Source organism: Colossoma macropomum, unplaced genomic scaffold, assembly GCF_904425465.1.
Source record: "Colossoma macropomum unplaced genomic scaffold, Colossoma_macropomum, whole genome shotgun sequence".
NCBI lineage: Eukaryota > Metazoa > Chordata > Actinopteri > Characiformes > Serrasalmidae > Colossoma > Colossoma macropomum.
In genome coordinates this window covers 13,988,406-14,049,993 of record NW_023494807.1, presented here as the reverse complement: position 1 = coordinate 14,049,993, position 61,588 = coordinate 13,988,406, and the positions used below count along the sequence as shown (strand labels likewise).

Below are 61,588 nucleotides of genomic sequence, written 5' to 3'. Positions count from 1 at the left end.
CTCTCTCTTTTAAAAGGATATTTGTTGTTGTTGTGCTGTTGACAATGTTGTTGTTTGTTAGTTTGAGATGTGTTTATGTGCTGTTTTGTGTTTTGTGTTTTGCTGTGGGCTAGTTAGTGTGGATTTAGTATTTACCATCAGGAGATGTTGTATGGCTAGAAATGACCTTCCCGGCTATTCTCAGTTATTCAGTGGCCTTTTCCTTAAGCATTTTCCTATACACTTGTCAAAAGACTATTTAACATTGGAATAAATGCAAACAAACACTGATACAGCAAAAAGTTACAAGAATATTTTGTTCTAAACAATGTAGTTGAAATGTTGTGAGGTACCTAGAAGAACAGTTGTTTTTATTTGTACATCTGCATGCGTACTAATGTGTATATGTGTGTGTGTGTGTTTGGTGCAGACTACGATGGCATGTTCCACTACTACAGATATAAAATGTTAACTTGGAAAGAAGCTCAGTTATACTGCAGAAACTATCACACCGACTTGGCCAGCATTAGTAACACAGACGAGTTGAGTCGGGTTTCCACTTTCTTGAGCTCTGCGGAATACCTGTGGCTCGGGCTGTTTGCGGATACCTGGACCTGGTCAGACCAGAGCTCTTCCTCTTTTCGCAACTGGGGAGCAGGAAAATCACTGAACCTGCTGAACTACTCAAACTGTGTTGTCATGGATATGAATGATTATGGGTCGTGGAAAAATTTGATCTGTGACACAAAGCTACCATTCTTGTGTTACAAAGGTCAGTTATTTCTGTGTGGGTGGGTATGCTTTATTTACATGTTGAATTGAGGAGTGTTTGACTACTACTACTACTACTTCTACTACAAATTATTATTATTATTATTATTATTATTATTATTATTATTATTATTTTCAGCAATGAGACAATTTGAAAAAAATATTTTTGGAGTTGTGCTTAGGCAAGCTCAGATGTAATGTGTGAGTCATTGAAGTGTGTCATTAATATGAGTAACCATAGTTTTATAGGGGAGTAAATAAAAGTGGGCACATCTGATCTACCTGATCTAGCCTGATCTCATCAACTTCTTCAAGCCAGCATAACTGATAGCCTGTACAGAGTGATTTGTGCACTCATAAAAAGTCATTGTTTTCATTACTGGTCTCTTACAGTTGCTTCACTTAAGAAGAGACAGATAGTGGAAGTTAAGGTGAGCTCAGATGGTAATAAGGATCTGAATGACCCTTTGGTGAAGGCAGACATCTTAAAGCAGGTAAGTAAGCATGAAAGTATTTGATTGCATCTAGTTTTGACTAATGTGTCTTTTTCCCCTGTGCCTCTACTTTTCCCCATTCTGCAAGTTGAAGGAACGTCATGATAATGCTGCTTTTGTTTAGTGCATTTTCAAGGAGTCGAATGAGTAATGTTTGATTGCATGTTTTAGATTGATGAGAAACTGAGAAGAATGGGCAATTATACCAACCTGAGCTGGAGAGAGAATAATGGAAAAGTCTTCAGTCCAGAAGTGAAGAAGAGGAATGTGACTGATGGGCTGTAACTTCTCTGTCAACTTTCATAATAGAAATCATTTCTTAAAGTTTCATTTTCAAAACATTCAAGGAAACCTCATAAAAGCAGCACAGTCGAATAAACGCTTTGCAATTTTACAGCTTACACATTTGTAGTGAATATAAAAATATTAAATTCAGTTCCAAAAAAGTTGGGACAGTATGTGAAATGCAAATAAATACAGAAAGCTGTGGCTTGTAAATCCACTTTGACAAAAAAAAAAAAAATTATGTTTATCTTATTAACTTCATAGTTTTTTTGTAAATATATGCGTATTCTGAAATTCATGCATGCAGCACATTTAAAAAAGGAGCAGACACATCGTTCAGACAACATTTTTGTGATGTAATTATGCTGGTATAGAAAAGGAGCATCCAGGAAAGGCCTAGTCCTTTATGGTCAAGGATGGGTCAAGCCTCTCCCACTTGCCAAAAATGCAGCACAGCGCGTAGTCCAACTATTTAAGAGCAGAACATTCCTCAACAAACGTTTGCAAGGATTTTAGATTTTTCCCCCTCTCCAGTGCATAACATTATCAAAAGATTCAGGGAATCCTGAAAAATCTTGTTAAAAGCAAGGCCATTAACTGAGCTTTGATCATGCATGTTTCTGTGATGGACATCTTCACATGGGCTCAGGAATACTTTGACAAATCATTTGTGAATAATCACTATTTGTCACTGTGTCCACAAAAAATGTAGGACTGTACTATGCACAGTGGTAGCCATATGCCAAAACTGCTGCTGAGTTCTTTGAGCATGTGCTCATCTGAAATGGACTGGTGCACAGCAGAAACATGTGGGCTGATGAGACAATCTTTCAGATTGTTTATGGAAAAAATAGATGTGTTCTGTGGGGTAAAGAAGGACTATCTGGGTTGTTATCAGTGTAAAGCTAGGGTGCGTCATAGTATGGGGTATAATAATGCCCATTGTAAGGACAACTTGCATATCTGTCAAAACACCAATAATGCTGAAAGATGTAAACACATTTTGTAGCAACATGTGCTGCCTTTTAGACGTCGTCTTTTTCAGGGACGTCCATGCTTATTTCAGGATGAGAACACCGAGTCACATCCTGCACGTGTTACAACAGAATGGCTGCATGATCAGAGAGTACAGAATGCTAGACTGGCCTTCCTGTCTTCTATTCAAAAACGTGTGGCACAGTATGAAGTGCAAAATATGATAACAAAGGCCCCAAACAGTTGCACAGCCGTTGACTTGTATAACGACAGAACATCAAAAAATCCAACTTTTAAAACTGGATCAATTGGAGTCTTCAGTCTTCAGTGATGTATCACAGCTGTAAACATGCTCCTGTCTCAACTGTTTTTGGAAGTAGTTGCAGGCATCATATTTGGAATGAACATATGTTTACAAAAAACCCAACAAAGTTAATCAGGTGAAACATCAAATATTGTGTTTTTGTACTGTTTTTAATTGAATACGGGTCAAACAAAATTTACTAATCACTGCTTTTTGCTTTTATTAGCATTTCACATACTGTCCCATTTTTTTAAGAACTAGGTTTGTATATAAAGCATGTTTTTTTACATTTTATTTAAATCAGGGATAGATAAAAAAATTGCATGCATAAAATATAGACCATGTTTGATGGTTGCAAAACATCCTTAAAATGATTCACAGCTTTGTTTGTCATAGCATTATCTGGAAATTACAGGAAGCCTTGACTTGTTCTTAGCCAACACATGATATATTGCTAATGATTTATAAAATACATTAAAGTACCTTTCTTTAAAAACACAGTTAGCCACAATGCTGCACTGGTCTGACTGCTTTTTGGGTGCAGGAGGCAAATGACTTGCTTCGCCCAATAATAAAGGGCGTTGAGTCAGTTGTTCTAAAAAAATGTGAAGTGTGTTCTGATTGTGTTTATGCTACCTCAGAAGACTGTAAGAGTTCACTGGGTAATTGTAAAGGGTACAGTGTGAGGTAACTGTAAATGATTTTACTAAATGTACACATGGGATCAATTTCCCAGACAGGGATTAAGTCTAGTCCTGGACTACTATTTTTCTTTCAATTAAGAATCTCCAATCAAAATGCTGTGTAGTCCTGGACTGGGCTTAATCCTGACCCTTGGTCTTTAGCTTCAAGAGTCTACCACTGTTACTCACAAATCATTATTTTTTAAACATAATAGACAGCAAGCATGGTTTAATCAAGCAATTTATTTAGATGTCAATAAATTCAATCATGTGATGATGATATACACCAAATGACATATTACGATGCACTAAAAGCTAGTGCTAATAGCACTTGTGGAGAATCCTCAGCCTGCTAAACATAAGTAAGTCAGTGAGTGAGAGCATGCATGACTGACACTGCATGTCAGCAGCTCATAAACACTTCAGGTTAGAATTCCATTCTAAATTCGGATTAGAATAGAAGTATACTTGTTCCATTAGACGTACGACTAAAAAATGCATCAAAAACACATCTGGTGTAAATTGGTCACGAGTGAGTGAATTACAAGTCAGATCCAGAGTTGCTTTGCATCTAAAAAGCTCTTTACCATACATTCTCTTTTTGGGACCTAATAAACATGCCTGGCTGTGTTTTCAAAATGTCCAGGATTTCGTTTTGCTTTCATATTGGCATTTGCATTCAACAAACCACCCCATGCTGCCTTTTTACAACCAGTGTTTTCTTTTTGAAAACCAAAATGTGGTCAACCAAGAAAAATACTGTATTTAACTTTTTTATAATGCGCTAAATTATTATGTTTAAAATGCACTTATTGTATTGATTTAAAACAGGGTAACCAAATTCAGCATGGGTCACTTGCCAGTGAAAATGACAAAAAAAAATCCATGGTCAGGGGTTTATATGGGTAATAGAAGTTCATTGGTTTAGGTGTCAGCTGTTTTAGCAGTTAACGTCATTATCAACTGCAGCATGAGTAAAGCTACACTAAAGAATTTTGTCAGCAAAATCTCTGTTGTACCAGAAAACATGAGTTGTTACATTGAGCTTCATCTGTAAAATCAAAGTATTCGAGACAGTGTAAATGTAACTAATAAGCAATACAGTCACAATAAAGTCAGGGGTGACTCAGTAATGGATGCTTGCTGTAGCTGCAAGGTAGGATGAAGTAAGATGAAAAAACTACACTTGATATGTTTAACAGCTTGACCTTTCACAGAAATACAAAATAAATATAACTTATTAAATATAAAACCCTCTCTAAATGTAGCTATTTTGACAAAAAAATGTGCATGTCAATTTCTTATTAGTTTAAAAGTCAGTGTTATGTGTATGTGTGAGAGTTTCGCTCTTCAAAATGATATAAAGTGTGGGTACCACTACATTAAATGCTCCAGCTTGTGCTAAGGCTTTGCCCTAGCTCCATACAGTGGCCTAATGGCTAAAGCATTAGCTTCTGGAGCTGGGGATTTGTGGGTTTAAGTCCCCTGTGGGTTGTTAACAAACATTCACTGCTTTCTTTAAAAGGCAGGTTTGGCTTTTTTGCAGCTTAGCTTGCTACATGTCAAAAGGACAAAGATGTTATAATGAAAATAATTCATACTTTTAACATCCACTTAAATGTAAATAAGACTCTAAGCTCCAGTCTGCTGAAGGTTGTCCCACCTAATTTCAGTAGGTACGAAAGAATGTTGAACATGATTAATAAGTAGGGGATCTAATATGTTGTCAGCATACCTGTCACTGCTGTTATGCACATGACAAAACTGTAAGTAGACAAATTAAGCTTTGTTCCTGAAAATAATGTATGTATAGTCCTCATTATAAAAATGCTGTAAACTTATAATTTTTGGTTAAAACCTTTGTAAGAAGGAGCTGTATGTCCTTTATGCCTTTTGTCAGCCCATACCTTGGGCTTGGTCTAATCTTGTGGTTGATAATGTTTTATTATAGTTTTGACAAAGTTTTGGCCTAAAATCTTATTTTTTTTAAATATCTATTCATGGTGAAAATACAAGCAGGGTGCTATAAGGCAAAATAGTCCCCAAATGCATTTTTTTTTTATTTACCACTGTTTGACTATGATCAACATTAGGAAATACATATATGTTCACTGGTGTTGGATTGGAAATAAAATGTCTGTATTTGCATTGTAGATATGACAACCCCTGGGGCCGGATTCACGAAAGCTTTCTTAAGGTTCTTAAAACAAAAACTAGGATGTTCATAAGAATGTTCTAAAATGCAATTCAGTAATATTATTGTTTGTTTTACTTTGCTGATAATATGGTGGGCATGTTGTTTCCTTTTGTCACAACAGCACATGTACATGTAAATTTTGTGTATGCATTCACTGGCCACTTTATTAGGTACCTTGCGTCTTGTGTGATTCAGCATAGCTGTCACTTAAGTTAGCCTTTAAACCAAAACCTTAAGACAGGGGGAATTCAAGCCCAGTGGCCTAATGGATAAGGCATCAGCCTCCAGAGCTGGGGATTGTGGGTTCAAGTCCTTCCTGGGTCATATAAAGCAATAGCTGATACTTCTCTAAAAGGGGTTGTTTGGCTTATTGGTAATCTAAGTTGCTAGTACATACCAAAAGCAATGAAAATGCTATTGTGAAAAAAAATAATAAATCTAGTGTTTTTTCCATTTCAAATTGTTCTCGAACTTGCCCTCACTCACTTGGACTCACCATTCGAATGTGCATCATACTTTGTTACATAAGTGGTCACTCGAGACAGAAAGAGAGGACAGAACAAGGAGGAGCTGATTATTCAAATGGCAAGTACCCATTCTTAGCAGGTCGGCCATTCTGAGCTAATCGGCCAGCCATGCAAACTTTGAGAAGTTTGAGTGTAGCATACATATTATATGAGTAAAGACTTTAGCATGCTAACTAGCCAGCTAGCAGAGGAAAGTGATTAAGTTGTATCAGCAGTAATGTGTAACAAAATGGAGTATTTTGCAAGCTTAAAGCCCAGCAAATTGAATGTTATAGTTTTGAATTATTAAGCATTTCAATGTAGTTTATTGCTGTGGCTTTTAAACAGCTTTGTCCGTCACACATACATGCATGTGGAATCAACAAATGATCAAGTAAAAATAATGGGTGTTATGATCATGAATCACCACCAGGGGTGGTGATACATGATTTCTCTCAGAATCTAGAGTTTTCTGCACCCACACTACTTGGAATACCATATGTTCTTGTTTGAGACTAAGTAGAATAAGCACATATCTCAAAGAAGAACCACTGATCATTCTGCATGAATGTATTCATTAGGATGTAAAAGGCTAAAGGCTAAATCTGATTAAGTTAATTCAGTGTAGACACTGTTACAATGCTGAATAAAACACAACTGAAACATAAGTAGTACTTCATTTTATTATAATCCACTTTTACTCTGTAAACTGCAATTAATGATCATATACATATCACACCTCTAGATATTGAAAACAATCTAAAACTACATTTTAAGTGTTCACATTGCAGCTGCGCTATGTATGATTTTTTTTAATTAAAATTGAAATTAGCATCATTGAGTCAGTAAAAAAAAAAGTATGATAAAATATGATGTGTGCACTGCTGTGAGTCACCCTATAAAGCCTGAAATAGTCATTTTAAAATTCAGAGGCATTGTGTTGGATTTTGCTGGAGTTTTTCAGACCATATGTCTTTATGTATTAGTGTCACATGCACAGACTCAAAAAAAAAAAGGTTTAGCTCAATGTTTAGGTCTCAAATGCAAAATCAACATTATACTCATGAAGATATGATGATAATAGTAAATAATTTAGATACATCCTCAGAAGGAATGTCCTTCACTAAACTTAGTAACTACAATCTGATGATTATGAATGTGTTAAAAAAGTAACTACTCTTTCAACTTGCTCATAACCATCAGATTTTAATATGTTCACCTTTTCCTTTAATGACAATGTGCACTCAAGCTGGCATGGACTCCTTAAGTTTCAGCAAAAGTCACTGATCAGTATATCAAATCAAATCCACCTCAGTGTTCATCTGAACACGTGGTTCGATGGAAGAGATAAGACTAAAAATGTGACCTTTTTGTACAATTTCACCAATTTGCTTCAGTTTGGATAGTGGTGCATAATTTCTTTTTTCTGTTGTTTATCTCCAGATTTAAAAGAAAAAAATAAATAAATAAATTGAGTTACTATCAAACTATCAAAATTCAGTTAGTGAAACATTCTTATTCTGTGACAACTTCTTAATATTACATCAGGTGTTTTTTTGAAGATGTTTACATTTTTGGATTCTTTGGAAAAAAAAAGTTCCAAAATCAAACTCTAACTTAGTTCCATAAGGGTCTATCTGTGAGCCAATCAGCACTTTCAACACAAAAGAGGGCTAATCAGGTTCTGCTTCTTTGTCATGTTGCTGCACTGCTCAGTGACTGTGGGAAAAGTTTATGAAACTTGAAAACATGCTGCTGAAACACTGTCTGTCTTCTTGTATTTCTTTAAAAAGTCTTATTGTCTTAAATTTTATAAATAATAAGCCCTGAAGATAATTAAATAGCGTATATTTGAATTGATGGGGTCTTAAATAAACCATAAACATTCATTTCATTTGTTTGTCCATCTTTCTTTTTTCTTCTTTCTCCCAAATAATACATTTTGGTGTATTAGAGTCAACATTTCTGATACAAAACAAAACCTCATACTGCCTTTAGACTGACTTGCTACACTTTTAGTTTATTACAGTAGCTGGTTGATGTCTAATCTAAAGGGAACTTAAACTTTGATAGGGTTTAGATATTTATTTGGAAAGCCTCATCTATAGATCATCTATAGGTGACCATCTGAATAAAGTATGTCCAATAAATTTAGGGTGTGTCATTTTCAGGTATGAAAAACACTTCATCCACTTATCAGTTTTGCTATTTGGAATGCAAAATCTTTGAATCTGAATATCTCAGAACTGCTTAGAACGCAGATAGAACCTTATATATATACTCACAATGTTATTAGATCACTGTGCCTTATTAGTAAACAATAATTGTCCTTGTTACTGTCTGTGTATTTAAACTGTTAAAAGAGTTGAGTACTTTGGGCTATGACTTTTCTCATTCACGTAATTATTGAAGTTCAGTGTGAGCTGAGCCTTCTTGCTAAGGCTACAACCTACAACTCATCACTACTTCTTCATCTTCTTCTCAGGACAAAACACTCTTCCATCCATCTCTTTCCAGCTGACTTTGATGATACCATTGATCCCCTTCTCCTTCAGCTTCTCTTCAATCTTAAAATGCAAACAAAAGTGTACTCACACCACAGCTCATACAAATATATATGACGCTTCTACATTAGAGGCTGCCTCAATACAATAGATAGCGTGTATGTACTGTTACAGTAGCTTCTTGATTTTTACACGCAAGTGATCGTCTGGATAACATGATCAATCACTAAGATTGCAGCCACTGGTAATTTTCTTTTTTTTATGTACAGTTTTGAGATCAGATACTGTTCTTGTAGGATCCGGCCATCAGAAGTCAGACTGACCTGCTTCAAAATAGCTGCATTTATTTCTGGCTCGCTGAGGTCCTTCTTTCCATTAGAGCTCACCTTCACTCTCAATATCTGTATTTTCACATCTGAAAAGAAAGAATATTTTTGATTATGTGCATACACTTTCAGTTTTAAATTGATTAAAAGAGAAAATTAAGAGAATCAGAATCAGGCTTTATTGTCTAAGCGTGTTTGTAAAAGAATGTATCTTCGCTTATACATTAACTCACAATACACAGTAGATGACAACAGAATGATTACGCACACAAGTTGTCAAATGAACAGATAATCTCAATCTAACTTTTATATCATCTCCATAGGACAACTTCAGATTTAATTATGTGAGTATTAAAAGGGTACGTCCAAGTGGATTCAATTACAACCATATTCCTTCAACTGCAGTACATTATACTGTATATACTACAATGTTAATGGTTCTAAATCCATACTGTTACAACAGTACTAGTTCACATCAACAAATGAATGTATTGGAACCCTGGGCCCTTTTCAAGAGTAGATCTGCTAAACTAAATAATGACTACAAATTTATTAGCCATGTGGTCTACTAGGTTCCAGTTCGCCAGGCTCTACAGTACAAGGATTTTCAGATAGAAGTTCAGAGAGAGTTACTTCATTACATAAAATTAGCTTACATTTTTAGTGCATGAAATCCAAACAATATTTCTACAGTACACTCTTAAAGGAACATTGTAGCCTAATATAGTATTATTCCCAGGTAAATGAACAAAAAATCAGATTTTCAATGTGGTCTCAGACTTTTGGACACACACATACACATATATATATGTGTGTGTGTGTGTGTGTGTGTGTGTGTGTGTGTGTGTGTGTGTGTATGTATATATATTCACAATGTTATAGATTCACTGTATCAGTAATAATAATAAAGACATAATAAGACATAATATTCGGCTTTCTAGCAGTAACATTAGCATTAGCTATTAATTTCTTTTGAATTCATCAGCTAACTTCCAACACTCATACAAATCCTTTACAAAAATGTAATCCACTGAAATGGTCTTCAGGTAAGCGAAAGTGGTTAATCTATGGTTTATTCTAAAGAACCCTTTTTGTTAGGAGAATATGCTGTTGTAATAACACCTAATAATCCATGTTTTCTTTCTAAGTAGGTTAGCTTTTCTTGTGCAGGCACACAATATACATACTGTGAATAACTTTCCAATGCCTACTAAATGGCAGATGTGTTTTGCCAAAATTCTCCTCTTTCAATGTAACTGGGGAAGTTTTCATCTTGGGTAGTGCATACATAAGCATTATTATTATTATTATTATAATTATTATTATCATTATTATATGTTATTATAAAGGCTTTTATTTTAAGCAGTGTTTTGTTGTATTTCTATTTAGTTTTTTTTTCATTGCTTCATGTTTAATACAATACTCAATTTTATTATATTATAATTATACAAACATTTGTAATACCAAGTTGATGTTTCACACTCAGCAGGTAAACACTCACAGTTCTGACAGACAAAATTGCGCTTCAGGCTGCAGTCTTCATCATACCATCTCGCAGAGTCATTCACAGCCACTGAGACGCACTTGTCAGTCTGGCCTGGTTCGGAATCTGCCCAGTAGCGAAATGAAGAGGTACTCTGGTCTGACCACGCCCAGGAATCACTGAACAGGCCGACCCATGTGTCATCTAATGTGTAATTCAGTTGGTTGTTTTCTTCTGCATTGCGGATACTGGACAGGTCAGTGTATATCTCTCTGCAATATCGCTGAGCTGCTCTCCAGGTCAGCTGTTTCTGTACATGAATATATCGTTGAGACGGAATGGATGATTCTGTAAAAAAACAGGGACAAGGAGTTTACATGAATAGAAACCCATTGCAAAAGTAAAATCAGATTCATTGGGATGAATGTTTGAATGCTGAAGTCATTTAAAAGAAACTTAGTCAACAATAGCCTCATAGAACAGTGCAGGCTAGATGTAATTTAAGCCTTTTTGGCTTTAATCAGAGATCACCTTTTGGTTTATTCAATTTCCAGTCACAACAACCAAAGTTAAGTACACATTATTTCTCTTTCTAGCTTCACGAGAAAAATCAGAAAACAATCAATATTTATTTATGACCACCGGAAGCTCCTTTCGTTTGGTTTGCAAATTTTCTTCTTTTTTGCTAAGTTCCTTTTCTCAGTAGCAGCTTCTTAAACAGCTACACATTCTTTTAGACCCACACTGTTGAGCTGTCTTCTCACAGAAGAAGGATAGACCAGTGGATTTTTTCAGATCTGAGACAAGAGTGGAGCTGGTGTCTATAGCTTTTAGTTACTTTTTGAACTCCAGTTTTGGAAACTCCTGTGTTTCATTTATTTTCTTTCGACTTCCCCTTTCCTTACGCAAGTTGATTATATCTATATCTCCTCATAAACATCTCCTGAAAAATTAATTACTTTTTTTAGTGGCTGTTTTGACAGGAAGTGGTGTCAAGTGCTGCATATTTAACAGAAAATAACACAAAAGCTTCCAAAATTAAATACAATATATAGTATCATTATTTCATTATTTAAGTATCAGTATTTCATTTATCCACTCTTTACTTTTACCTCTACTCTCACTCTTTTATCCTTCCAATCTTAAAACCAAAGAGCCTCCCATCAAAAGCTGTTCCTAAAGCCCTCACTGACATTACATTCCCCTTCAAAGAGACCCTAACATTCACACAAGCAACTACCCAAACCTACTTTACACATTGCTTTCTAATGTGGCTCTAAAATGGCAAAAGGAGATGTTTCTAAGAAAATCAGATATGACATAATATACTTGTGTAAGGAAGGGGAAAAGGAGTATGTGTGAAGTTCCCGAAACTGAGGTTCAAAAAATGAACACAGGTAAGAACTGAGCTGTAACAAAAGCGAAGGATGGACACACTAACCATTGAAAGATGTGACATTATATTTAGTTGTTGAGGCTTCTGTGTACTTTTAGACTGCTTTTAGACTTGTTGCCGAAAAATGAATATGTTGTTTTTAATGGCTGTTTTGACCGGTGGTCTCTGCCTTTTGGGCAGTACTGTACGTGTCACAACCTTTTTTATACCCCCTCTTCAAATTTCAATTTGAAAAATTAACACATCTCAAAAATGTACTTTGATTAATTCTATGACCAGCTGTAATTACTCTGGGTTCAGATTGTATTGGGCACATTTGAGGAAGCAGTGGTGCTAGGATATGCTGCAGTAAGCTACACAACATATGCAAATCCTTGTCTATCATCTTGCCATGTTTCATGCAAACTGAGCAAACATTCAGCTAACTTTAGTTTTTACAGTTACCAACATTAACATGAACCACAAATGACAGTCAGTGCTATTATATTACACTATATTTCTGGAAAAAGAATGGCAACATGTACCATCTTTCTATATATCTCAGCAACAACACTCCTAAAATCAAGTTTCCTGAAGGGTTCTTGGCTTGATTTCATGGTTTAAGGTAAAAAAAACCTGCTATAGACTTCCTATAGAGCCTTCAAAGTCCAACACCAGTCCTGAGAACCAAGAGCTCTGCTCAGTTTAGTGTTCTCTCTGATCAAATGACAAATTGACTCAACTCATTATGTGCTATCATACAAATAAAGGTTTATAAAAAAAAACTTGTACATATGTACTTTTAATTACTTTAGCATCTATATGTTACGTGAAGGTTCTATGAACTGTAAAGCAGTGCTTTTCACTCAAATATCTTGTTTACAAAAATGGATCTTTTAATAACTGCATTGAAATCCAAAAAAAGAACAATTTCGGACACCTTTATTTTTAATAGGGTTGCTTCACAACTTTTAAGTGCAAATTCAATGCTTTTTAATATATTTTTAAGACCTCAACATAGAAAAAATACAAATATGGCATATATTAATGTCTATTTAATTCAAACCAATTGTTTGAAAAAGCATGGATATATGCTTTGAGATGGCATGATCCCACAGTCTTCTCTGTGTGTTTATCATCCTCTAACCCTTCATCACTTTCTGACCACAGGACTGCTGACAGCTGGATAGTTTTGGTTGGTTGACTCCTGACTTAGTTCAATATACTGATCTGTTCTTTAGGAACCATTTTAAGATTTAAATAGGGAAGTCTCGATTCGGCCTCTGCCCCCGACCTTCAGTCAGATTTGAGTTCTTTCAAATATGCTATGAGCAGATACAGAGCTGAATCCGTCTGTTATTTTATAGATAAAACTAGTGCACAATCAAAGGAAGATATGCCAGGCTGCTAATTAATACTACAGTCAAATTGCTTAATTTTAAGTATGTGCATAATGTGACATGAACTGATATGTTTGTATTGTTGGGTTATTTGTAGATTGCTTTAATATCATCTAGTTTAATATCATCTAGTTTAATTGACCTCCCTGAGATGTGGCTACTGGCTCCTTTAATATGCAGTGCAATCTTTGATAATGTGCATGGTGGTACACTCTGAAATTATAAATTATATATCTATTGTTTTTTTTTTTGTTTTTTTTTGTGGACTACTTATGTGAAATAACCATTTTATAGTTTCATGAATACATTATGATTTCATATTGCTGTAACAGAGTGGTCACCAACCGTGCTTCTGGAGATTTACTTTCCTAGAGACTTCAGCTCCAACCCTAATCAACCCCACCTGATCCACCTAGGAAGTCCTTGATAAGCTGAATGAGGCATGTTAGATTTGGGTTGGTGGTGAAATCTGCAGGATGCTAGATCTTCAGGAGGCAGGTTGGCGCTCCTGCTGTAACACAACGTAATACAAACAAAACAAATGATCCTAACTGGATCTAGCTTCTTTTAACTGACACCTGACCCTTTACATTAAAATATGCCTGGACATCCCTAAAGCTAATATCTCTGGTTAAAAAACAAGACATTTCCAGACATAAATTATTCATATCTATTTTTAAGGCATTTTAAGGATCTGCAAGAATACGTCCTCTGGACTCACCATTATAGCATATAAATGTGTAATTGAGATCGCAGGAACGATCCCACCAGCTTCCACTATTTATCAATCCACACCACCCATCTCCATTTGGCTGCCCACTGGCCCAGTTAGTGTACTTGGAGAAGGTATTATTTCCCATAGACCAGCCCCAGGTAGTCTGGTTTCCCCTCTTCAGTCCAATCCACACTGTGCTTCTGTACCCAGGATCTACCTTTACTATCAGCTTCTTCATCTCCTCCATGCTGTCCACAGTAGCCAGGTCAGTGTATCTCTCTCTGCAGTAGCTCTGAGCTTCAAACCAGGTCTTACTCTCATTCATGTAGTGGTACTGACAAGAGAGAGGAGCAGAGATGACCAGAAGATCTACAGTGAGAGATTTATAAGAGATTTAACAAATTAAACACTTGGTTTATATGCAAAAACATCCAAGCACACATAGACACATGGAAACTTATGTATATATGCATATAATACACTAACCTGAAACTAGCAGCATTAAAAACACAGCCTGCCCCATTTTTCTACTGACCATCCAGCACTTCTCCTCTGTCTCAACACAGTAAGACAAATGATGGCTAGTTTATTTTAAAGGACTTTTGATGGTGCCAGCACCAGGAATTATTCAAAATATTGTTCCTCATTTGTTGCTGTTCATGCAAACATAAACTGACCTTGTAAAAATGGAATGAAGGGAAGGCGTCCTTACAGACCTCTGAACAAGAGATAAAATGAACTGCTGAATCTTTCCCCCTGGCCATTATTCATCAAAGTTATGTCCAGTCAAATCTGACTAAAAATGTGTTAAATGTCATCTCAGTTGTAGCTGTACAGTCTAACTTACGTCTGGTAGGAGCACGGTTGGAAAAAACACTTTGAAAAAGAAGAGATGGCTGAATACTGAATACACTGTTCTAAATGTATTCAGTAACATTTCATTACAGTGCATTAAAAAGCAACATATTCAGAATATATTTAGATTACATATTGATAAGGCACATGGAAAAATGCCGTTGAATTTTTAAATTTAATTAATGATGTTCATTGCTGTTACTGGCAGGTTTCATCTAATTTTTCTCTTAATAGCTGTAACTTGTATTGAAATGCAAAAGAAAAAAAATGCTTATCATTTAAATGAAGTTTAAAACTCTTTCATGGCCTGCTTCAGTCAACTGTTGCTTCCACAATCACCAGAGCAGGAGTCCAATACAACAGCCAGCAAAGCTTATCATTTGCAAACATGTAAACATGTCCGTTACTGAGAAGATTTCCTTGATCATCCCTCAAGAGAGCTCAGTAACGGTCAATAAGAGTTCCTGAATTACTTGGGGCCTCCGGCCTTTAGTCCAGGTAAACCCTCTGCATTAAATTAACCCTAATGAATTGTTTCCGGTGTTGACTTTATGAGCTCTCTTTTTCTCATATTACATGTACGTGAGACCTCCTTCAGGTTTAGAATGGTCAGCACGTGCTGCACTTTTCTGCCCTTTTCTCACTGCACTTATCTGTGTGTCTTTAGATTGCCAGCTTTGCAATGGCATGGATTTTGCTAGCAAGTCTTTAGCCCCTCCAAAGGTCATTTAGCACCCCACCACCCTTCCTAAATAAATGTACATTTCTAGTTCAAATCATCTACAGTTTATTTTCAATCTTTCTTCACTGCTTAACCATGCCATCACGTCTACGAATTCACAATATACTGTGATTGCAGGGCATGACCCGGGGGAGGCACTACTGCTGCTGTAATACAGTGCTGCCTCTGCTGTGGTATCAGACAGCCAAATCCCATTTCTCTGCTTGCCCCTGCCACTTAGCCCGTACCCCTCTGTTTCGTGCGTTCATGCCTAGGGGTAGGGTGTCCGATAGAGGGGTAGGGCGAAGTGTTAGGGCTACATGGCCCCCCAAACAGAGGTTTTTCAGAGGCATGCTCCGAGCAGTGTGTTATGAGAAAAAAGAAACACCGGCAAGATAGCTGCACAAGCAACCCAAGAAACCCACAAAATTGAGTATTGTGGAGTAATTACGATAGCCATTGTATTATCTTAGTTTAATGTTGTTTCAAGTTATTATGATCCTTTTTTTTATAATAAGCACAAAAAAGTGCTAGTATGCTGATATCTTGGTAGCTAGCTAGCTAAATTTTCCATAAATGCTGCATCAGTTTAATTCGAACAAGAAGCTGGCGGATATAGCTGACTTCACCTTCATATCACTGAAGGATTAGGGGTGGGTTACAATAAACAATTGTCACATGCCCCCTCTTTGAAGGCATATGATTGTCTAAATTTAAGTCAAAAAAACAGCAGTGAGGTTGCAGAACTTTACTACTCCTCTGCTATCACTGCGGACTGGCAGGGTTGCCTACAGAGCACCGCTAGTAGCCAGTTAATGCAGTACATAGGGCTTACAGTCAGTCAGATATCACAGGCACTTCTGCATCCATGCCTCTGAGTGCTGCTCTTGCAGCTGTTGATGCAGCTGTGTGGTGCTGTTGCCCAGCGTGTGCTCATGCATGAGCGCACCACACTATAACTGCAGGACAGCCTACAGTGGAGTGGAATACATTATTGTAATGCCAGTTACCACTTAACAAAACTGCCTGAGAGTCAACATAACAGCTTTGGGAAAAATGAGGGGAAAAAGTCTTACCTGTATGTGAGGACTGCAGGGAAGTAGGTCTTATGCCCTGGATCTGGCTGCTTTAGAAGGCTTCCAGACCAGCAGTGTTCATCCTCTTGCACTTCCTGCATTCCAAGTATTCTGTGGCCATTTCGCACCATCTGTCGATAGCCAGAGCCTTGACAAAAATTATGACAAAAAAACAGTTATAATTCAATTTTACATGACAATTTCCAGTCTTGCTTAGAATTAACAAGCTGTATTGTTACGTACATTTAAGACTAATCTACTGTAAATGATTTCTGATTTCTTTGAAATACATATCACATGAGTTCCACATATGAGATACATATCAGATTCATTGTATCTGAAGCTGTATAGAACTTGGGGTCCACCACTGACAACCCCTTCATCCCTAGCAGCTGAGCATCATTTACTTGACAACGATCAAACCCCAAATAATTATAATGGTCATAGAGACAAACTGCTGATTGAATGAGTGTAAATGGGCCAATAACAGCTGATTAACATCTGTGCTGAAGTCCTACCCAGGTGCTGACTGTCTGTAAAAAAGATTTATTTCTGGAGTTGTTTTGTTTACAGTGGATCATCCACTGTGGACCCAGCACATAATAAACAAGTGCTTTTTTGTATTTTTATGATGCATGAGAGGATGACAGGTAAAGCAGAGCATGTAAACTAAGCATTTACTGTTTCCGTCACTTAGATTTTTTTTCTTTATACATTTAAAGTACTGGATTTTTTTTGCAATATTCACTTTAAGAAGATGGTTTGTACGGACAACTTAAAAAAGATATTTCATTTCATTTCATCATTTCAAAAAGATGTCATAGTAAAAAACTGCAATGAAACAATGAAAAGCAAAATATTATACCTAATGCATCTAAATGTAGCTTAGACAAAAAAAAATCTATATTTTTCATCAATTCAGTGTTCAATCGTTTAGCCTATTCCTTTTATAGTGTTGTTTACATGACCAGCCAAAGAATAATAAACTAATTCTTCTAATTATGAATTGAAACACAACCACAGAGGAAATCATTTTTTTCTTACCATAGATTTACATAAAATAGTGAATGTGCATTAATGTCGACAGCTGTTAGTGTTTCTGAGGTGACTGTGCTGTGATTAACAGAGTACTGCTTTTATAAGGGCACTAGTGTTGACTTTATGATGGACAAATTATTTTGAGTTGTTTTTGCAGTAGATTTAGTGATTTATGGCTGTATTTAAGGCATAAAATGAACTGCTGTGCAGAGCTACATGTTTCTGCAGAGAGGAGTGTGAAAAGTTTTGAAAAAGTTGGCACTGAAAAATGCTTTTTAACAATTGTAAAAAAAAACTATTTCATTTTTTATTTAAGTGTAAAGACACACTCGAAAAAGAATTTCACAGAACACATGATTGAAATGTCATTACTTTATTGTTTAATCAAGAAAACACCAGGCAATGTTATTATAAAACCTTCCAGGTCATTTTGTAGTACAGCATAAATCCAGCTATTAGTAATACATCAGGAACAATACAGAGAATAAAGAATTTAATAACATATGAATTAAATGAATGGTGCCATCATTGTACCTACTGTACAACAGTGTTTGATTTCTTAGCAGAGAAGGAGATCTGGAACAAAAATTGCAAGGCAAGGAGAGCAAGAGGAAGAAACTTTGAGAGGAAACAATAGACTCAACACGGGAACCCATCCTCCAAAAATAGTAACACAACAAAACAATAAAAGTTATGGAATAGTGATTAAGGAGATGATTGATAGCTTAATATATAACAATGAATAATGAGGAATAAAGAAACAAAGTGAGCCTAATTACAGAGCAGAAGTGTTCAGGTTACCAATGCCTGTTAGACGTTATCTAAAAATCATGATTGTCATAAGGATGTGTAAAAGATATGTAAGTATGAACAGGTATAGAGCTCAGTACAGTGTGAGGCAGGTGTAATATGTATGAATAAGTAATTTTAACTCATTTTAATTTTAGTTATATGTTAGTTAGTTCATGTAGGCTTCAGCACATCCTAATGTGCTGAAGCCTAATCGTTAAATGATCAATGATGGACTATTCAGTTTCTGGGAACTTTGAAGGTTCCAAGTTGACCTGTCAAAACAGCAAAATTCTTTTGAAGGTCAGAAAAGTATTTTTGTAGCTCTACAATCTGTCTGTTAACTGAGAAGATGTCGCTAAGAAACATTTTACCGCCTTCGTCTGGATTAGCAGATAAATCGCACTTTGTTGTGCAACATTTGTTTAATGAACAACACACATAAATCCACTTTGCCATTATTACTTTTCCAGTGTCGACAACCTCGGATGCCTTATATGTCTTGTATTTCTCAATCAGATCAAACAGATGTTTGTTGTAAGTGTCTATCGCACTGCGTGCGCTGATCTTGGCGTTCTCAAATTCAGAAGCTCCTTCTTTTTTCTTCAGCCGTGCGATGTGGATGAGCATCTGCGCACGGAATGCAGCTCCGTTGGCCCAGTGCTTGAGAGCACGATCGCTCATGTGTCCATCCGCGAGCATGGAGTTCTTCAGCCGTGTGAGCTGACTGGCGAGCTGCTCTTCCACACGCTTGGTCTCCTCCAGCAGACGCTGTTCTTGCTTCACATACATCCTGTAGCGGTTCAGGTAATGCTCCATCAGATCACGCACCTCTGAGGACTTCTCCTCAGCAAAGACACGCCGTAGCAGATCCTCAGGGTTAGGCTCCTTACTTGGTGACTGTTTGCTGGCAAAAAAACAAAAATGTAGAATCATAGAGATGGCAAGTGCACCTATGCCTACTGCATTTGGTACAGGAGTGAAACCTGCCAGAGCATCACCAACTTTCTCCACGTAGTCTGGGAGGTTGCTGCCCAGTTCTGTCCGCAGTTGATTTGAGTAATCCTGTAGTTTAACAGTAGAGTCTGTTCCAGAATACCTCAGCAGAGATTCATCAATGCCCACATCAATTTTAAAGCGTGTATATTCAAATAGTTCCCGGTTAAAATCAGACATTGGAAAGCATGGGCCCTTCAGGATCTCCTCAGCGTTTGCATCTATATAGACAGTTTCTGAATTACCCATACTCTCTATTTCAAATTGTAAAGCAACAAGAAGAAAAATGTGTCCTTGAAATGGAGAAATAGTGAAGAAAACAGAGGTTCGGTTGGTATATAAGTAGGACCATTCCTGAAAACTCCCCACTTTTCATTGGTGCTTTTTCTGTAACCATGTGGGTTTATTTAAGATGCCCAAAGTCCATTTTGTCTGTTTTTTGGACTTTGTATTTATTTACTCAGCAGTCTAACAGAACTATAATATTTACTGTCTGTCTGTTTGGTCCCTTCTGCACCCTTTATCACTGTCACCTTTAACAGCTAAGACATGATGTGGTTTGTAATACTGAACACTCATAGAAGTCAATTGATCATTCAGGAAAAAAAAATTTCAGTAAATTACCAACGAACCACATACTACATTAATGTGAGTATTGACGAGTCCCTGCTGAAGAATTCTCAGTAACACTTTACAAAACTGTTTCATAGGTAATAAGTAACTAATCAAGAACTAAGCAGGGACAAATGAGTAGTGCTGCATTAAAACCTCAGTAACTACTATTAACTACCACGAATTATTAGTTAATTAATCTGTGGGTAATAGTGACCTAATGCTTAGCATTTGCTCCGTTTGAGAAACGTAGAGTTAGAATTGTTCACAGTAGTGGTGATAGGAACCAGACGTCTGAAGAGTTTAATGTCTCTCAAAGCTCTCTCACAGAAAGTTATTACATGATATGATTATGAATATGCTACCTGATGCCTAAGACATTGTTTTACGATAGTTGTGTGATTGCCTAAAACTCATATTGCATTATGTTATACATGCAGGGAGTAATGGGGCAAAACAGTCCCCAAGGAAAATATATTTTTTCAGATTTATGACAACCATCGTCAACATTGCATATAAAACTCCAAAGACACGTGTAGGATCACTGGTGGTTTTGGAGAGTAAATGATTAAATAAAAAGGCTGTGTTTGTATTTTGTTTGTTTGTTTGTTTTTCTCGAACAGTGCATTTCACATCATACCAGTATGAATGACTTTGTTTACATCTCAAACATTTATTCATGTAGAATTTGTGGAGTTCCCCTTTATGGCAGATTAACTTGCAGCTATGGTGTCAACAGACATTCAGACACATAACATCTTGTAAAAAAGATGTTGTTTTATCTGTTTTGTCTCTGACCTGCCCTAGCTAGCTGACTCAAGCCAAACTGCTATGGCTGTAGCATAGCTAGCTCATTAGTTTGTGAGACAAATCAACTATACACTGAAGCCATTGTGGTGCAATTTATTACAGATATGAAAGTACAATGTTGATGTCCCATTCATTTCTTATTTTGAAAAAAAATGTCCTTTTACACAATTTAAGTTGCCAATATTTCCTTGCTAATTCCACTTAATGTTAGCTATTGGCTAAACTAACATTACACTTCATACAGATTAAGTGTAAACTAAATGGATAACGTTAGCACTACCAACATGATACCAAAACAGTTAAAGATGTTAAGCTTGACTATTAAAATATTATTAATATAAACTGTCAAAACCACCCCCATGCCAAAACTTTCACTCAAGCACAGAGAGTAGCCAAAGGCATTTTACATGGCACAGACAACTATCAAATCGAGAAGAAAAAACATTCATACGTCCTGTTTACAATAGTTAAAATCACCAAGAATAAACGGGAGCATCCGGACAAATTGAGTCCAACCTATGCATTACATCGGCAATCAGCTGGGCAGCTACTGATGCATTTGCTCGCGGGTGTATATACACTAATGTGAAATATACTTGTTGAAATTCGCGAAGCAAATAATAAGGACGGAGTGAATTTGTCAGCAGTTCAATATCTGGCGTACACAGCCTCTCCCGAACCACCGCAGTGTTACAGTACCTCTGGTTAACGTAGAAGCACACACCTCCTCCATGGTGCTTGTTGGTTAACTCAGGGGACCGGTCCAGTCGAAATGGGCTACCAAACCCATTTATTAACAGTTCTTCGTCCCGGTCCGATTCGCTAAGCCAGGTTTCAGTAAAGGCCAGGAGACATGCTTCCTTCCCTTCATGTCTGAATTTAACCCACGCTCCCAATTCATCCATCTTGTTCCAGATAGACTGCATATTGGAAAGAAGGAATGCTGGCAGTGCAGGAAACTTGCGGCGGTGACTGAGGCCCGTACTTCTAAGTCTGCGGCGTATTCCACCTCCTCTCCCCCTTTTCAGCTACTCGAGTCGCACACTATGAAGCGCCCTGGAAGTTGTTATTACAACATATTTGGGATTCTGTGACAAATATTATTTTCAATTTGAGTAAACAGTAATCAGTCATACTGATGAATACTTTTTGTACTGTTTGTCACCGATTGAGTGAATACAGCTGCCATAGAGACGTTTTTTGAACCTTTTTGCTTTCTGTAGTTCCAGTGTTGCTTGGTGTTGTTATCTCTTCAGTGAATGTGCACGCCCAAGGACCTGATTTGTCAAAGGGAACATGACTTTGAGGGGGAACTGAATCGGATACAACACCGTCATTAGTCGTGTTGAATGGCTGTAGCCACAGGCTAGTAACTATAAAAGCATGTTTGCTTGCACGCATTGATCTCAGTTGAGAATACGGTTTTGACAGGAAACATCTAAGTAATCCTGGAGTAAAACTTTATACTAAAAATACATTTTAGGCCATAACTTTATAACAAAATGATCACAAACCATGTCTCAGGTATCAAGCAACGCATTCCTAACCATTTCATATTAGTACTTTTAGCAATTACTTAATGAGATGTAGCTTTTAGAGCCATTAAATGCCTTGGACGTCTGGTTCCTAGTACTGTAATGCTGAACAATTCTGACGAGGTAAATTTCTCTAGAAAGGCACATTTCACACCAAACCACTCTGAATAAGTGGTTTGCATGTAAACCTTTGAATGATTAAGTAATTTTGTAAACTCAGTGGAGTTTTCCTTTAAAGCAGCTGTTCACAGGGGAAGTTATGTGAATATTTTTTGAAGGGCTTTTGTTTGATCGGCTGAGCACAATTTCTTCCTCTGTCTGCAGGACATCCTTTCTATGGCAGAGAGTGTGTATGAAGCTCCTGGATCACACAGCTGTGTGAAACTTTGTCATGTACCACATCGAGCAGCTCATGGATGGACTGGAGACCATAAAACAACATAAGACTCCTTTATATTCCTCACTCCTCTATCTATCTTTCCCTATATTTTCCTCAGACCTCTGTTTCCTTCCCTAATGTCATTGATGTCTTATTTTATAGTTAAGCTACAGTTAGTTAAGTTAGCTTATGTTAGATTACGTTAAGATAAGCTAAGTTCAATTAGGTTAACCAGAATTTAAGGTAAGCTAGGTGAAGCTAAGGTATTTTAAGCAAGGTTTATTATTGTTATTATCATTATAGAGGCTTACAGTTACTGAGATGGGGAGGAAAGACTTGTACTTCTGGTAACTGAATGTGATGCACTAATTGTTACCTTGTTCTCTGTTTGTGTTTTAGATGCGAAGCACCTCTCACTCACTCTCTTACTAACTAGCTCACTTTCAAACTCACTCAATAACTAGTCTACTAACTAACTTACTCGCTCACTAGCTCACTAACAAACAAATTTGGTGCAGATAAATTTATAAAAATCTATAAAATGATTCTGAGATTATACAACTTTACAGGTTTTAATAAACTGTAGTTGTAACAAAAGCAGTGAAAAAATATTTAAAATATTATTCCATAATAATTTATACAGAAAAATTTTAGATTTAGAGTTATAGATGAAAGCAAGATCAGCAACCGAGAATGATATAAAAATGACGTAAAATTAATCCCTCACTTCACCAAATATTGAGGCCAAATTACTGTTACATATCAATTCTTTGAGTAGAAATTACTTTAAAGAAATGATAATAGTAGTATATTTTTTGTTTAATAATATTTACAATAAATATTTCCCAAAAATACTTGGACTGCTGACTAAAATAGTTAAAAAATACCTTTTAGTTTGGTTCATATTATTTGATAGTCATAAATAATAATTAATCAACGCTGCAACCTTGGATGATTTATCAACTGTAATATTCATTATAAGTGCTGAAAGCTTGTCTTGTACTGTTAAAAACTGCACTAATCTCTCTCTGTGGTTACAGTAAACCTTAATGTAGTCAGATTAGAAAAGGAAATGCTGCAACTGTTTTATCTTTCTCTTTCAGCGCCACCATGCTGGCCAGAACCTGCTGTTCTCCTCGCCTTTAAAGGGGGATTCCACCCAATTTTTCCAAATTTGCGCGTAATTCATCATCATCATCATCATCATCATCATCATCATCAAATTATTAAGACATACACACTGTTCTGGAGTCAGAATTGGTCTCAGGGCAGTGACAGAAACCAGACTGAGTAGTTTAATAAAAGCTTCCTCATAGAAAGTTCTTGATCAAAATAGTTAATAGTAAAATGGCTGCATTTATGCCACTGATTCTGAAAATAAATTAATAATATATTAATTTTGTTAAAGAAAAAAGTTGAATGAATGCTGAAATAAACACAATAACGATAATTAACTACAATGCAAACAGTCTTTAAATAATGTGTTCTACATCAATGAATAAATAAATAAATAAATAAAATGCCTGCTTAAGTATTGTGTGCTTCATCACTCCTCAGTCCATACAGTCCACATATGCAAACTAGGCTGCAAAACAGGCCATTCAGAATTCACTGCTTTTGTGAAGTCACCAAAAACGAACACATTTACACATATCAACCCCTTTCAGCCTACAGCAGTCTAGCCCTGCTGATTCATGGCTGAAGATATAAGGCGTGTTTCAGCTAGGACTGCTTTTTGAAAGAAGTACAAAACAGGACAGCCAATTAGAACATAGCTCATTTTCATTTATATCAGTCTTAAAGGCACTGTAACAAAAAACAGCCTGTTTAATTCTAAGGGGAATAGACAGGTTGGAAAATCATGTAAAATGAATTATGGTTTCTTGTACATAAGCCCACAAGCCTGTGGGGCTCCTGATCACTGAAAGTTAAAAAAGTATCCAAAAAAAACAGATGGACTACAGCCTGTAATCATAAAACTACAAAGTGGACCTACATGTTAGTGGAGCTGATAAAATGGACAAAGAGGTGTTCCTAATAAATTACTAGGTAAGTGTGTATAAACAATAGACAAGTTACTCTTTGTGTACTTTTAAGAGTACTACAGGCTATCACTTCTCTCTTTATTGAAGTTTAGTCTTTAGACATGTGAGTGATCGTTTGAATAACATGATCAGTCAGTACGATTACTGGACGCTGGTCATTTTCTCTTTTTCACGTACAGTTTTGAGATCAGATATGCTGTTCTTGAAGGATCCTGCCATCAGAAGTCAGACTGACCTGCTTCAAGATAGTTGCCTTTACTTCAGGGTCACTGAGGTCCTTCTTTCCAATAGAGCTCACCTTCACTCTCACTGTCTGTATTTTAGCATCTGAGAAGAAAGAACATGTTCAATTACACGCAAACACTTTCAGTTTTAAATGGATTAAAACAGAACATTAATTGAGGATCAGATTTAGGCTTTATTGGCCAAGCATGTTTACACACAGAAGGAACGTATCTTTGTTTACACATCAACTCAAAATAAACAGTAACTGACAACAGGAATTCCACACTTATGAAGCGAATAATTATACATGCAAGTTGTCAAACGAACATATAATCTTAATATCAATTACACCCTGGTGAGAGATCTAAGCTTTATAGCTTCTCCTTTGGAAAACTTGATCGTGGGACACTGCACCTGAGTAATAACGGAAAACATGTAACAGTGTTACATAATCAGGATGGCAAAAAAGGTAACTGCATTCTGTTACAGTTATAGAAAAAGACAGTAATCGGATTACAGGTACAATATGAAAATGAGTGTTTCTAGAACGATAACATGCAAACTCATCACTTTTGCCAAAATTTGCTGTTCTGAAAGATAAATGTGTCACATGTTGTGTAGCTTTAAACAGATGGTTTAAAGCTACACGATGATGGGAGCTGCCACCAGCAAAGATTTCGGAAGGACAAGATCTCAGGTCAGGGTGTTATACTTGGCCAATCCATAGAAAAGTATTTTACTTTTATTGATAGAAGATCTGCAACATTTCGCCAGAATATATTTGAATTTATCCTGGTTTTCCGTACACATGATTCCATAGCGGCAAACTGATCTGATCTGGGAGTAAATTCTTTTATTCTTGTTTGAAGAATAATGTGGAACAGAAGAATAACAAAATATGAAAAGAGAAGAAGAAGAGCTGTAAGAGCGTTGAAATTGGTTTTATATAGATGTAAATTCTTCCTTTAATATTTTTGAACAATGGGTGCAAAAATGTTAATATGTTTAAATGATCATTACTGCTAACAAAAATGATCAGTTTCCAGTTAGTTTTCATGAGTCACTGATGCCTTCAAACTGGTAGGGCACATTGGTTCCTGTGGGCTGCCAAAACTGCTGTAAGGTAAGGGACCGTCAACAAATTACACAACTAACTGCAATCATCAAAATCCTGAACCAGTTATGAACCAGTTGATGTTTTAGCAGATAGAACTGATGGACATTTGGAGTTTAGAATAACCTCACAAAAGTATATGTCTACCAGACATATTGTGGGTACTCTGGCCTAGTCTTCTTTATCTGTTCTTTATCTTTATCTGTTCATGGGGCCTCTGATACAGTACTACCTTACCGGTGCTGTCTTCCCATGAGAGGTAGTGCCATGTAACAGTAGGCATGTTTACAACAGATGAAGCAATGGCTAAATATTTAATTTTGGCCAGAATGACCCTTTAAAAATAAATATGCCCAAAGGGTTTTTAGCTTGAATGTATGGTTCTGAAAAGAAAAAAAAAAAACTTTAACTGGCATAGAATATTTACATTATCTAGAAGTTCTTTCTCACACAAATCCTTTATTTAAAAAAAATCCATTAGCAAGCAAAAGTGGTCATTCTATGGTTTTACTCAAAAAAAAACGTTAAAGAGCTGTTTTTGCACCTTTATTGCTAAGAGTTCATGCAGGTCTAATAACACCGTTTCTGTCTACAATACAAAAATATTGAGCATACTCGAAATTCAATAATCAAAAAGCCTTAACCAACCTGATGTTTCACATTCAGCAGGTAGACACTCACAGTACTAGCAGACAAAATTGCGCTTCAGGCCGCAGTCTTCATCGTACCATCTCCCAGAGTCATTCATAGCCACTGAGACGCACTTGTTAGTCTGATCCGGTTCAGAGTCTGCCCAGTAGCGAAATGAAGAGGTATTCTGGTTTGACCACTCCCAGGAATCATTGAACAGGCCGACCCACGTGTCACTTAACGTGTAATTCAGCTGGTTGTTTTCTTCTGCATTGTGGATACTGGACAGGTCAGTGTATATCTCTCTTCAGTATCGCTGAGCTGCTCTCCAGGTGAGCTGTTTCTGTACTTGAATGTACCGTTGAGACAGAATGGATGATTCTGTAAAAAAACAGGGGGCTTACATAAACTAAAAGCCAATAGATCATTCAGCTTCATTCAGCATTTATTTGAATGCTGAAGCCTAACTGTCACCAGCAAGCACTCACTTGCACTGAAGCAGTGCAAGGGATAAACTGGACCGGAGTGAACCAGAGCAGAGCTTCAGCAGCTTTAGGCCAGAAATGTTTCGACTATTCATGGTCTTGGACAAAAGTGGTCTTGACCAAAGCCCTATGTGGAGGCTATTTAAACTTTAAGAGATTCTTCACACTCAAACATTTCATTTACAAATTAACATTTCATTAACAATTTGTTGAAAGATTCTTTAGGGAACCAAAAGTGCTTCTTCTATGTTATCGCTCCCAATAGCTATTTTGGACACCTTTATTTTTAACAGCGTTGCTGCACAGCTTTTAAAATCAAATGCGATGCATTTTTAAGACCTCAACATGACAAAAATACTATGATTTCCACCTGCATAACACTACACAAAAATATTGCAAGAAATAATGTTTATTTCATTCCTATTGATTGGCTTATTAAATAAAACATACTATTCTAATTATTATATTATGTATTATTATAAGAATGTACTATTTTTATATTTTTTTATTTTTTTTAGTGTAGTCAATTTGATAACACTCACACACTCACTCATCATCTTAGCTGCTTATCGTCCTGGGTAGGTCAAACCCAGCACAAACATTTCTACCTTAAAGTTGTTACAGACAGTGAACATTTTGACCGCTTTTCTGTAACATGCCTTACTGCCGCAGGTTCTAAAGTGATGTTTAACGATTATGGAGCCTTTATGACAGTGAAGTGAATTAAGTACAATAACGAAACAAATGAGCCAAACTGGACTGAGCTTATTTAAACTGATAACTGATCCATCCCCAGATGTAATACTTCTACACTGCCAGAAAAAAATATCGCTGTGCAGGTCAATTTTACGTAACTTGTAACATTTTCATAACTTAATGTTTTAAAACAGAATAATAAAATAAAAAGGCTGCTTGGAGAAGGTGTTATTTCCCATAGACCAGCCCCAGGCGGTCTGGTTTCCTCTTGTAAGTCCAATCCACACAGCGCTTCTGTACTTAGGATCTACTTTTACTATCAGCTTCTTCATCTCCTCCATGCTGTCCACAGTAGCCAGGTCAGTGTATCTCTCTCTCTGCAGTAGCTCTGAGCTTCAAACCAGGTCTTACTCTCATTCACATAGTGGTACTGACAAGAGAGAGGAGCAGAGATGACCAGCAGATCTACAGTAAGAGATTTAAAAGAGATATAGCACATTAAACACCTGCACTCAAAAAGCACACATAAACACATGCAAACACATGCATATAGGCATATAATACACTAACCTGAAACTAGCAGCATTAAAAACACAGCCTGCCCCATTTTCTACTGATCATCTAGCACTTCTCCTCTGTCTCAACACAGTAAGACAAACGATGGCTGGTTTATTTTACAAGGCTTAAAACAGTACCAGCACCAGGAATTATTCAAAACATAAAAACATTGTTCCTCATTTGCATCATTTGTTCCTTTTCATGCAAACATAACCAGATGGTTGGGAGGTGAGGGGTCATCACAGAGATAACTCTCAACAAGAGATAAAGTGAAATGTTACATCTCATCCCTAAAGCTCTATTTTCAGTCAGATCCAAAAGGTGTGAAAAAAAAGGATTTTAATTGACAGTTAAATGTAAGTATATACTTTTGTATGTAAGTATACTTCAGTATTTTAATTTCCTTACAGCATTAATAAAGAATGATTTAAAATGTGGCTATTTTCCTACTTCACCACCTGCAGTCTGATTAGAATAATGTCTAGAGTAGTAAATCTTAAAAAAACAGAAAGTGAGAAACAATTAGGAGCATGGTTGAGTTAGTGGGCAGCATAACAAATAAGTTGAGGCAGGCTGTATGTGCAGAGTGGCTTCATAAGGGCAAATCAAAGAGACTCATCAGTGCATTCAGGGGTCAAAACACCAGAAGACCACAATTTTAGAGGCAAATACATAATACAATAAATGGGAAATGGTCAATCACAGGAAAACAGTACATCAAAGGTGGCCGTCCCAAAACCTGTCACAATATTTTTTTTGTATTTAATTTTTTTTAAAGATCATTTTGACTTCTTTTAAAATGTGGTTGAAAGATTTGGCTTTATCATACGTCATATCATATATAAAAAAAAACATAGTCCATAGGCAGAGCCTTCTATTAGCCACACCCCTGTAGTTTTAGAGCAGGAAGTGAGACTGCATCTCTGTCCCTCATGGCCACATGATGAACAGTTATATCCCATTGTTTTGAAGTAAATGTGTCCCAAAGTCTAAAAATCAGTGTGTAACATTAAGAATTGTCACTACCGAAACAGATTTTCAGCAATTTGTGTGTTCTAATGAAAAATAATATGATTTTATGTGTGTACAGCTGCTACTGGTTAGCGTTTTTGAGTTATGCTTGAAACGCTGAAATGGAGTGAGCCAGTGGAGAACGGTGGAGTCCATGTGCTGTCTCCCCATGTACTGCAGAGTTTACAGGGAATCTGCATTAGACTAGATTTCCTGTATTCCAATCTTTTATGGTCGTGTACCTCCAAAACTGTGACAAAACCATATTTCACATATTTCGTATTGGTTGACACTTACTATGTGTTTGTATCTCAAAATATTAATTCCAGCAAATAAACATTTTGCATTCCAATGTGCGGAAGCGTATTAACTTATTTTCACTTAGAAAATCATGTCCACCCAAACTTTGCATATGATTGTATGTGCTTTATACACGGGCAGTGAATTACAGTTGCTCACATGCACATATGTCATAACATTGATGTACCTATCAGGGTAGAGGGAGAGTGACACTGGGGCCCATGGTGCAAAGAGGCCCATGTCGACTCATCTCCAAAATTTTTTATTGGGCCCCTCCAGGCTGGGCCTGCCCATCCGCAGAATTGAGAGACTTTCCGGCCAGTAGCCTGACCTGTCAGTTTGACTGTTCAGGCCAGTTACACTAAAGATTCATCCATTAAGACATCAACAAACCCCCTCCCCTCCCCCCTCTAACCCAATCTGCCATGCTATTGGTCTTTTTAATGTACATACATGGTATACGCACAGTAGTTAGATCAGAGAATAGTGTTCAATCAGAGACATGCAGTAGAACTATCTGGCGAGCTGGCTTAGTCAGTCAACAAGCGTACAGCATTGCGGTTTGTGTTCACAACTTTCCAAAATAAATGACACGAGGAGAGAAGTGTGGAGCTGAGAAGGAAACAGAACATGTACTTAGAATAAATAATTCATTGTAAGTGAGCAACAGGTCAGTCTTTATCCTCCTCTACTCACCTGATCACTTTAGCTAGCTACTGCTGTAATCTGTTGTTTTCTCTGTCAGGTAATATTAAATGAATCTACCATTTCACATTATCTGAAATTCAGGCCCCATTTCAATGCCACTGAGATGCTGTGTGGCTACGTTGGGAAACCACGATAAAAGGTTGAGGAACCACGATGGAAGGTTGGGGAGACATGAAACATAAATAAACTTATAATTCCATACAATTTATGACAGAACACCTGTCTGAACCAGATGGCCTCCTGAAAATGCATCACATTTACGTTCAAAAGTGTATGTATACAAAGATGGCCTCATCACCAAAACAGAGCAAAATATTTAACTAAAGATTAATGGGCAGTTGTTTCTGCGTGGAGCGGCACGTTGGTGCTGTCGCCTCACAGCAAGAAGGGCCTTGGTTTGATTCCCGTCCAGGCAACCAGGGTCCTTTCTGTGTAGAGTTTGCATGTTCTCCCCATGTTTGTGTAGGTTTCCTTCCATGGTCCAAAGACATGCAGTCAGGCCAACTGGACATGCTAAATTACACCTAGGTGTGAGTGATTGTGTGTATGGATGTATCTGCCTGTCTGCCCTGCAACCTGTCCAGGGTGTATCCTGCCTTCTGCCCAATGACAGCTGGTATAGGCTCCAGCACCCCCACCCCATGACCCGGAAGGATAAGTGGCTTAGATGATGTGTTTCTGTGTGTAACATCGTGTCTTGCATTGCTCGTCTTTGTCTTTTCCCTTCTTGTTTTCCTTCCCTGATGTCTCTGGCCATGTGCTTTGGTTTTGGATGTCCTGCTCCTCCCCATTTATTGCCATGCCCCTCATCTGTGTTTTATCTGTTTTTTTCCTTGCCTCTATTGAACAGTTCTTTATATAGTATTTTCTTCTCGTCTTGTGATATAATAAATTTAAATAAAGATGTGAAAGGAGCTATAGAGATGTGTCAATATCTTTACATATGCAGCTCTGAGGAGACACAAAAATTACAGAATAATATGATGTTTTGTCGCTGTTCAAAATAAATTGTGATTTTTAATTTTCTACATAATTTTAGCTCACTTTAAATTGTGTGAAATCTCTTTACTTTAACTTACATTAAAAGTAAAGATCGTTTTTGCCCTCTTCTGTAAAGTTACCATTTTAGAAATGCTTGTTTTTCTTTGGCCATCAATAATTTGTGAAAATGTATGCAGTTGTGCACATCAGCATTGTGTTAGAGGAGCTGTAGTGTAATACAGTAAGGGAGGTTTGTCGCTTTTACTTTAAGTCTAAAGTACAAGGAGTCCACTGTAGTTGATTCACCCTACAGCTGGCTTTGATGATCTTGAATCTTCTACCAGAGGGGAGTAGCTGGAAGAGGTGTTTGCTATCTGGGTAATAAACCTTTCTTCCTACAACACATTGGCAGATACAGGAGGATCCATCACAGATACAACTTTTTAAAAATATTTTGGCTCTGTTAAGGGGGCCGTGTTTGTACACATTGAACTCTGAGATATAGCTCTTTTCACCTACTTCACCTACAACACCACCAATGAATAGTCAAATATGGCAGATATAAATAATAAAGTCATTACAAGGAATAATGAAAAACTGATGCAGACTTCTCTGTTTACGTTAGTGTGGCTTCAAAATGCAAATACAAAGGCAAACAGTGACATGATCTACTTATAATCAGGGTCGAAATCAAGCTTGCCTCACACACAACACACAAACACACACAACACACACACACACACACACACATCAAAATAATGCATAATTCTGTTTATGAGATTTAAATAAAGTCATTCAATTTTGAAATTCAAGGGGTGAAATGGTTCATTGTAGAGAAACTTAACAACTCAGTAGTGACAGGAACCAGGGGTCACAATATATACAATCCTCCAATGAACCTACATGTATCTGTAAATGCTAAATCTGAAAAAAAATCTCTGCGAGCTATATTGCCTTACAATGTCCTTTTTTCCAGTGTTGAAAGTATAATTTTTTGACAATCTCCTGCTGTACAAGTCTTCATCTGTACAACTGTACTGGGTCTTTATTGTCATATTTTGAGCTTAATATTGTGACATATTTAGCACTAGTTACTGAATAATTTATATACGGTACTGTATCATTCATAGTATTTACTGAACGAGTCATAATAGATACTGAATAATTCTTAGCAGTTACTGAATTATTAATCACAAAATAGAGTAGTAACAAAATAATTCTTGCAGTCACTTAATCATTTTTAATAGTTACCTGTAGTCACTGTAGTTACCCAATAATTCATAGTAGATACTGAATGACTTGCAGTAGATAATAAATAATTTGTAGTAGTTACTGAACAATTCATAGCTGTCACTGAATAATTTGTTATATTTACTGTTTTACTCATAGTAGGTTCTGAATTCAAAAATAGCTACTGAAAAATTCGCACCATACTCTGATGCAAAAGTTTGCGTGCGCCTTGTCAATTTGCATGTTTTGTTGCTTTTCTAACTGAAAATAAGTTCACATTCTCCACAGAAAACACATTTCTGCACATTTTAATATAGTTACAGTTTATTTGCTGAATTATTTTTTTTCTTTTTAATGTGCAAAATAGCTATATACTTTCATAGTATTTCAGTACAATAAAATATTAATGATATCAGTGTATCAATTAAAGTGCAGCGTATAAATAAAGATTTCCCAGAAACAGTTGCTCTCCTTTGCTGTTACCATACCGTTTTTCAGGTATGTTTAATTTTATGTGACACAATCATAAAGATTTTTCACAGCATGTCTAGATAGGACTATTGCAGTATTTTATTAAAACAAATGAGTGAAGAGTTTTCTCCTTGACAAGTACATTGGGTGATGAAGTGCGATTTAGGAGTCAGTGGACCCTTCAGTGCTGGCTCTAGAAAACCAATAATAGAGTTCTTCAGAAGACTATAAGCCTACTTCACACATTTCTCAATTATTTTAACAAATTAACAAAAAATTTAAGGGTCCATCTTTAAATGACTCGAGTGTTGTCTTCTCAATCATCATTCCACTAGGAATGTGTTACAATCTGATAATTAAATACCCAAGAAAAGACATGATGCTAATATGCTTGATCAGAATACATTCATCTCTTACAATCACCCATCATGTAGTCAGAGAGTCAGTTTTTTAATAATAATTTTGAACAAGAACATTTTTTGGATGGTGGGCTATTCTCAACTCAGCAGTGGTCTTGATTTGTAAAAATCCAGCAACACTGTTAGGGCCACCATACCAGTATCATATCAGTGTCTTTACTGTACTGATCTACCACTGTCTGATCAACAGCAGTCAGAGAAACTGACCAATAATTAAAGGGGTTAAAGACAGCTGACAGATTGTGCATGACAACATGTGAGCTATAGCGTGTAATTGTACATCTATATGGTGGGCCTATTTGAACCTAACCTTTACACTGATATGAAAATAACTTTGATTCAAAATTAAGATCTTTGAAAAAGTCAGCCCTAATAGTATGCTGGGATACTTTAAATGGCCAAGACTGGAAAACAGCCACAATCAGTGGCTCTATGGGGCTGGGAACCCTTCGGCTTGACTGAACTCTGAAGCTAAGCAAGGCTGCTCCTGCTCAGTGGCTGCATGGGAGACCAGAAGACTTAAGACAGAACAGGCAGTCTGCATGTACTCAGCTATATTTTCTACAGAATTACCAGCTTCAGCCAGTGTATACAGATCTATGAGAATCCTTGGTCTGGTCTTATTTCAGAAACTAAGCAATGTTGGGGCTTGGTCAGGGCTTGTACTGAAAACTAACTGACAGTAGAAGTTGCAATCAGGGTTTGAACCTAACCTTTACTTTGAAATAAAAACAACTTTGGTTCAAAATTAAGAATTTTAAAAAAAGTCAGCCTCCACTGAGTCCTAATAGTGTGGTGGGATACTTAATAGGCCATTACTGGAAGCCAGCCACAACCAGTGGCTCTATGGGGCTGGGAACCCTTAGGCTTGACTGATCTGTGAAGCTAAGCAAGGCTGTTCCTGGTCAGTTTAAAAATGGTTGAAGCCATCAGACATTCTTAAAATTTAATATATGTGTCAACCAATAAAAATTGTGGCCATCCAGCTCCCACTTAGTTTTGAGATAAGATTTTGGACTAAAACATACTTTTAAAACCCTTTGAAGAGAGGTACATGTGGGGTGTTGTAAGGCAACATAGTGCCCAGAGAAAACATACATTTTCAGATTTACCACTATTTTCCCATTATCAACATTGCATATATAACACTGTATACACACATGTTCTCAAAATCACCCTTAAAAACAAAATAAAAATATAGCAAAGTTAACCATAATTTTAAGTATGTTCATTCCTGAAGTTCAATACATGTCCAATAGGCTGCAACAAGGTATTAATAGTAAGGTTTAAACAAAGCTGTGTACAATCTCCCCTTGCTCCTACCGCTTAGCCCTTACCCCTCTGTTTTGTGTGTTCACTCCTAGGCGTAAGGGGTCTGATTTTTATTGAGATAGATGGGTAAGGCGAAGTGTTAGGGCTACATGGCATTCTAAACGGAGGTTTTTCATAAGTACACTCTAAACAGAGTGTTATGAGACAAAAAGAAATTTTGGCAAGATGGCCGCGCAAGTGACCAAAGAAAACCACAAATGTTAATATTTTGTCAATCAAAAAATACAATAGACATTGTATTATCTTAGTTTAATGTTGTTTCAATGATCCTTTTCTTCATAACAAGCATAAGAAACTGCTAGTAGTATGCTGATGTCTTGGTAGCTAGCTAGCTAAATTTTCCATAAACGCTGCATCATTTAAATTCGAACAAGAAGCTGGCGAATATAGCTGACTTCACCTTCATATCACTGAAGAATTAGGGGTGGGCTACAATAAACAATTGTCGCATGCCCCCTCTTTGAAGGCATATGATTGTCTAAATTTAAGTAAAAAAACAGCAGTGAGGTTGCTGAACTTTACCACTCCTCTGCTGTCACTGCAGACTGGCAGGGTTGCCTACAGAGCACTGCTAGTAGCCAGTTAATGCAGTACATAGGGCTTACAGTCAGTCATCCACTTCAGCATCCATACCTCTGAGTGCTGCTCTTGCAGCTGTTGATGCAGCTGTGTGGTGCTGTTGCCCAGCATGTGCTCATGCATGAGCCGCACCACACTATAACTGCAGGACAGCCTACAGTGGAGTGGAATACATTATTGTAATGCCAGTTACCACTTAACAAAACTGCCTGAGAGTCAACATAACAGCTTTGGGAAAAATGAGGGGAAAAAGTCTTACCTGTATGTGAGGACTGCAGGGAAGTAGGTCTTATGCCCTGGATCTGGCTGCTTTAGAAGGCTTCCAGACCAAGCAGCGTTCATCCTCTTGCACTTCCTGTATTCCAAGTATTCTGTGGCCACGTCACACCATCCATCAATAGCCAGAGCCTTGAGGTCCACTTATGACAAAAAAGTGATAATTCAGTTTTACGTGATGATTTCCAATTTTTCTTAGAATTAAACAAGCTGTTATTGTTACTGTGCATTTAAGACTAATCTATGTAAATGATTTCTGATGAAGTACATATCACATATGAGATACACATATGAGATACATATCATAATCATTGTATGTGAAGCTGTATAGAACTTGGGGTCCACCACTGACAACCCCTTCTTCCCTAGCAGCTGAGCATCATTTACCTCCAACTTCAGCAGGTCTGGCAGGCTGGCTCTCAGATGCAGCTAGAAGTGAAAACGTGTTTTCATGCTGGTCACAAAAGTGTTTCACTGTTCTCCAAAATCCAACATAAAACTAAACTGCATGTCAATATATTAATTCACAAATACTATACTAGATGACAATCAAACCCCAAATAATTATAATGGTCATAGAGACAAACTGCTGATTGAATGAGTGTAAATGGGCCAATAACAGCTGATTAACATCTGTGCTGAAGTCCTACCCAGGTGTTGACTGTCTATAAAAAAGATTTGCTTCTGAGGTTATATTGTTCACAGTGGATTATCCACTGTGGACCCAGCACATAATAAGCAAGTGCTTATTTGTATTTTTATAAGCATGAGAGGCTGAAAAGTGAAGCAGAGCATGTAAACTAAGCATTTACTATTTCTGTGACTTTTTTCTTTTATACATTTAAAGTACTGGATTTTTTGTAATTAAGTTTATTAATTCACTTTAAAAACATGGTTTGTACGGACAACCTAAATAAGATATTTCATTTCATTTCATCATTTCAAAAATATATGTCATGGTAAAAAAAAACTGCAATGAAACAATGAAAAGCAAAGTACTATACCTAATGCATCTAAATGTAACTCAATATTTTTCATCAATTCAGTGTTCAATCGTCTAGCCTATTGTTTACATGACCATTGTTTACATGAATTATAATTTTAATAATTATAATTATATTTTAATTATATTTCATTTTTTATTTAAGTGTAAAGACACACTCACACATCAAGAAAACACCAGGCAATTTTAATTATAAAATCTTCCAGGTCATTTCGTAGTATAGCATAAATCCAGCTATAAGCAATACATCAGGATCAATACAGTGAAATAAAGAATTTAATAATATATGAATTGAATGAATGGTACCATCATTGTACCTACTGTACAACAGTTTTTGATTTCTTAGCAGAAAAAGAGATCTGGAACAAAAATTGCAAGGCAAAGAGAGCAAGAGCAAGAAACTTTGAGAGGAAAAATTAGACTCAACACGGGAACCCATCCTCCAAAAATAGTAACACAACAAAACTTTTGATTAAGGAGATGATTGACAGCTTAATATATAATGAGTAATGAGGAATAAAGAAACAAATTGAGCCTAATTACAGAGAAGAAGTCTTCAGGTTACCAGTGCCTGTTAGACGTTATCTAAAAATCATGATTGTCATGAGGATGTGTAAAAGATATCTAAGTATGAACAGGCATGGAACTCAGTACAGTGTGAGGCAGGTGTAATGTGTATGAATAAGTAATTTTAACTCATTTTAATTTTAGGTTATGAAGCCTAATCAATAAGTAAACAATGATGGACTATTCAGTTTCTGGGAACTTTGAAGGTTCCAAGTTGATCTGTCAAAACAGCATAATTCTCTTGAAGGTCAGAAAAGTATTTTTGTAGTTCTACAATCTGTCTGTGAACTGAGAAGATGTCGCTAAGAAACTGCTTAGGTGATTCATCTGGATTAGCAGATAAGTTGCACTTTGTTGTACAACATTTGTTTGATGCATAAATAAAGCCACTTTGCAAATATTACTTTTCCAGTGTTGGCAATCTCCGATGCCTTATGTGTCTTATATTTCTCAATCAGATTAAACAGGTGTTTATTGTAAGTGTCTATTGCACTGCGTGCGCTGATCTTGGCGTTCTCAAACTCAGAAGCTCCTTCTTCTTTTTTCAGCCGTGCAATGTAGATGAGCATCTGCGCATGGAACGCAGCTCCGTTGGTCCAGTGCTTGAAAGCACGATCGTTAATGTGTCCATCCCTTGAGCATGGAGTTCTTTGGCCATGTGAGCTGACTGGCGAACTGTCTTCCACACGCTTGGTCTCCTGCAGCAGACGGTTTTCTTGCATCACGTACATCCTGTAGCGGTTCAGGTAATGCTCCATCAGATCACACACCTCTGAGGACTTCTCCTCAGCAAAGACATGCTTTAGCAGATCCTCAGGGTTAGGCTCCTTACTTGGGGACTGTTTGTTTGCCAAAAAACAAAATGTAGAATCATAGAGATGGCTAGGGCACCTATGCCTACTGCATGGGATACAGCAGTGAAACCTACCAGAACACCACCAACTTTCTCCATGTAGTCTGGGAGTTTACTGCCCACTTCTGTCCGCAGTTCATTTAAGTATTCCTGTAGTTTAACAGCTGAGTCTGTTCCAGAATACCTCAGCAGGGGTTCATCAATGCCCACATCAATTTTGAAGTTTGTGTATTGTAATCGTTCCCAGTTAAAATCAGATATTGGAAAGCATGAAACCTTCTGGATTTTCTCATGGTTTGGATGTAACTGCAGGACAAGACTGTTTGTGAACCACCCATACTCTCCATTTTAAATTGTAAAGCAACAAGAAAAAAAATGTGTCATTAAAACTGAGAATAGTGAAGAAAACAGAGGTTTGGTTATTATATAAGTACGACCATCTCTGAAAACTCCCCACTTTGCATTGATTGCAAGGATTTTAAGTGACAGTTAAATGTAAGTATATACTTTTGTTTAAGTAAGCTTCAACATTTTAAGAAATATCTTTATTCAAGTACATTTCCTTATAGCATTAATAAAGAATAATTTAAAATGTGTTACTTTAAATATATTCTGTTAAAAAATACAGAAAAGAAAATTTTAGATGTATTTCCACAAAATACATTAAATAAAAAAATACTTCTGATATTTTCTAAATACTTCAAATATATTATTGATGTGATGAAAGAAAATATACATGTGAAAATGAAACCAAATTACCCATGAGATTCTTTTCACATTTTGTTATTCTCCTTTTCCACAATATTCTTCTTAGTAAATGTTCGCTCACTTCAGCATGTTTTTATATATATATATATATATATATATGTATATATATATATATATATATATATATATATATATATATATATATATATATGAGTATATATATGAGTGTGTGTGTTTTACAGCCAGCTGAATTTTATGCAAGACCAAAAGAGAATAAAGGTGTTTACTTCCATATTAGCTTGCTGTTGTGGAAACTGTCAAACTTGAAAACAAGGGTAACAAAATGCTACAGATCTTAGTTCAGCCAAGAAACATAAAATACTTATTAAAATTTCTACAGATTGACTAAATAGAAGATCATGAACTGCTGCTTTTGAGGGGTTTCCTTCTTTAGACTTTTCTGCTGGTGACAGTCCTGACCTCTACTTCTTCCCAACATGCAAAACTCTTCAAATCAAATAATTCAAAAACGGCAGATTCCAACGAAAGGCAACACGTTTTTTGCATTTGAAATGTAATGCTGCAAGTCATCACCCTATTTTTATAATGTACTGGTGATCTGATTACTCTCTTTTTCCTTGTAACTAGAATAGTTCTCTTTTTTTCTCTTTTTTTTTTACGTCCTACCCAAATCTGTTCTTATTTAGCAATGCCAAAACTCATGATCTTGTGATAGCAGACATTGGACATTTCACAAGTAAAAAATAGGTAAAGTAAAACATATGAAAATGTTTAATAGCACAGTTTTTACATCTTGCTCTCTAAGTAAATTTATTCAAACACAGGTAACTGTTCTTTTTGTCTTAGCACAGACAGTGCTCTGTCTGAGCACGAGGGACATTTTTCATTCTTTATAGAGCACAAAATTTCAAATAACTTTGTGACTACAAATTGGCTCAACTATCTAACTGCTCAATCAACATCAACATCTCAGTTGGAGCTCATAAGTTTGAATCCTAGCGCTATCAGTAGCCTGAGAAAAAGTAGCACTCAGCCTCCACCTTTAGTCTTTAGTCCTTTTTTTAACAGGCTCATAATGTTAACCTAACAGCTTAAACATTTTTGAATTAGGAGAACTTTGGACTAAGTTGAGGTATCTTAAAAGAGCTGAGGTAGACAACCAGTTACGCAAACAGAACAGTCTATAGCAGTTAAACATATACATTCTACAGTTACAATTATAATAGTTTGTTTTTGTAAATAACAGTTTTTTTGTAAAATACCCTTTCACACAGAGAGCAGAGGAACAGGGAAAAGGTTATTTATATTCAGTGTTTATTTCTGTTCAGTACAGTGATGCTATACACTCTACTGTCAATTTGACACACATTTGACATAACAAAGGAGCTTGTACTTCACCTTCAGACAGAATGCAGAATCAATCTTCATGTATATGTGCTTGTAGTGCAGCAAAACTATTCACAAATGAATAAAAAAAAACATGCAAGAAGACAAAAACTACAGAAGAAAGACAAGACAGCAGATAATGACATATAATAAAATATATAAAAATATAATAAACATGAAAAATAACCTCGTGTTTCTCCTGTACCTCATTAAGCTGGAACTTTAAAGGTTCCTTGCTGATCAATCAAAATTCCAGCATTCTTTTCAAGATCAGAGAAGTAGTTTTTCAGTCCTTCAATGTGTCTGTCTTTTAGGTACCTGTAGTTGACATAGTCTTCTGATGTTAGGTAGCAATAATAGCTACCAGGGAAGTTTTGCTTATGACCACTGTCTCTATCAGTAATACTACAGAAATACCCACATTCGACAAATACATGTTCTGGAGTGCACATTTCAAAATATGAACTGACTTGTAAACTGTTAACCTTGTAGGCCTTGTAACTCTTCAACAGATCAGACAAATCTCTGTTATAAGTGTTTATGGCAATAACTGCAGCGTTCTTGGCACTCAGAAAACCTGACCCTTCTTTTTTCTTGATGTGTGCGCTGTGGATGAGCATGTGTGCATGGAACGCAGCTCCGTTGGCCCAGTGCCTGAGAGCACGAGAGCTCATGTGTCCATCTACAAGCATGGAGTTCTTCAGCCGTGTGATCTGGACACTGAGCTGCTCTTCTAGACGCTTGGTGTCCGCCAGCAGAAGATGATTATCTCCCAGGTGCATCCTGTAGCGCTTCAGGTACTCCTCTATCAGATTACGCACCTCTGAGGACTTCTCCTCAGCAAAGACACGTCGCATCAGATCAGTTGGATTTGGTTCTCTACTCTGGTGTCCTTTAGCAGCAATAAAACAAATCTGTAGAATCATGGAGATGACCAGTGCACCTAAGCCTACTGCATTGGGCACACTATCAAGATTTGCCAAAGAAGAACCGACCGACTCCACATAGCCTGGGATGTTGCCCTCCAGTTCAGTCAGCAGTTCAGATGAGTATTCCTGCAGTTTTGCAGTGGAGTCCATTCCTGAATACCTCAGCAGGGATTCATCAATGCCTACATTCATGTAGTTGTCTGGGACTGTACTGAAAAAGTGAGATGCCCTGATGTTTATCTCCTCCTGAGAGAGCGACTGACCTCCACCCATGTTCACTATTGCAAAGCACACTAGAATGATAGAAAGCACAGTCTGGACATGCAGTGGGAAAAGATTTGTCTGAAGAGAATATATGTGGGGTTGTATATAAGTAGATCCATCTGTAAACCCTCCCCGCTGTATGGTATAACTCTGTATGTTTGTTTTAGATGTCCAAAGTCCATTTCTTGCCTTTTCTGCTGTAGTTGCTGTTCCTTTCAACATTTTTACAAATGCTATGGTCCCAGTTTGCTTTTAATACTATGCAGTAATAATGCAACATAAAATAATGTTTCAGCTACAATCCAGATAACAAAGCAACCATCCTTTCCCAGATGACTGTGTTTGCATGAAAATATAATAATAATAATAATAATACACGCACACACACACACACACACACAAACACACACACACACACACACACACAAACACACACACACACACACACGCACACACGCACACACACACACACACACACACACATTCTCCTTCTGGATCGCGGGGGGGATGCTGGAGCCTGTCCCAGCTGTCATCAGGCGAAAGGCAGAATACACCCTGGACAGGTTGCCAGTCCATCACAGGATAATACTAATACTAATACTACTACTACTACTACTACTACTACTACTACTACTACTACTACTAATAATAATAATAATAATAATAATAATATATTTTATTCAGATAGTACCTTTCATACATTAAAATGCGACTCAAAACATTTTAGAATGATAAAGGCCAGCATAAAAGTAGAAACAGAAAATGTAGACACGACAAAATACAAATATAAAACAAATTTTAAAAATTAATAAAGTGACAAATAATTATAAAAAGTCAATAATAAAAGAGAAAAGAAATGTCATGCTTTCCAGAAACAAATTCACCAATGGTTACAAAATACTCTCTATCAGTTAGATATATTTGAAACCACTTGAGGACATTTTCAGAAAATCCAATCCAGTTTTCAAGTTAGTCTAAAAGTAAACAGTTATCTACAGTATTAAATGCAGCAGTAAGGTCTCAAGAGGACAAAAATTGATACTTTGTTCCTGTCAATATTCTGTCTGACATCATTAGCTGCTGTTTTTGTACTGTGACTTGATCTAAAGATTGACTGATTTTTGTCATAGATGTTATTATTTACAAGAAAAACAGTGAGTTGTTTATGTACCACTTTCTCTGTTTATGTACCACTTTCTCTGTAGCAGATTCATTTTAATAAAAGCGTTTAGAGTGTTCTGTGGCTGATAGACTGCTGGATCCAACACACCACTAACCGCAAACTGAATGCTAGATCTAATGTTCATTATTTTATTTTTAAAAACACGTTTTGATGAAGATTCCTCAAAGGTTACTTGTGAGGAATATAAAAGATGGTCTATAGTAGAGATAATATTTAGATTCCTTAAGCATGTATTAGCTTGGTGTTGAAGATCTTAACTTGGTCATGTACTGTTGAAGCCACACTATTATCCTGGATTTTATTCAGAGCTCTCTCAATATCGGCTGCAGCTGATTCTTTAAAACAGCATTTCTTTACAAGTTTAAGATTTACAACAGTCTGTAGCTAAATAAAAAAAAAAACATGAATAATCTGAGACAGAAACATCTACAATATCATAAACACTAATGCTTATGAGAGATAATGAAGTCTAAAGTATATGCGATGGTCCAGTGACATGCAGAGAAAAAATCAGGGAAATTAAGTAGCATAAAATCATTGGCTTTTTAGTCTGCAGAGCTGTCAATATCAAAATGAAAATACCAGTTAAAAGAATCTTGTCAAGACTCGAGACACTAATAGATGGTAATTCAGAAACGTACTTTAGACTTACTTTTAGTTGAAAAATCTAGCCTGCTGTCATTCACGTCCCTGTTTTATGATGGCCATGTGAACACAAACACAGAGAACAAAGAATTCAGTAACTCCTCAGACTTGTGAGTGCTTTTCACGAAGGAAGAGTCATAATATTTGCAATGTTACACAGTCATGTATATGTATACAAATACAGATCAGTATATGTCTAAAATCTTTATTTTGCTAAATATATGACATTGTTTGCTGAGGTCAATATAGAGTAACGGAGATTAAAAGTGCACCTAGACTACTGCATTATGTACAGATTCAAGACCTGCCACAGCAGAACCACCCTTTCTACATACAGAACCACCCTTTCTACATTTCTACAAATTTGCATGAATGCATTTGAAATGCAGTCCTGCTAGTCATCACCCTATTTTTATAATGTACTGGTGATCTAATTACTGTGTTTTTCCCTATAACTAGAATAGTTGTCTATTTTTTGTACCCTCATTACTTAACATCCTACCCAACTCTGTTCATATTTAGCATTGCCAAGACTCATAATTCCTGATAAGCTAAAGGTTAGACATTTGTTAAACTTGGACATTTCACAAGTAAAAAATAAAAACATTTGAAATGTTTTATAACACAATTTTTAAAACAAATTTTAACACCTTGTTCTCTAAATAAATTTATTTAGGCAGAGGTAAACTGTTCTTTTTTTAAGCACAGACAATGCTCTGCCTGAGCATGAGCAACCTTTTCATTGTTCCAAGGCACAAAACCCCAAATAAGTTTGTGACTTCAGACTGGCATAACTGTCTAACTGCTCAGTCATCTAAAGAAATGTACAGCTATGTAATGTGTTTAGTGATGTGTTATGCGGCTGGTTCCCCTGGTTAAGTTGGAGTTTGGATTCCTCAAGTGGTGCCGATATCCAGATTGGACATCTCATCTCTATGCTGTAGGTGAGTGGCCATTTCAAAGCAAACCCTAAAACCAGTACTTCATCCTCCTCTCATTGGCGAAACGGAGGGGAAGAACACAGTAAAATGTGTGTTTAGGCCTGTTTTGTGGCCTGTTGTCATAAACCCGTGGCCAGAGGAAAGTCTACCACGCAGAGGGGTGGTACGGAGGCACCTGATTGGTCTGATGACGTTTTCATTGTCAGAGTGCATGAACAGTTCTGTAAACATATAGACTCATCTAGTTTAGACAAATACCATCAAAAGAAATTGCCTGTTCATCCAGATAAAATATGGTCCCTAGATGAGAGGCTACACATGTCATTCTGGCAAACAAGTAGTAAGCAAACTGGAAGAACATGTCATAATGCATGCTGCCTCCAAGGCAAAATAGGCCTGTGGAAGTATAAACATAAGGAAAAGTTTGATGCAAATTTTAAAATAAGTCTAGAACAACCCTGTCTCATACAGTGACTGGGACTCCCTGGCAAAATGAGGGTTGAGTTTCAGATACAACTTAAGCTGTGTTTAGAAGCCTAAAGTAGCAATGACCTTTGCCCTGTGCTGGGGTCTGTGCAAGTTTTTATGGCTGTCCTGTGCTGTCATGGTGGCATTAGGTGTCACAAATCAACTCATGGGGCAAGCTCTCGTAGTTCTATTTAATTTTTATGCCTGAATGGTTCAACTCTCCTGCAGATTGTGGCTTACTAAAAGCTGAACCTGTCAACCTGACTGGGTTTTCCTTGTCTGACTACAAAGCAGTATCCAATTAATAATGCAGCATTGTCAGGTATTCAACATGCTGTGGAGGATTTAATTAGACAAAGTATGTTGTTTATTAACAAAGTGCCTCACCCAGTATGGCCGTTTCTGAAAGGGGATTAATTTCATTGTGTTGTAGATTACTATAAAGCAAACTTTGCTTTTACATGAAGATTATCAACCATAGCTAGCTTTACTGTAGGTTTCCAATGAGGGCTTCATAATCCTATTACTATTTCTCATCAAAAGTAAAATCAGATTCATTGCGATGAATGTTTGAACATTTAAATGAAACTCAATCAACAATAGGCTCATAGAACAGTGCAGTCTAAAAGTAATTAATGACTTTTTTGGCCACCTATTTGTTTATTCATTTTCAAGTCACAACAACCAAAGTTAAATACATATCATTCCTTTTTCAGCTTCAGAAAAAAATTTAATTATCAGAAAATTTGCAACAACTAAAAATAAAAATATGATTTTTCAGCATTAAGTGTGTCCATTCTTTGTCTTTTTTACAGCTTCCATTCATTTTTCAGGGGACTTGCTTTGCAAAGTTTCAAAGTTCAGTCTTTGAAATTGGTTGCAATCCAAATAATCCAAAACACATTCTGTAATGCTGAGGTCCGGGTTCTGTGGGGGTTAGTCCATCATTCTGAGACCACCAGAAGCTTCTTTGTTTGGTTTGCAAATTTTCTTCTTTTTTGCCTATTTCCTTTTCTCCGTAACAGCTTCTTGACAGCTACACATCAGTATTTCGTTTTGTCCACTCTTTACCCTACTGCTACTCTCACTCTTTTATCCTTCCAACATTAAAAACAAAAAGTTATAGCTGTGTCCTCCCATCTGAAGCTGTTCCCAAAGCTCTCATTCACATTATGTTGCACTTCAAACATCCACACAAGTAACTACCCAAACTCACCTTAGCTGCCTTGTACACTTCTTTCTCATGTGGATCTAAAATGGCCAAAGGAGATATTTCTGAGGAAATCAGATATGACATAATATACTTGCGTAAGGAAGGGGAAGAAATATGAGTGAAGTTTTCAAAGCCTAAGTTCAGTAAATGAACACATGGAAGAATGCAGCTAATAAAGGCAAAGGATGGACACACTAAGCATTGAAATATGTGACATTATATTTAGTTGTTGAGGCTTCTGTGTACTTTTAGACTGCTTTTAGACTTGTTACTGAAAAATGAACATGACGTACTTAATGGCCATTTTGACTGGTTTTGGGCCGTACTGTATGTGTCACAACCTTTTTTGTACATAGTGCCCATTTCAGGGGGGCATGAGTTAAAAATTAATCTTGAAAATGCTGTGTTTTCATAAATTCCATGACCAACTGTAATTTCCCTGGTTTCAAGTGGGTATGGGACACATTTGAAGAAGCAGTCGTGCTAGGATACGTGGCAATAAGCGTCATAACATATGCAAACCCTCGTCTATCATCTTCCCATGTTTCATGCAAACTGAGCAAACATTCAGCTTGTTTTACTTTTTACAGTAACCAGCATAAACATGAACTGCAAATAACAGTCAATGCTATTATAGTGCACTTTATTTCTGGAAAAGGAATGGCAAAATGTGCTGTCAAAGTCCAACAGCAGTCCTGAGAACCAAGAGGTCTGCTCAGTAAGGTGTTCTCTCTGATCAAATGACAAATTGACTCAACTCATTATGTACAATCAAACAAATAAAGGTTCATAAAAAAATGTATGTATATGTGCTTTTAAATACTTTAGCATATATACATTATGTGAAGTTTCTATAAACTTTAAAAAGGCTCTTTTCACTCAAATAATTTGCTTAACAAGATGGATCTTGTAATAACAATGCAAAGTCCAAACAAAAGAAACCTTTATGACGCCTTTATTTTAAACAGCGTTGCTTCACAACTTATAATAGCAAATTCAATGCTTTTTAATATCCTTTTAAAACCTCAACACAGGAAAATAAATACCTTCTCCAGTGCACACAAATATGGCATGTATTAATGTGTATTTAATTCAAACTGATTGTTTGAAAAAAGCATGGCTACAGTGGGGCAAAAAAGTATTTAGTCAGCCACTGATTGTGCAAGTTCTCCTACTTAGAAAGATGAGAGAGGTCTGTAATTTTCATCATAGGTACACTTCAACTATGAAGACAAAATGAGAAAAAAATCCAGGAAATCACTTTGTAGGATTTTTAAAGAATTTTTTTGTAAATTATGGTGGAAAATAAGTATTTGTTCAATAACAAAAGTTCAACTCAATACTTTGTAGCATAACCTTTGTTGGCAATGACAGAGGTCAAACGTTTCCTGTAATTATTCACCAGGTTTGCACACACTGTAGCTGCTATTTTGGCCCATTCCTCCATGCAGATCTCCTCTAGAGCAGTGATGTTTTGGGGCTGTCGCTGGGCAACACAGACTTTCAACTCCCTCCACAAATTTTCTATGGGGTTGAGGTCTGGAGACTGGCTAGGCCACTCCAGGACCTTGAAATGCTTTTTTCATGATGTTTCCACCCCCATGCTTCACAGTAGGTATGGTGTTCTTGGGATGCAACTCAGCATTCTTCTTCCACCAAACACGACGAGTTGAGTTTTTACCAAAAAGTTCTATTTTGGTTTCATCTGACCACATGATATTCTTCCAATCCTCTTCTGGATTATCCATATGCTCTCTGGCAAACTTCAGATGGGCCTGGACATGTACTGGCTTAAGCAGGGGGACACGCCTGGCACTGCAGGATTTCCCTCTCGGCGTAGTGTGTTACTGATGGTAGCCTTTGTTACTTTGGTCCCAGCTCTCTGCAGATCATTCATCAGGTCCCTCCGTGTAGTTCTGGGATTTTTGCTCACTGTTCTCATATTCATTTTGACCCCACGGGATGAGATCTTGCGTGGGGCCCCAAATCGAGGGAGATTATCAATGGTCTTGTATGTCATCCATACAAGAGAATTAAACAAGCTGTTATTGTTACTGTGCATTTAAGACTAATATATGTAAATGGTTTCTGATTTCTTTGAAGTACATATCACATATGAGATACACATATGAGATACATATCACCATCAGTGTATGAGAGCTGTCAAAAAAGTGTTACACTGTTTTCCAAAATCCAACATAAAAATAAACTGCATGTCAATTTATTAATTCCCAAATACATCAGACGACAATCAAACCCCAAATAATTATAATGGTTATAGAGGCAAACTGCTGACTGAATGTGTGTAAATGGGCCAATCACAGCTGATTAACATCTGTGCTGAAGTCCTACCCAGGTGCTGACTGTCTGTAAAAAAAATTTACTTCTGAAGTTATTTTGTTCACAACGGATCATCCGCTGTGGACCCAGCGCATAATAAGCAAGTGCTTTTTGTATTTTTATTTTATTTTATGAGAGGATGACAACATTTGTCTAAGTGAATCAGAGCATGTAAACTAAGCATTTGCTATTTCTGTGACTTAATTTGTTTTCTTTTACACATTTAAAGTACTGGATTTTTTTTGTGATACATTTTTTTGTTCACTTTAAAAACATGGTTTGTATGCTCAACCTAAAAAGATATTTCACTGTAGTAAAAAACTGTGCAATGAAACAATGCAAAGCAAAATATTATACCTAATGTATCTAAATGTAGTTTAGACCAACAAAATCAATATTTTTCATCAGTGCAGTGTTTAATCGTCTACCCTATTCCTCTTTTATAGCGTTGTTTACATGACCAGCCAAAGAATACTAATAATTTTCACTTATTACAATATGAAACTCAACTACAGAAGAAATAATTCTTTCCTATCACAGATTTACATAATATAGTGGATGTGCTTTAATGTCAACAGCTGTTAGTGTTTCTGAGGTGACTGCGCTGTGATTGACAGAGTATTATTTTTGTAAGGGCACTAGTGTTGACTTTATGATGGACAAATTATTTTGAGTTGTTTTTGCAGTAGATTTAGTGATTTATGGCTGTATTTAAGGCATAAAATGAACTGCTGTGCGGAGCTACATGTTTCTGCAGAGAGGAGTGTGAAAAGTTTTGGAAAAGTTGGCACTGAAAAATGCTTTTTAATGATTGTAAAACTATAACTTTTTCATTTAAGTGTAAAGACACACTCAAAAAAGAATTTCACAGAACACTTTATTGAAATCTCATTATTTTATTGTTTAATCAAGAAAACACCAGGCAATGTTATTATAAAACCTTCCAGGTCATTTTGTAGTTCAACAGCTAGCACAAATCCAGCTATTAGTAATACATGAGGAACAATACAGGATATAAACAATTTAATAATATATTAATTGAATGAATGGTACCTTCATTGTACATACTGTACAACAGTGTTTGATTTCTTAGCAGAAAAGGAGATCTGAAACAAAAATTGCAAGGCAAGGAGTGCAAGAGGAAAAAACTTTGAGAGGGACTTTGAGAGGGACTAAAAAGGGAAACCCATCCTCCACACAGCAAAACAGTAACACAACAATACAATAAAGTTATGGAAAAGTGATTAAGGAGATGATTGATTAATATACAATAATGCATAATGAGGAATAAAGGAACAAAGTGAGCCTAATCACAGAACAGATATGTTCAGATTATCAATGTCTGTGCAGCATAATTCTCTTGAAGGTCAGAAAAGTATTTCTGTAGTTCTACAATCTGTCTGTGAACTGAGAAGATGTCGCTAAGAAACTGCTTAGGTGATTCATCTGGATTAGCAGATAAGTTGCACTTTGTTGTACAACATTTGTTTGACGCACAACACAAATAAAGCCACTGTGCAAATATTGCGTTTATAGTGTTGACAATCTCAGATGCCTTATGTGTCTTATATTTCTCAATCAGATCAAACAAATGTTTGTTGTAAGTGTCTATTGCACTGCGTGCGCTGATCTTGGCATTCTCAAACTCAGAAGCTCCTTCTTTCTTCAGCCGTGCAAAGTAGATGAGCATCTGCGCATGGAATGTAGCTCTGTTGGTCCAGTGCTTGAGATCACGATCGTTCATGTGTCCATCCGCGAGCATGGAGTTCTTCAGCCATGTGAGCTGACTGGCGAGCTGCTCTTCCACATGCTTGGTCTCCTCCAGCAGATGGTTTTCTTGCATCACATACATCCTGTAGTGGTTCAGGTAATGCTCCATCAGATCATGCACCTCTGAGGACTTCTCCTCAGCAAAGACACGCTGTAGCAGATCCTCAGGGTTCGGCTCCTGACTAGGGCACCTATGCCTACTGCATGGGGTACAGCAGTGAAACCTGCCAGAGCAGAATTGACTTTCTCTATGTAGTCTGGAAGTTTACTGCCCACTTCTGTCCGCAGTTCATTTGAGTATTCCTGTAGTTTAACAGCAGAGTCTGTTCCAGAATACCTCAGCAGGGGTTCATCAATGCCCACGATTTTAAAGTCTTTATATACAAATACGACCCCATTTACAGAAAAGTTGGGACACTGTGCAGAATGGAAATAAAAATAGAATGGAATGATGCTCAAATCATGTAAACCATATTTTTGAAGGAAAATACTACAAAGAAACATACCTAATGCTGAAACTATGAAATTTCATTGTTTTTTAAAAAATATATGTGTATTTTGAATTTGATGGCAACAACACATTCCAAAAAAGTTGAGACGGGAGTATGTTTATAACTGTGTTTCATCACCTCTTCTTTTAACGAAACTCTGTAAGCATTTGGGAACTGAGGAGACCGACTGCTGTAGTTTTGAAAGTGAAATGTTCTCCCATTCTTGCTTGATACAGGATTTCAGCTGCTCAGGTCTCCTTTGTCATATTTTTCATTTCATAACGCGGCAAATGTTATCAGTTGGTGACAGGTCTGGACTGCACGCAGGTCAGTTTAGCGCCCAGAGTCTTTTAACACAGAGCAATGCTGCTGTAATAAATGCAGAATGTGGTTTGATGTTGTCTTGCTGTAATAAGCAAGGCCTTCCCTGAAAAAGACATCATCTGGATGGCAGCATATGTTATATGTCAGCATTAAAGGTGCCTTCACAAATGTGCCAGTCACCCATGCCATGTGCACTAATGGAACCCTATACCGTCAGGGATACTGACTTTTGAACTGTGCACTGATAACAAGCTGAGTGGTCTTTAGCCCGGAGAACACAGTGTCCATGATTTCCAAAAATAATTTCAAATTTTGATTTGTCGGACCACAAGACACTTCTCCACTTCCCCGTAGTCCATTTTAAATGAGCTCAGGCCCAGAGAAGGTGGCAGTGTTTCTGGATCCTGTTTATATATGGTTTCTTCTTTGCATTTTAGAGTTTTAACTTGTATTTGTGGATGCAGCGACAAACTGTTTTCACAGTCAATGGTTTTCAGAAGTGTTCGTGAGCCCATGCAGTGATTTCCACTTGAGAAGCATGTCTGTTTTTAATGCAGTGCCGCCTGAGGGCCCAAAGATCACTCCAGATTTCTCCAGATTCTCTAAATCTTTTAATGTTATTATGTACTGTAGATAAGGAAAGGCAAAAGGTCTTTGCTATTTTATGTTGAGAAACGTTATTCTTGAATTGTTGCACTACTTGATTGTGCAGTCATTCACAGAGTGGTGAACCCTTCCTCACCTTAACTTCTGAAGGACTCGGCCTCTCTGAGATGCTCTTCTTATGCCCAATCATGTTACTGACCTGTTGCCGATCAACCACCAGGTGTTTCTTTTAGCATTACACAACTTTACCAGCTTTTTGTTGCCCCCGTCCGAACTTTTTGGGAATGTGGGCTGTTGGCATGAAATTCAAAATGGGCATATATTTTTCAAAAAACAATAAAATACATTTTCAATTAAATATTGGGGTTAAATGGTTTGCATATCACTGTATTTTGTTTTTATTTGCATTTTGCACAGCATCCCAACTTTTTTGGAAATGGGGTTGAAGTTCCCGGTTAAAGTCAGATATTGGAAAGCATGACACCTTCTGGATCTCCTCATGGTTTGCATATATATAGACTAGTGTGAACCACCATTGCTCTCTATTTCAAATTGTAGAGCAACAAAAAGAAAAATGTTTCCTTGAAATGGAGAAATAGTGAAGAAAACAGAGATTCAGTTGGTATATAAGTAGGACCATTCCTGAAAACTCCCCACTTTTCATTGGTGCTTTTCCTGTAACCATGTGGGTTTATTTTAGTCGCCCAAAGTCCATTTAGTCTGTTTTTGTGGACTTTGCATTATTTACTCAGCAGTCTAACTGGACTATAATATTTACTCTCTGTTTGGTCCCTTCTGCACCCTTTATCCTGTCACAGAAACACATACTTTACTGATGTTATGGTCTTTTCAGAGCTCTCTTTATTTATCAAGATCCTTAAAATTTTGCAATTTACAGAACACATCTTTCATTTCTCATCCCTGTCCACTTCAGCTGAAATGGAATGCTATGGTGGGAATTTTATTTTGAACTGCCTCAGTAAATGCAACACCTTACACTATACACCTACACTCACTGGAGGAAAGGTTTTCCTGTTGATGTGAACCTAAATGTTTATATGAGTATGTATACATTTAGTATTTGGATAAAATGTACTGCATATGAACAGCTGGGTCAGGACACAGAAGTCTGATAAACAGTATAATTTAGGAAGGTAGATATAAAATCATGAAATGTGAGCCTACAGTGCTTCTGAGAAACAAACCTTTCACAGCCAAGACAATCAACTTGCTTTGAAATATTGAGCACTCATAGAAGACAATCAATCTCTCAGGAGAAATATTTTAGTAAATTACCAACAAACCACATACTACATTAATGCGAGTACTGACAAATCCTTGCTGAAGAATTCTCGGTAACACTTTACAGTACTGTTTCATAGTAATAAGTAACTAATCAAGAATGAAGCAGGGACGAATGAGTAGTGCTGCATTAACACTTAAGTAACTACTTTTAACTACCATGAATTACTAGTTAATTAATCAGTAGGTAATAGTGAACTAATGCTTAGGATAGTCCACTATTAACTATACAATAACTACTGAGTTTCATAGAGAATTACTTAGTAACTATGGTTTCTTAGAATAACTACTCATGAATTATAGATTAATTCAACATTAATTGCTCAATAGCTGTGTCTTACAAGGTTGCTGATGAACTATTAACTGATGTAGTTTATTCCAACACTTCTAACAGTATCGAAATACACTACACAGTGTCTAGTTTCTACAGTATAAAGGGTTATATTCTCCATTATTATTCACAGAAACAGGTAACCTCGGAGAATTTTCGGGGAGGGGGCATCACACCACACTGTACTGACTGGTCTCCCACATGTGCTTGCTTTGATTAGAAACCTTGAAAGGCTAATGCACATCTTCACATCTTTGGCAGGGGAAACCAACTTGCACATGAGCCAACAAATGAGAGATTTGAAATTAGAAATGAACGTGACATCGACAATGCAATTTCTTATCTGTTATATATGGCACCACATTGGCTTCAGTGCATAGTTGATTTGTCACATAAAGTATCAAGCTATGCTACAGCCATAGCAGTTTGGCTTGAGTCAGCTAGCTAGGGCAGGTCAGAGATAAAACAGTATCTTTTTGACAAGATGATATGAGTCTGAATGTCTGTTGACATCTAGCTGCAGGCTAATCTGCCATAAAGGGGAACTCCACAAATTCTACATGAATAATTGTTTCAGATGTCAACAAAGTCATTCATACAGGTTTGACGTAAAATGCAGGCTTTAAGTGAAACTTACCAACTCATATTTCTGTACAATACTATTTAAACCAACACAGCTGACAGCCCCCATAGAAACATGTAGTTAATCAAGTCTTAGTATAGTTTTTTTTTTTTTATTTAGCTGATTTAGCATTCATTTTCCTAATGTAGTTTTCCTCTGTCTACGGGAAACTCTGAGAAGACAGATGCTCTTGAGGCTGCTCTCTAAATTGGAACTGGGGCTCACAAGAGAACCTATGGATTTGGATTATATGTAACTTACATGTAGACAGGAACTGTATCTCTACAACATACTCTCCTGACACGTCAATATTACGTGCCCTGCAGGAGCTTTTTAGGCCTATGACAGAGCACACTGAATGGTCCAGTGGCAGAAATACGCAAGCTGACACAATACTTGGAGAGACAGGATGTCGCAGGTTAGACATTGAGAGAGAGCTTGGAGGAGCTCTTGGAAATTGACCTGCCTGTGCCCTGCATCTCAAAGATGCTGCGCGTCTCAACAAGTACAGTGTTTAGACGGATGCAGGAGTTTCTATGCCATCTAGCCTTTCTGCTAGATGGCATATCAGTATGAATGATGAGGAGCTGGACAGTGTTGTACAGAATATAAAAAATGAAATGCCAACTGCTGGCTACTGCATGGTGAAGGGGAGGTTGCAATCCATGGGGATCCACGTCCAGTGGAGGACGGTGGCTGCATCGATGCACAGTGTGGACTCTATGGGCATTCTCTTCAGACTCTCTGGATTAGCCTGCATCCTACGCAAGACATATTCTGTGAGAGGACCTCTTTTACTTTGGCAGGTGGACACAAACCACAAACTAATTAGGTTAGTACCTTTCATTGATACTAAAAGGATAAACATAAGTACGATGTCATTTTACTTGTACATTAAGTAATTACAGTTATTTACGGGAATAAAAAAAACATTGCTCACTAGGCACAACGTTGTTCTGTTTGCGTATTTCTGTCACTGGTCCATTCAATGTGCTTTGTTGCAAGTCTAAAAAGCTCCTGCTGGGTATGTAATATCTTTGTCGGCACATCAACTTGTCGGGAGAGCATGTTATAGAGATACAATTCCTGCCTACAAATTCCATGTAATCCAAATCCATAGGTTCTCTTGTGAGCCCCAGTTCCAATTTAGAGAGCAGCCTCAAGAGCATCTGTCTTCTCAGAGTGTCCTGTAAAGACAAAGCAAAACTACGTTAGAAAAATAAATGCTAAATCAGCTAAATAAAAAAAAAAACAAGACTTGATTAACTACATGTTTCAATAGGGGCCGCCAGCTGTGTTGGTTTAAATATTACTATCACTGGTAACACTTTACATTAAGAAAACTGTCCATGAATTTGTGTGCGTTCATCTTACAGCCAGATGTGACCATAAGCATCTTTAATGAACAAGAACCAATGTGAGAAAAGTGAAGCAACTGAATATATGAAGGTGATGGAAAGTTAATTAACAGATAATTATCTGGATTAACACATAAGTGCCAGTAAGTTATCATGGTACTTCTTTATATGAATAAAAATACTTATTACTTCATTAACAATGTAATAAGCAGCAGTTAGTACACAGATAATGAGTAAGTAAGCCATAAACTAATGACAAACTAACTTATCAACTAACAGTGTTCTCAAATACTAATTGTTAAGTGCTTAAATAGTTGCTAAGTAATAGCTAATGCTTAATGAAGAGTTAACTAGTAACTAAATTATGGTAAATTAATAGTTGATTATTATATAATTAATGATTGATTGGCGACCCTTAATGTAAAGCGTTACCCTATCATTTCATGATAATTCCACCAATTTTGCAAAACTTCTACATAATTAAATTTTAAAGATGAAAACAAAGTCATTCACAGTGGTTTGATGTGAATGCTCCGTTTGAGAAACTTAGCATCAGAATTGTTCACAGTGGTGGTGATAGGAACCAGACGTCTGAAGAGTTTAATGCCTCTTAAACCTCCCTTACATAAAGTTATTACATGACATGGTTATGAATACGCTGCCTGATGCCTGAGACATTGTTATACAATAGTTGTGTAATTGCCTAAAACTTATTTTGATACATTTGTTTTAATCCAATCATAGTGGAGAGATACATGCAGGGCATTATGGGGCAAAATGGCTCCCAGAGAAAACTTCTTTTTTCAGATTTATGAATACCATCATTAACATTGCATATAAAACTCCAAAGACACGTGTAGGTTCACTGGTGGTTTCAGAAAGCAAATAAAAAGGCTGTGTTTGTATTGTAGCCATCATAACTGCTGGTTCCTATCACCACCACTGTACAGAAATATGAGTTGGTAAGTTTCTCTCGAACAGTCATTTTACATCAAACCTGTATGAATGACATCTGAAACATTTATTCATGTAGAATTTGTGGAGATTAACTTCCAGCTATGGTGTCAACAGACATTCAGACTCATATCATCTTGTCAAAAAGATACTGTTTTATCTCTGACCTGCCCTAGCTAGCTCACCCAGGCCAAGCTGCTATGGCTGTAGCGTAGCTTGATACTTTATGAGACAAATCAACTATACACTGAAGCCAGTGTGGTGCCATATATTACAGATACGAAATTGCAATGTTGATGTCACGCTCATTTTTTTTTCGGAAAATAATGTCCTTTTAAAAAATTTAAGTTGCCGATATTTTGTTGCTAATTCCACTTAACGTTAGCTATTAGCTAAACTAATGTTACACTTCTTACAGGTCAAGTTTAAACTAAATGGATAACGTTAGCACTACCAACATGACACTAAAACAGTTAAAGATGTTAAGCTTGACTATTAAAATATTTTAATTTAGACAAACCAGAGTTTGCTTTTAACCTTACCTGTCGACGTTTCTCTTCGTCCTCCATCTTTGTCTTCTTTTTGTACTTTACGGTCAGCCGCAAAAACAGGAGCCATCAGCCAATAGCATTTGTGGACAGAAACGGGCCATGAGCTCGCCAATAAACTGTCAAAACCACCCCCATGCCAAAACTCGAGCACGAAAATTTCACTTGAGCACAGAGAGCAGCTGAAGGCAATTTACATGGCGCACGAGGACAACTATTGAATCGAGAAGAAAAACACACTCACATGAACTGACACTTCTGAATATAGTTTATTACTGCGTCCCTTTATGCATTTACTTACTAACAAAGTCCTGCCTAATTCTTTCTTCATTCAGCTGATCACCGAGCTGAACAGGTGGCTTGTAGTTAGCCCCCAGCTAGTAGTGGACCACTAGTTACATTGCAGATAAATGAACTGATACTGTTGGTTTCATTTTTCATGGATGTATTTGTACATTAAGATTGTCTGTAACAGTGTTTTTCAACCCAGTCGTTAGGGCTCATCTCATAATTCCATATGCATGATCCCAACACACTAGTTTAGAAGAAAAAATGTCGTTAATGAAAAAATTTAGGTAATGTAGTGTAAATTTTTATCATGCTTTATTTTGTTTAGTGGTTTTCTCTTGAAAATGTTTATAGCAAAATCTAGAATTATAAATAGTCTGGTGGTCATAAACTTGACTAGTAATGGTAAAATCTGGTTTAAGATTAAAATCTGGTTTTGAGTTTGACTCAAATTCTGAGTCCAGCACTTCTCAGGAGGTAAAACTAAATGCAGTACTGTTATTGCTATTGAGTTCACTAGTTCTGTATAGCTATAATAAGAGGTGACTACTTGGTATTACAGGCTGCTGGAGCCAGTGCTGAGGTGCCCGCTTTGCAGTAAGTACCAACTTTAACCCTTCACACTGTAAATGGAGCCTAAGTGTTTGTGTTCATTTTCATTCTGAAAGTTATTTGGAAAATGTAATGAAATGTGCTCCTTTCCCACTGCAGCAGGTTTTCCCTGTAAGCAATATTCCTGTCTCCATTTCTGCAGATCTTTCTGAGCAGAGATCATAGAGAGATGGTTGCAGTTCTCCATGGCAGGATGATCCTTGGCACATTGGCCATTCTTAACGCCAGGGTATCAATATTATTACCATCTAAATACATGAATTGTTATGAGGTAATGACAATATGACACTCTAGTTATCTCTCTTCTTCCTTAGAATTAGACTGACTTCCAGCAGGTGCTTGAACAGCTGCTGGCGCTAGCTCAGGATCCTTCATGTGAAGGAATTCAGGTGGAGCTGACACAGACTGGGGTGAGCTTGACTAACTAGGTTTTGTCAAAATCTTGGCACCAGATTATGAATGTGGATAATGCTGTGACACGACTCACGACAGCCTTTCTTCTTACTCTCAGATTCAGCACTTCTTGGACGTCTTCTGTGAAATGGTGGTGCTGGGGGTTATAGGTGGAGCCAGACCTTAGATCTGTCCAGTAAGACATCTTCCCAGTTTTTTGCAACTGCATGTATGTGGCTTGTTGTAGATATGAAAATATCAGTTATATCAAATTGAAATTAATAGATAAGAAGCAGCTAAATGTCATTGCTCAAATGTTTTTAATTTTCACATGATTCCATGTGCCACAAGGATTTCTTGGCCACCCGATGGCCGTGATTTCCTAATTCTCTGCCCAGCTACCAGAGAACACCCAGGGCTGGTGAAAGTCTGCTCGTTTTCCGGGTAATAAGAAGTATCTATTACCAAACATGAACATTAAAGGGGAACTCCACCAATTTTGCAAAAGTACTTAATCATTCAACCGTTTACATGTAAACAAAATTCAGATGTCAGAGTCAAAATTGTTCACCACTGTAGTACTAGGAAACAGACCAGACTCCATATGTCTACGCTATAAATTTCACCATTTCTCTACTATCCAAAATGACCACTGAACTTACATGTGTCTTATAAGGTTTTATATGTCACACTGATAATGGTAAAATAGTGCTAAATTTGAAAAAATACGTTTTTGGGTAGTATTTTTTCCTTACAATGCCTTGTATGTCCCTCTTTGCCCTGCACACATTTTGTTGTTTGGGTTGGCGGCGTTGCATCACGCAGTGTCAGCAGAACTCTTATGTGTATATAGCTTATAGCTTGTGTGAGTAATGTTATTCATCAGAGGAGCTGTGATAGATCACAGTTGCACCTTGCTGTCCTACCCCATAAACTGGTGAGCAGAGTAGCAAGTAGTTTGTTGCTGACACTGTCAATTTCCACTCGCCCTGAATTCTTCAGCTTTGGTGCCGGCGGATTCTCTCTCTCTCTCTCTCTCTCCTTTGTTTGCTCTCTCTTCTTCAAGCCACTTGCGTGCATTGATCCCAGTTGAGAATGAAGTTTAACAGGAAACACGGAAGTAATCCTGGAGTAAAAGTTAATACTAAAAATACATTTTAGGCTAAAACTATCACAAAACAGTGTCTCAGGTATCAAGTAACACAGGTTAAACTAAGTTTAGTTCAATTAGGATAAGTTAGGTTAAGTTAAGCTACGCTAAGTTAAGTTCAATTAGTTTAACTAAAATTTAAGGTAAGCTAGGTGAAGCTAGGGTATTTTAAGCTAGGTTTATTATTATAATTATTATTATTATTATTATTAGTAGTAGTAGTAGTAGTATTATAGAGGCTTACAGTTACTGAGATGGAGGGAGGAAGTTTGTGAAGCACCTCAAGGACTGACTTCTTTTTCTCTCTCACTCTCACTCTCTTACTAACTCTCTAACTAGCTCACCGACAAACTCACTCACTAACTAGTTTACTAACTAACTCACTCAATGACTTGCTCACTAACTCACTAGCTCTCTAACTCACTCACTAAGTCACTACGTAACTCGCTCACTTGCTCACTCACTAACAAATTTGTTGCAGATAAATCTATAAAAATCTATAAAATGATTCTAAAATTATGCAACTTTTTTTAAACTGTAGTTGTAACAAAAGCAGCAAAAAATACATAAGAAAATAATTCCGTATTAATTCTGTGAGAATGAATAAAAAAATTGTTAAAATGAATCCCTCGCATTTGATCAAACATTGAAACCAAATGACACTATACATATCAATTAATTGACTAGAAATTACTATAAATAATTGATAATAGTAGTGTATTTTTTGTTTAATAATATTCACAATAAATATCTTCCAAAATACTTGGAATACTGACTCAAATATTTTTAAAAATACCTTGGTTTGGTTTACATTATCTGATCAGTCATAATTAATAATTAATAATCAATGCTGCCACCTTGGATGACTTATCAGCTGTAATATTCTCTGTAAATGCTGAAAGCTTGTTTTGTACTGTTAAAAACTGCACTAATCTCTCTCTGTGGTTATAGTAAACCTTAATGTAGCGTAGATTAGAAAAGAAAATGCTGCAAATGTTTTATCTTTCTCTTTCAGCGCCACCATGCTGGCCAGAACCTGCTGTTCTCCTCGTTCTTAGCAAAGTCACTTTCAGCCACTAGAGGGAGACAGAGTTAGTATGAGAAGCCTTTAAAGGGGGATTCCACCCAATTTTTCCAAATTTGCGCATAATTCATCATCATCATCATCATCATCATCAAATTATTAAGCATAGTCACTTTCAGCCACTAGAGGGATACAGAGAACAGTTAATATTAGCAGCCTCACCGAATTTTTCTAAATTTGCGCATAACTCATCATCATCATCATCATCATCAAATTATTAAGAGATATTAAGAGACACTCATGCAGAGTGGTTTGATGTGAAATGCTCTGTTGTAGAGTCAGAACTGGTCTCAGAGATGGTGATAGATACCAGCCTGAAGAGTTTAATAAAAACTTCATCACAGAAAGTTATTGCACAAAATATTTAATAGAAAAAGGCCATATTTACCCCACTGATTCTGAAAAAAAATTATACTATATTAATGTGTAGGACAAAGTTGAATGAATGCTAAAGTAAACACTATAAATAAATAAATAAATGTGCTTGAGTGTTGTATGCTTAATTTCTGCCTTCTTGTTCTTTTTGGAAGTATTGATGTCTTTATAATTCATTACATTTAGCATAAATGATATTAAATGGCCCATATAGACATTCCATTTTTTAGCTTATTTGTTTAAATAAAAGAGTTTGATGTAGTGTGTAAATAAGTTTCTAAGCATCGCTCCTCAGTCCACACAGTCCACATATGCAAACTAGGCTGCAAAAACAGCCCTTTTAGAATTCACTGCTTTTGTGATGTCACCAAAAATGAACACATTTACACATATCAACCCATTCAGCCTACAGCAGTCTAGCACTGCTGGTCCACGGGTGAAGATACAAGGAGTGTTTCTTCTAGGAATGTACAAAACAGGACAGCCAATCAGAACATAGCTCATTTTCATTTATATCAGTCTTAAAGACACAGTAACAAAAACAGCCTGTTCAATTCTAAGGGGAATAGAGAGGTTGGAAAATCATGTAAAATGAATTATGTTTTCTTGTACATAAGCCCCCTCAAGTGTCATGAGTGGACTAATAAAAAAAAGGATATTGGCCCTTTAAGGTAAAACATACCCGTGGTGCCCCCTTGTATTTTGCTTGTATGTGCTAATTTGTTGTCTTTTTCTCTGGACAAAACACTTTTCCATCCTTCTCTTTCCAAATCAGTTTGGTGACTCCAAGGATCCCCTTCTCCTTCAGCTTCTCATGAATCTAAAAATAAATAAATAAATACAAAGTGTAAAGTTTTACTCTTAATACATCTACAAATAACTTAGTATTCTTTATACTCATAGCACTTCTAGATTAGAGGCTTAGTAAGGTTGCATGTGCGTATTGATACAGTATCTTCATTATTTTGTATGATCATTTGAATAACATGAT

The 61,588-nt window shown here is 36.7% G+C and overlaps 1 protein-coding gene and 2 long non-coding RNA genes across 5 annotated transcripts; 1 reads left to right on the top strand and 2 right to left on the bottom strand.

Moving 5' to 3' along the window:
* Nucleotides 1-6,863: 6,863 nt before the first annotated feature.
* LOC118797192 (macrophage mannose receptor 1-like) lies at nt 6,864-16,154 on the bottom strand. Of its 3 annotated transcripts, XM_036556457.1 has the most exons (5): nt 14,484-16,154; nt 14,004-14,366; nt 10,526-10,855; nt 9,022-9,113; nt 6,864-8,761 (listed from the first exon to the last, which is right to left on the bottom strand). In XM_036556457.1, the coding sequence occupies exons 1-5, from the start codon at nt 14,533-14,535 to the stop codon at nt 8,657-8,659; spliced, it is 942 nt and encodes a 313-aa protein (XP_036412350.1). In that variant the 5' UTR covers nt 14,536-16,154; the 3' UTR covers nt 6,864-8,656. The 3 variants fall into 3 exon arrangements, with proteins under 3 accessions (XP_036412350.1, XP_036412347.1, XP_036412351.1); XM_036556454.1 differs by having other exon boundaries at nt 8,624-9,113; XM_036556458.1 differs by having other exon boundaries at nt 8,624-9,113; nt 14,004-14,331.
* Nucleotides 16,155-24,107: 7,953 nt separating this feature from the next.
* LOC118797193 lies at nt 24,108-36,037 on the bottom strand. Its single transcript, XR_005005929.1, has 3 exons — nt 35,852-36,037; nt 26,841-28,468; nt 24,108-25,492 (listed from the first exon to the last, which is right to left on the bottom strand). It is a non-coding gene; the product is annotated as an uncharacterized LOC118797193 (long non-coding RNA).
* Nucleotides 36,038-57,773: 21,736 nt separating this feature from the next.
* Nucleotides 57,774-58,198, top strand: LOC118796794. The gene is made up of 3 exons (XR_005005912.1): nt 57,774-57,824; nt 57,910-58,005; nt 58,107-58,198. It is a non-coding gene; the product is annotated as an uncharacterized LOC118796794 (long non-coding RNA).
* The last annotated feature ends 3,390 nt before the right edge of the window (nt 58,199-61,588 follow it).

Coding starts and splice junctions, on each gene's coding strand:
- LOC118797192 (XM_036556454.1), bottom strand. CDS start 14,535: ATGGTCAGTAGAAAAATGGGGCAGGCTGTGTTTTTAATGCTGCTAGTT. Junction 14,367..14,483: donor TTTAATGCTGCTAGTTTCAG/GTTAGTGTATTA, acceptor CTCTCACTGTAG/ATCTTCTGGTCATCTCTGCT. Junction 9,114..10,525: donor CAATTTTGTCTGTCAGAACT/GTGAGTGTTTAC, acceptor CTTTCTTTTCAG/ATGTGAAAATACAGATATTG.